Source organism: Seriola dumerili, unplaced genomic scaffold (assembly GCF_002260705.1).
Source record: "Seriola dumerili isolate Sdu_G_001 unplaced genomic scaffold, Sdu_1.0 BDQW01000149.1, whole genome shotgun sequence".
Lineage (NCBI taxonomy): Eukaryota > Metazoa > Chordata > Actinopteri > Carangiformes > Carangidae > Seriola > Seriola dumerili.
The window spans coordinates 1,903,922-1,964,869 of record NW_019174404.1 but is presented as its reverse complement, the minus strand read 5'-3'; the positions used below and the strand labels follow the sequence as shown (position 1 = coordinate 1,964,869).

Below are 60,948 nucleotides of genomic sequence, written 5' to 3'. Positions count from 1 at the left end.
TCAGGTGACCCAGACAGCTCGGAGGGGTTTCTTCCTGTCAGTCACACGCTAACAAAAGCTGCACATCTATTGTTGGCCAGAGCACTCAGGCCTCATCACCGCTTCGCTGCAGCTGGAGCTCTGGCATTTGCGGTTATACAACACATCAGGTTTGAACTCTGCTCTTCAGAGAAAACCGAACCAGGATAATTAACTGCCCCACACTGTTTCTGATATGTCTTTCCAGTAAATTAACCAGGGAGTGTCTTTTAACCGTGCATGTTTTTGGCTTATTGCTCAATACTTTGAAGATGCAATTTAAGTTTCACTTTCCTCAGTATCTTTTCTCCTTCATTTATATCAGTATCAGTGTCAGTGAAATATTTACCACCATAGTTCGTCTGAATTAGCTTGTTGAAAGGGAGAAATTGTCCTTGTATATTTGAATTAAGAACATATATTGTTTAGCTGTTGGAGATTTATTCTTTTCCCCATGAAACTGTGTCAAAAAACAAATAAACAAACAAAACAAAAAAAAGACGCCAACCTTCCCATCAACTTGCCCGGTTTCTGTTTCAGTTCTGTTCGCGCTGTCAACCTGTCTGTCAGTGTTTCTGCTGCAGAGCCTCTACATACTTTTATTATCTGTCACAGTGACTGACTTATTGTTTCTGTGCATCTCAGTCATGTCATGTGCAGTAGCTAAAATGTTAGCTTAACAAGCTAGCTTGTCTACCCCTGTGTGAGGTAACAGATTGTTTCAAAAACGACTTAAGATTTCCAAAAATCTGCCTCTGCTATTACTGAAAACAGTGTACTGTGTAAAGCCTAGCAATTGATTGATTGATTGATTGACTTTATTGTCCACCTCATTGGAAATTTGTCTTCAGCTTCTCCCAAAGAAGTTACAATAACAATACAAACAATCCACATAACACAACACACCATTAAAAACATACAACATGTACGACATACAATAGTGTAAATGAGCAGGTAGCAGCAAGGTTAAATAAATAAATACCAGAGAGCAAAAATCTTATAAATTAAGAAACGAGTGCGTGTTCCCAGATGCAGTGATTTTGTGTTCAATTTATGGCATAGGGAATAAAAAACTTCCCGTATATGTCCCGGCAGACGGAAGCAGTTCAAACTTATTACCCCTTTAAAAGTTTGTTGTGGTCACAACAGAGAAGCTGGAACCCATCGGACAGTCGCTATATGTGGTTGTTTCTCAAAGCTCCAAAATTTCGCCTGATAGCTAATATGTTTCAGAACCTGTACGTCAGACAGGAGAACAAAATTAATTTATTCAAGGATACAATGAAAGGAGAAGTCAACAGGCAGGTGGCAGGAGAGTTTCAGCTACACAAGCAAAGTGAAAGCTGAGTGATTTTTTTTTTGTCTGTTTCTTTATCTTTCTAGCTGGATTTCTGCGCCGTGACTCATTCTGTTTTCAGTTTTCTGAGCTCAGGGGAGAGCAGAGAAACAGAAAAGAACAAAAAAATGTGTGAGGTGAATTTTTTATACTTGTGCTGTCAGTGATGGGTTTCATTGAAAATAGGTTTTGGGTAAAAGCAGGAAAAGAAAGAGACAAAAGATAAAGGCAGATATCTGGAGAAGATAAGCTTCAGAGAGATGGAGACTGACAGAAAAAGAGTAAGGGAGGAGAAGAGTGAAGGTATGAGATGAAAAGAGTATGAAAGGAAAGTTAAGTAGAGGAAAGGGAACGTGTAGAAAAGATATGGTGAACAGGAGGATTTATTAAAACTGGGTTATAGGAAGCGAGAATATGTCCTCTGAGGAGCAGGCACATCGTCACTGATAGTCGGTCAGTTTAACCACTTAATTTGCCCATATTGCATCAATATATATATATATATATATATAAAAGAGATGTGGTTATAGTTGCAACACCCAAGTAAAACAGGATAAAATCCTTTATATGTCCCTAAGTGGTTATTTAAAGAAAATTTCTTTCTTTCTGTAATGGCTTACAGTAACACGGGTTTACAACGGTCAACAATGATCAGTGTACGTGATTTCTACTGCCAAAGCTCTTGAAGCCTGTAGCTATAGTTCATATATTATTTACCTGGGTTCATTGGTTCGACTAAAACCCTGATCAGTGGAAAAAAGGGAAAAACAGAGAAACAGGAAATGCAAAGTTTGTGGCGATGAACACGTCGTGTGCTGCTCTGTTGTCAAAAGAGCTTTGCTGGAAAGTGTCGAAGGCAATCAACACACATGCATACACACACACACGCACACACACACACACACACACACACACACACACACACACACGCACAATAACCCCCACAGAAACCAGAGCTGTGGGCTTTTTTTTACAGAGCAAGGTCACAGATGGCTACCAATGCCCCGATCACAAAAACATCAACATCTATTTTCATCTCTGCCACAATATCCTCCCTCCACACACACTCACACACACACATTTACATTTGTCACATTTGGGGAAATTACATAGACATTAAGTTCTTGGAGATTTACCCTGGCCCTAACCACTGACCCAAAAATCAGCTTTTTGGGACACGACTTTTGTCCCCAGTTGGGTAAGCCGTCCCCAATTAACTGATTTTTAGTTTGAAATTTGTCCCCAAAAGCGAGCTAAGTCAGGGCCCCACACACACACACACACACACACACACACACACACACCTTCACTCCCACACCATCTTCCACTCTGCCTTTTTCAGAGAATAAATGAACCTTAGCGGGAGCTGTTTTCTTGTCATGTGTTGCTCCCGTGGTGCAGCATAAAGTGTTGTTAGTAAAAACAGATTTATACAGGAGCAAGAGGCCCAAAGAAGATGCATTATGTAATAGATTAGTGAGGTGTTCAAACATGTCTGGTCTGTGTGTGTTTATTGGATTGTTGGAGACAAAAAGTTTAGATGAATTGTTACTTGTAAAACACTACAATCTCTGATTTTTGTGGCATATAAATGAACTTTATTATTATGCAGAATATATTATCACTTGTGTTTTTGTCTAATTTGCAAAGAAATGATCAATTCTATGGTGTCAGACACTCAGACTATTTCCAGTCAGTCCTGCCGCTAGTTAGGGTTAGCACTAAATGTGTATTACTCCACAGCCGAAAATAGTCCCAATCAAATGCACTCTTTGCTCTTATCTTAGTTGCTAAAATCAACAGTGACGAAATTAGGAAATTACTGAGCCTTTTTTTAAAAACTGAACTATATATTTTACCAGTTGATCTACCTTCCAACCCTCACCTATGTACCTACGCCAAGTTTCCTCCGTAGCGTGGCTGGCCTCACCCTTAGAGACACGGTAATGTGCTCAGACGTCTGAAGGGAGCTTGGAGTAGAGTTGCAGTTGAGGTGGTTCGGGCGTCGGATCAGGATGCCTCCGGGGCACCACCCTCTGGAGGTTTTGCAGCCACGTCTAACTGGTAGGAGACCCTGGGGCAGAACATACTGCACAGATTATATATCTCATCTGGCCTTGGCACGCCTCGGGGTCCCCCAGGATGAGCTGGAAAAAACACTGCCCATCTCAAGTGTAACTTGTGTAACTGCAACAGGACATTTTAGAGTTAGTTAATCCATTTTTTTTGACAACTCTATTTTAAAAACATGGATGCTGATACTGCTGGGACTCGCCCCATATAACCTGTAACTTCACCGCCAACTGCTAAGAACCCAACAAAGTTAATTTATCAAAATTAATGAATTAACAAATTCTAAATCCGTGCAGGAATTATCATAAACGTGTCCAAGATGAGACCCAGTGCAACTCAGGTAGGAAAACTGAGACCAACTGAGTCTCACCCCAATTTGCACAATCTATACATCACAGCTGTGATAATGAAAATCCAACCTGACTTCCCTCCCCTTTCTAAATAGGTGAGATCAACAAGAGACTTTGGTTTTTTCCACCTGTGCTAACCTGCTAGAATGTGTTTATAATGAATGTCTGCAAGCAAGTATTCTGTCATATATAAATACATATCATGTTGTATGTTGTTTTTTTTTATTCATTTAAAGTGGCGTTTGACATCACAGGTCTGCTTTCAAAGACCTGCTCCCTGTTTAGAGGTTGAACCGCCTCGCTGCAGCGTGGTGCAAACATCAAACGCACGTTCAGTCTCAGATGTATTTTTATCCTCCCAGCCCCCCACCCCCCCTACCACACACACACACACACACACACACACACACACACACACACACACACACACACACACACACACACTCACACACAGACACACACACACACACACACAAAATCCCCTTGTCTACACTGAATAGACTCCTTTAAAGGATTTTGTCTGACCACTTCCTTTATTCTCCCCACTGAAGGCTAATTAAGGTTGTGCAAATTAACAGAGGGAGCTGTCAGACGGCGGGAGGCTGAAGGGGAATGGGTGGGGGTTGTTGAGACGAGGGAGGGGAGGGGTGAGTTGGATGGCGGTGAAAATAAGCGCTTCCTTCTCAGTGGTTCCCAAAATAACCTGCGCCCCCATGGTATGATCACCCCACTCCTGAGGACCGGGTATCCCAGCTGTGAGACGGACTGTCACTGTTGCTCTCTCTCTGAAACACACACACACACACACACACACACACACACACACACACACACACATCTCCCTCCTTTTCTATTATGTAGAAAAAGCAATATCAACACCTACACACACACACACACATCCAACACAGATACACACGCCTTCTCTATGGCTTATTTATTGCTTCCATTTTTATTTTATTACATTTTTAACTTTGGTTTCTTATTATGATGCTGGCAACAATATCTATCTATAATACATGGACAAAAGTATTCAGACACTTGAACACTACACCCATATGAGATAGATGAACATGTGATAGTGACACCATGAACATTAGTCTGCTGCTCTGACAGCCTCCACTCTTCCCACCAGATACACCTGGCTGCAGGGATTTGCTCCCATTCAGTCACAAACACGAACGTTAGTGAGGTCCAACGCTGATGTTGGGTGATAAGGTCTGACTCATAGTTATCCTTTAAATTCATCCCAAAGGTGTTGGATTGGGTTGAGGTCAGGGCTCCACAGCAAACTGGGAGGACTTCCTAACTTTAACATAACACAACATATTTCTGAGATAAAAGAAGTATCTAAAACTTGAGTGTAAGCAGTTTCCATGATTACGACACTTCTTTGGTGCATTTTGAACATTTTAACCGAAATCCAAGGACCTCTATTAGTCAAGCAAACTCATGAGTCAAACTTCAACCACCTCCTGCGGTTAAATTTATTCCATGAAAGTGGAAAGTGGAAAATTACAGCTCCTCTTTCAGAGACCTGTTTCCTGTTTAAAGGTTGAATCAGCTGTGATGTAAAAACATCAAACATACATTAAGTTTCACTTTAACTACGGTTTAGACTTCTGCAAGTCCCATTTTCTAGTACATATAGCCCACTGCAGGTTTGGGCCAGATATCAGCATTAAACCTTAGATAAGTCGATCGGTAAATATCATGCAACAGAAGGGGAAAACTGTATGTAATGGTTTTTAACATTTTCCATGTGTTTGCCATGACTTCGAGTTTAAAAACCTGGCTTTGATGTTCAAGGACTGAGCGGAGTAGCTCCCATCATAGATATTTGTGTGAATTAGCTGCACAAGTCCTGAAACCTTAAATAAAATCATGACAAATCAAACAGGAGAGTCTGACTGCAGAGTCCACCGCAGGCTAAAGGAGAAAAAGAGGCTGGATTGTAGGAGAAGACAAGGAGAAACCTGAGACAGAGAGTAATGCTTTTACTTCCTTAAGCCGGGGTCGAGATGCCCTTGAGCAGAGCGCTTAGACCTAGAGATGTCTTCAGTGAAGCCAACAGTGAGTGGCTGTACTTTTCAGCTTCCAAGTATGACACATTAATTAAATTCAAGTAAAGCAAAAAGAAAAAGGTTAAATGTTCAGAAAACCAGGATAGGTTTTTATTTTTATCTCAGTTGCACCTCGTGACCCAGAGCTCTGTGAGTGACTCCAGGGTGAAAGTCATGCTCCACCTGCTGTGTGAGCTGCTTCAGGTGATGCTGTGAGCTCGATAACACACCTGGCCGGCTCTGCCAGCATATGGACGCCACCAGGGGAGGAAATGTAAGACACCGCAGGGGTTTATTACAGGTTACACAGGATCCATCTATTCTCTCCTGCTCTGTGTTTACATGGTCTTAAGAAATCATGCTAATGACCCTCATTTAAATAACACGCTGTTGTTAAGACTAAGCAGAGAGTATCTTTTGTCTTTGGAGCAGAGCCTGATTAATGACCCTCAACACCCCATCCACATAATGAAATTATTATGGTATGATTAGGTTACACCCAGCTTTTGCGTTTTCTAATGTTCCTCCAGCTGTTGTGTTGCACATTTTGAATTTGAATGAAGGAAAAACAAATTAACAGCAATGCAAAAAATAAATAAAAATCTGACAAATCATTCTAAATATTGCAAACAAGCTTTTATCCATAGCTGAGGTGTATGGAAAAATAAAGGTGCAATAAAGGCACAGAAAAACAAAACAGTGATACTGCAGAAAATTCATCAACTTCCTCTTCTGGTTTAATTTTCTGCAGTGTAGATGAAGTGTTCTTGAGCTATTTGCAAGTTTTGCTATTGCTACATAGCCAACGTTAGCATTAACAGCTGTGTAGAGCTTCATCCAGTGTGTTTACAAGACGAGAGGTTATAATATGTCCCCTGAGTAACGTTACATCATCCTGGCAGACTGGACACTACAGTGACTCAGTATCGGAAAATAACGAGACAGGCCAACCGGGGCGGGGCAGGCTGGTTAGCATGCTAGCTTCAGTAGAAAATGAAGTTTGATGCTGAACTCGCAATGTTCTTTTCTAGACTGGAAAGTAAACAGCTGTTAATGCTAATATTGGCTATGTAGCAGTAAAAAACCTACAATTAGCTCAGTACACAACACTCAAAGAGTCACTGCACGCTTAAGAAGTTAAAAAAAAAAACATTACGTCAGACGTGAGACGTACAGAAACAGAAGTATTTTTCTGTTAATAAAAACCCTACAAGCCATCTAAAGGCAGGAGAGGACAGCATGTATCTGCCTTCCGTCTACAGCCATATAATTTTAGAAATATTATGTGTGTTTTGCAAATCTGTATTTCTCTGCCTGAATAGACTCCACTGATAAAAGCCCCTTAAGTAACAGATATCGGTGATGGATGTTCTTTGCAGTCCTGGACCCATTTCGCTGTTTGGTTTCACGTTTCTTATTCATGCGGTTGAAAGGAGATAAGACTGAAATCATGATCGGATATTTTGACAGTAAGAGAGGCTGCAAAGAGGCAAAATACCACAGTGTCAGCATCAGTGTGAAATGTCAGATTTTGGTGTCAGTCCCCTAAGAAATGAAGACAAACTGCTTTGCCCAAGACTCATTAATGTACAGCGTCCATGCATAAAGAAATCCTTCACAGAGCGGGGGGGCTCCTTATGGAGCACAGGTCACACAGCTCTACACTACATCATCACACTCCCTCAGGACCACTCGCTCTTACTAACCATCCTCCTGGGGTATGTGCTGTTGCCATGTTGCTTGTGGTAGAAATCAGGTGTAAGAATCGCCTCTCTCTCTAGAATCAGGATGCTCGACAGGTTTTAAGCACAAGTTCTAGCAGGAAGACGACGGTTATCATAATAGTGTCACTCTGAAGCTCCACTTCTCAGTTATTATTATCCATTATACAACAGTTAGTTCCGAACAAGTAATTTAATTGGATGAGAGGCATCCCGTGAGTGCTGATATGGGACTTTTAACTACATGTATCACTCCGCTTCACAGGGGTTCTGTTAACCGTTAATTAGCGTTACATTAACGGTCGTTATCTATCCTAGATTGTAACAAACTTTGCACCGTAAAGATTAATATATTTCCAGAAATAAAAATTTGATTTTAAATGATGGTCATGGATACTTCAGGGCACACCTGAGGTAACGTGTAGACAAAGTAGCAAGCTGGTGTGCACTGTGCAGGTCAGGAAAATGTTTACGTGTTACTTAGCAACAGTCCAGTACCAGTCCTGTTGCGGAACTAATAACAAACAAATAAATAATAAAATAAACAAACAAATCATAATCTGTTGTTGCTTATTTGACTAATATAACGCTCGTATCTTATCACAATACCGCAGTCGAGGTCGCAATATCACTCCCTCTCCTGTGATATTGCTTAAGTAGTCCGGGCTTCAAATACCATCAGAAGTGAAAGTATTGTGTTGTAACAGCATGTAAAGGGTTAAAACTGTTCACTCGAATTACACCTGAGAGAACCAATCAGGTGGTCTGCTCCGGTGCACAGTAGCCAATCAGCAGACTCCCCGTAAGGTCAAGTTTGGTTTCATCAAGAGCCTGGCAAGTGCGCAGCAAACCGTCAAATGCTAGTAGTAGCTGTTTCAGACTTTCTATAACCGAGACTGTTCATAAACACTCAAAAATGATCAGGTTGATCTTTGAAGAGGTGCAGTGATTCCACCCGCTCAGCGGTGAGTAAAAATACGTCTGTTTGGTGTCGATGAAAATGTGAATTGTCAGAAAACACGGAGTCCCAAAAGTCCGCTAGCAGTTGTGCTAACGTATGCAATCGAAATTCCCATAGCCTTACGCTAACGATATTAGCATGCTGCCATGGGGAAAACATTTGTTTGTGAGCCATGTGAGTATTGTGAATGTTAAATATTACTGTTGTTAAGCTTTGGGCTGTGTAGGTTCTGGTTTTTAAAAGCAAACTTTGCTGCACAGCTTATTTCAATTGGTGTATTCTGTTTTTTATGGATTCTTAGTGGTTCTCACAGTAAAAAGTTATGTGTTCCATATATTTGCATTTACTACCTTAAGCTAAGGTTGCTTGGAGCAGCATTTGAAGAAATATTACAGTGTATTGAGATTTGAAGCATTTACTTGATGTATGTCAGAGCAACGTTAAGAGCAAAATTGAATTGAATTCTAGATTGTATTAATGCTTTTCTAATATTTCACATTAAACTAAAAGTTTGATATAACCTGACTAAATGTGTGAATGAAATTGTGTGCATGTGTGACCTGTCTATAGGTCAGGTTTTTGGTAGAGGCTTGTTGCTGGGATCCGATGCTGGGACAGCATCCACTGAAGAACAGAGATTCCAGTTAACTGGATGGGGAGCCAATCCACTGGTCCTTAAAGGTGGACATTGATCGCTACTTCCTGAAGATGGATTCCCATCCTCGCTTCCTGACGTGGTAGGATGAATTAAAGCACTCAAACAAAATTATTGGGCCCCACTAAAAGAAGAAAAAAAAATTTTAGTTTATTTTGAATAAGCTTAGTGGAAGAATATTTACATCAGATCAAAGTTTCCAATAATAAAGGATAACACTTGAGTTTTTCTTCAAAGAAGATTCTTCTGAAAATCACCTGCTGCTTCTAAAGTCATCATAGGTGACCTCTAATTAACAACACTGAAATAACTGAACTTTCTCTCCATCTTCCTCATAATGAGCAGCAAACTGCACAGATATTTTCAGGAAAGTTAAATGGACATTTTATGCAATTAAACACAGTTTTTCCAAATCTTATTCACTAAACTTTCTGACAAAAGGTTTTAAACTTTCAGCAGTTTTTGGATAATGAAATGTAGCTTAATGAAGCTGCACATTGGGAGCATAAATTCAGTTTTGGTTTTCGTCTCTTCAAGGGATTCATTGATTTAAAAAAAAAAAAAAGATAAAACAACATCAGTTATCTTTTGAAAGATACATCTCTCTCCTTTGTTCAACTCTGCCTGTCAGCACCACCGGGGGAACGTAACATAAGCCCTGCAGAGGGGGTTATGAGAGGCTGCAGATTAAAATGCTATGACACTGGGAGTTGGATAGAGTTTAAATAATGCATGCAGCGTCATCGGCTCTATGTCATGTTGATGGGCCAGAGATGCAGAGACTCCGTTCAGCCTGAGAGGCCCCGAGGCTGTCTGTGACCTGCTGGATCTCCAAGGCTTTGGGCGAGTCAATGAGCAAAATGAGCAGCAGTTCAATTTCCATTAGGTGATATTTACTCTATGGCAAAATGACACTTGGCGTCGAGAGAATAGCTTTGTAAATGTCTTCTCCTCTTCGCCTGCATCTTCTCTTTATGACTGAGGAAGGTAAAATCGACACAGGTGTCAAGTTACTAAGTACAGTTCAAATGTGAGGCACTTCACCTGAGAATTTTACCATTTGGGCATTTTTTCTACTTTTCACTCACCACATTTTCTGAAGAAAAACGTGGCATTTGTAGCTGCAGCCTCAGATTTTACAGTAACCATGAGGTAAATATTGCTGTTCTTGGTCTTAAACGTCTTGGACTACAATGTAAAAACATTAGTTCCAGTGCAGTGACAGAATCACCTCCAGTTTCACGGCATTAAATCAGTCAGCATCATTGCAGCAGTATGTTACTAGCAGCAGTCATTTGTCCATGTGAAATACATGGGGCTGAAAGTTTGGTGAAGTAGTGACTTCTTACATGATTAGTTGGTGAACTGCTGTCGCTCTCTCTGCTGCTTTGTTTACTCCCCTCTGGCATTTTATTCATGACTGCTCAATGTTTTGTTCAATAAAAAGTTACTAAAGAGGGAAAATGAAGCTTTCTGATCTGACAAACTTGCCACCTATCGGTTTGCAAACTTGTTAGCTCGCTAACGGGTTGATAAGTTGTCACAGTTTATTCACAAACGGCTTTGTACAGTTGAATTCTCTCAGTTGAACAGTTCATACTCTAACAGAGGAAGTTTAATAAAGGTTGACGGTTCAACACCGCTAATAAGCTACGATAGCTTCCTCTGTTTTTGGTTCTCCAATACAGATTACTATGCAAACATTCATGTGGATTAATTTAGCCTTCTTGAATGGCTAAACTGTCCAGAAGGAGTTTTTAAAACGATGTACAAGACTTATGTTTTTATTGTGTAATTAAGTAGGTTTATTGTACTTGTAGTAAGTCCCCGTGCTTGGCCAAGAAATAGTTCAACACATAACATTTGTGCCCTTTAGAGGGGCTGGTTGATGGCTTTTGTTACCTTTGGGCGTCATTCACAATCTTAATGCTAAGCTGAGCTAACTGGCTGTAGCTTCATATTTAATGCACAGACAGGAGAGTGGTATTGATCTTTCCACTCTCCAATCAGCATTGAATAAGCATATTTTCCTGCAACCTTCACAGTAGTTCTGCATTTTTAATTATATGTGCTACTTTATTTCCTGTTTGGACCAAACTTTTTCATCTGGTCTCGTCTTTGTCCAAACCCCCTTTGGATCTGGTTTTTAACTTGAACTCATCTGACGTAGACTGGAACACAGCGAACCTCCGTTTAAGATCTGGGTCACACTCGTGCAGAACAGCGAGACAAGCTGCGTCTGCAGGAGCTTGTTTTGTTTTTGTGCGCCTCCTGCGCCTCCCAAAAGAGAAAATAATACAGTCTGTTCCTTGATTGCTGTCTCCCTGTTGTCTGCTTTTTTGTGTTTGCTGTGCAGGTGAAATTGCAGGGTGAAGTATTGCTGCTTTATTACACAGTATGCAGCAGAGACAGAAAAGAAAAAGATGAGAATGTAATGAGAAGAGAAAACATTTCAAGGGCTGAATTTGACTCCAGAGCATCACAGGCATGTGCCCACATCCACCACTGGATCAAATCCAAAGTCTGATCTGAATTTTTATTTATTTATTTACAGAGTGAGCAACTAAGCAACAGCTTTAAACTTTTAAGTACAAACTACCACTGAAAATCAGACGAACTGTTTGTTTCCAATACACCAACTGTACCTTGTTGTGGCTCAGACGCACAAAACAGCACCTGCTCTCCCTCTAAATAAAGGTGAGCTGTTTGAACTTGTGTTGTGCATTTGAGTCCTGTGTGTGAGACTCTAAATAAAGATGGATGTAGCCTGTCTGACGTCACCCATAGGTTTCTCGAGAGTGTTTTTGAAGCTCACTGAGCTCCTCCACCATCTTGGCAGTGCCTGACTCTGCCTGTAACTCCTGGCTAATCCAAAAATTTGGAAGAAAGGGGGAGCTGAGACTTAAGTGAATGCCAGTTTGTGGCAAGCATACGCTCACCCACCTGTCACTCAAAGTGGCACAAAATGACCCCCTGCACAGTTTTCATGAAGGAGGAAATTAACTATAGAGACCAAAACAGTTTTTAGTACCAGGCTGTAAACATGTTTATTTCTGCTGTAAAGTTAACATGGGAGTCTAAGGGGATTGACTCACTTTTGGAGCCAGCAGTAAGTGGTCATTCGAGGAACTGCAGTTTTTGGACACTTGTGTGTTGGTTTCACTTGGCAAATAAGTAGAAGACTGTGCTGATTGACTGTAATACAGCTGTTAAAATCAAAAACCACACAAGTAAGATATATTACAAATATAATGATGCGTAATCCCATTTCACAACACGGATGAAACATATTGCACTCTGATGGACACAATCCCTCCTTGCAGCTCCTCGCGGCAGATATTTGGGCCCTGTAAGTCTCAGAGCTGTTTACCTCACGAAGCCTTTATAAAAACCATCTGGTCCAGTGGGCGGAGGCTCACTCACTCCTGCTGCAGCTCACATCAACCTCTCTTCCTCCTCCCAACCCGCTCAAGGCTCCACCTGCAGAGCCGCCCCATCTAAAATTGATTACAGTGACATTTACTATTCATAGAAAAGGTTACTAGAGTAACCCTGTGCTGTGCCGCATATTTGAGTGGAGCATTATTCCCAAACAAATGAAGAGGCGCTCTTCACTGAACAACTGTGTACCAGAGCTGAATGACAAACTGGTTGCGTAATTATGAATAATATGCAACGCAGATTTGGTCTGTATTATGATTTTTCTCCCCTCTGTTTATATTTTGAAATGGAGAGATAAAGAACAAAGAGATACAGACAGTGTTTGAATTATTACTGTAAGATCAATATTGTAGTGTTATGGCAGAGCTCTTTTTCACAGAAAACATATAATATTTACAAGAAGTTGATGGTGATGAAAAGTTTTTCAAACATTCTCAACCTTGTGAGTGATTTTTGAATCCTTTTTTTCCCCCAAAACCAGTTTTATATTGTTTAAAATGCAGAAAACATTCAGTTAAATGTCTTATAATATTGCTGTAGAGAATCCATGTGTCTGATTGGCTGACGGGCATCCATTAAAACTGTATCAAAATTTTGGTCAACTGTTCAACTACTGTTCTTTTAATAAGGGCTAAAGAGGGTTTATTAACCTGTAGGTAACCACGGCAACAATACGTATTAGCCAACATTACCTGAAACCTAACCATGGGTATAAACTGACTATAAACAAACCCTTAAATTTTGTCTTCCATTTAGAAGCTACTGTATGTGACAAGCATTATAATGCAGTTTGATGTAATGAGCAACGTTAAAAGCTGCTCCTCCACATTACAAATATTCAACTGGTGAAAGTTTGTTTGGCTGCAGCATTTACTCAATATCTGTTTGTACTTTAATTATGTAATATTTAGTCGATCAACATGAAGTATAAAATAAGACTGTAGTCACTACAAGTACATGCTGTGCTGCAAGAGCAGATATTTTGGCAGAAAACAAACAAATTGTTAACATCTTATTTATATGTACAGTATTGATATATTTGTGACTTGTCAAATATATGATTTAACATTTCCTCATGACATGAATGGAAAATGTCATCCGGTCCTAATTACATTCAAACAATGATTTAGGAGATGAGGCTGTTTTTAGACCTTTTAGCATTAACACAGACAGATTTAGACATCTGCAGGCATGTTTCTAAGGTATTCATGGTGTTACAGATGAATAGCTGACTAGCTAATTAGCTAATGTTATGTTGCCTGCAAACTGACATTTCCCAGATAGATGTTTGTTTAGGTGTTGAGTTAGAAAACTAATCTGCACTGTGTTTCAAAGTCTGTTTTTGTGTATGTGTGTCAGGCTGTTGTTTAGTGTCACTGTCAGCCAGTGATAAATTAGACATTACTACTCCACACAAGTTTAACTTGTTAAAATTACATGATAAAAGTTTGAAGTTATATAACTGGCTAAGTTATAGGACAGAGAAACTACAGCACAGGCCAACACAGAGTATCGTCTTAAATTTAAAGCTATAAATATGTTTTCTTTTCTGGCTGCTGCTTTTCCCTAAAAAAAGAAAAGAGGTGGTCATATTTTTCAGAAGAGAACTTCATGCTGCATAGCAGAATAAAAATGCAATTTAAATTCTGTGGGATTTTAACAAAATTACTGTAAGTTACTACAAAATTATTGAAAATGACTGTACATGACACATTTACTGCACCAACCTTTAAGGGCAGAGGTACATTTTTAAGCATTTCATTTCATTTTTTGTGCATTTTGACATAAAAAATGAGTCATTATTATGACATTAAATTATGATGATCTGATAATTAGAAGACACTGCTTACAAATTACACAAGACAAAGATGTTTAATCATAATCATGAGGAGAAACAAAAAGAATAAAGTGGAGGACTTCTCAATTTTGTTAGCAGAACTGTTCGATCATCGCCTATAGAGTCAGACATATAAACAGTATCTGCATGTTTTCCACTTGAAGTCACCTACAGCAGCAGCCACAAGTTGAGTGTTTATGTTAGTTTTCTGCCAAACATTTCCAGTCACAGCGCTGTGTTCGGCGGCCATGATGACTCTAACATGGAGGTGTTTTTACACAGCGTGGGCGTCCAACCAGAGGGCTGAGAGGTCTCAGAGGAGACGGAGCTCCTCGCTGGCTGCCGTCCATACAATAAGTGCTCTTCATACAATCAAACGCAGTGCATCTCACTGCTCTTTAAATTAGTCGCTGCACAGTGTTTCATCAAATCCATGCTGTGTTTCATCAGTCTGCCCTTTCAAGAGCTAACTCCTCTCTGCTTATGTTGGATGGCACATTCTCAGCATCAGTTCCATATGAGGCCAAACCTTTGACCTGTTGTCGAACATTTCACTTGACTCAAGGCAACGCTTAAGTCATGTTTGTCGATGTAGAGCTTTCGCTGACTTCATGAAGTTAAACTGCTAATTGTCTTCCACTGAGGTATCAAAGATAACCATGAACATAATTCTACCATAGAAGAAAAATAATACCCAGTTCTTCAGATGCTCAATTACAGTTGACCCTCTAAAAGCCTGATATTGTCCTGAACATTTTGGGAAATATGCTTATTTGCTTCCCTTCTTCAATTTCCTTTCTGGATTTTACATAAAACTAAGTGGGTTAATATTCAGCTGTGCACTGCTATGGTTCATATCTGCATTTATTTTTAGTTACATAGCTTGTTATGTATCTTAAACTATGTATAAAAATGTTATATTATGTCAGCATATTGCTGCTTCCAGGACAAAATATATATTTGCTCAGTTTCTTGTCATGAAGAGATGGTTTTCACCTTTTATAAGGAATATTTTCAAGCTATTATGACATTTTTTGATTTTTGTTATTACTACACAACATATCACTTTATCTTGTCATGTCTCAAAACAAAATGTCATTAAAACGAGCAATTCTTGTTATAACTACAAACAGAATTATCTCATTAAAACTAAAAATTTGTATTAAACATAAGCTGGTATGTTGTTATAACACGAAAAGGTTCTTGAAAAACACCATACTCTGTAAATAAAATGGTGTGTTTTGAAATGTGAGACATTGAACTAAATGAATATTCTTATGTAGACTGTGTCTTATACATTTGACATTACAGCGGTAGTAAAAGCTTTATCATCCAGTCGTGGTGAGCTGTGAGCGTTGGGCCGCAGGGGGAGGGCGGGTGTGCGTTACCTCGGCCTATCACGGACACATTTGAAAGACCCGTTTGAAGCCAGCAGGAGTGGGAGATGAAAGTCCTGGCACAGCACACTTTGACATCATCAAAACACAACTCCCTCACAACACTCAGCGGCTCTAATGGCTGTGTTAAAAGGTACTTTTAAATACACAGATTTACAAGTGGCCGCTGGCATGGTCTGTGTGGTCTTTGTTCCAAACTGAACATGAATGAATTCTACATAATGAAACAGGAGAGATACAGCAGAGCAAAATAATGGTGATTTACTGCGAGTGAGACAGTAATATCCAGGAAAAGAGATGGATCTGTTTTAGATGGATTCTTGTAGCTTAGTCAGGAAAAAATACAAAAATCCTTCATATATATAAAAACACTGCAAAGTCCTGCTCTCACAAATTTCACTTGCACTGAATGAGAGTAAACAAGTAGCAAAATATTCCCAGTTATCCAAACTACGAGTACTCATTGTGATTGTGTAAAATATTTACAGTAGTGGAAGTAGAAAACCTCCAAAAATCTCCAGCACCTTAAAGTTTGTATTAAAGTAAAAATAATTACATGTAGTTATTTTCAACCTCTCTTTTAGCTAAATGCTAACATTAGCACGCTAACAGGCTCGCAATGACAAATAAGGTATAATGTTAGCATGTTTACCATCTTAGTTTTGCAAAACGACCGAAATAAACTAAACTAAACATATCATCACCTTTTTAAGTTGATAGAAAACAGTTGTTTATTACACACCAAACAGTTACAGAGCATCACAAGCATTCATTTGGAGTCTGATCAATCCAAGTCGAGTATTCCCTCTCTTTTAGCTCCGTTTTGGGTCTCCTCCAACTGCTGAGGGAAATATCAGGCTCTTTAGCTGCTAAATGCTGCACTGTGTTCACCAGCTGGTCTCTAACTGTGTCAGTCTGCTGTTTGCTGCTGAGCAGGTGGGGGACAGTGGCTTTAAGAGTCTTTTTTTTATTTAAAACAGCTGCCTGCTGCAGTTGAAAATGACCAGAGCAGTATGTGGTCCGGACAGATAAACAATGAGCTGAAATTCACTATACAGCTCTGCAAAGACAATTCAGGTGATAATTCTCAGTAGATAACCCTTTCATATGGTTTTCACATTGTCATTTGACATAAAAATATAGATTATAGCTGCTTTAAGTAAATGTTTCTACTTCTGATCGAGAGAGAGGGAAACTTAAGAAAAGCCGATACAGTGAATATGTGTAAACTTGTCAGTCAGAAACACTAAGATCTGTTGGTATGCATGAGCTGCATCGGTGAATCTTGTTGTACAAGTCCATAACAATTTGCAACGCTGCAGCAACAGATGTTAAAAGCTTCCACCTTTTGAGGGAATTGCATGTAAAATATGAGGGAGACACAGTCTGTTCGTGTAAGAGGAGAGACCAGTGTGAGTCTTCCTTCCTCTGAAAAACAGCTTGTGACATTTGAGAGATAATTGACACTGCATTGTTTCCCCCCCTCCCCCCCCTCGCAGCCTCGCTCCCCGCAGCCCTTCATTTTCCCAGGAGTGACCCCACTTGCTCCGACGAAGTGCTCTTCACAAGGCTGTCATCCGAAAGGTCAGATCCAGAGAGCGAACGAGGCACGGAAGAAATAAGATGGAGATCCTGCCATCCATCTCGCTGTCTGGATCAAGACCCCAACCCGACCTTTAACAGTTTATCAGCCTCAACAAACTATCAAAGTGTACGTGGGAGCGCCGGTCGTGTTGCCTGTTCGCTGGAGTGTGTGTGTATACACCACAGAAAGGAAGAGACACAGAAACAGACGGAGACAAAAAGCCTCTCAACTACAAACACTAACATTTCTATTATTTACCTGCAACTAACCAGTTCTTTAAAGTTTTATATTTAATTTAAGTTTCCCTCTTCTTTGTGCACAACATGGTCCAAGAACTGCCTCAGTGGATAAATTTAAAGTTACTGCATTTTAAAAATGCAAATACATGCATGTTTTGCTCTTTAATTAAATGTATTTGGAGTAATTTGACCTCTTAATTATGGCAGATTATTATAATTTTCATTCATCAATAAATGAGACGGTTATTGAAATTATTCTCAACTAATCAATTAATCAACTCATTCTAGTCTTTTTATTGTCATCTTCAAACAATATTTCACAACATCATGTAGTTTAAATTGAAAAAAGAAGTACATATCCGTTTGGATTGTAATAGGGAAAGCTGCTGTTATGTGCTGACATCCTCTCCAGCAGTTTGATAAATTTCATTTAGCTTGTTGAATCTGTATTATGAAACAGTGCATTTGTATTTTTCATATTCAAACATATCCCTTAATCTTCTTATCTTTTCTGAGCTTGTACTTCCACTAAGACTTCATAAGACTTCAGCCACCACAGGTGATACTGGTGCCAACATGTGACTATTTGTATACGATTTCTCGCTTATAACCAAAATCATTCCTCACTGGCTTCCCCACTTGAAGAATAACAGTAATTCATCCATTTAGTTTTCCAGTTCACTGATTAGTTAATAGTTTAACTCTTTCATCAATTAAAAATAAACTTTTTCAACATTTTATCAGTTGGTAAAGTTGCTTTTTTCTCTCATAGTTGCAGTCCTACTGGGAACTAAAACATCAAGAGGAGTATAAATATGGACTAAATAAATAAAAGTTAAGCTAATAAAATTGTTTTAAAGTACATTATCATAGTGTGTATATATATACTTAACTGGTTACAATAAAGTGCTGGTAAAGCCTTTACTGTGTTTTCATCACATTAGCTTTCACTTTTACTCTCATCAGCCTCCAGGCGACGATTACAAGCAGCAGAGCAAATCCACAACTGGATGACATGAACTATGGAAACATGTCAGGACACAGGGAAAACCAAACAAAGTGTCAGATTCCCCCTACAGTCAACACTACACATGAAAATGATTTAATGTTGAGAGATGAAGAACATCTGCTGCCATTTGTCTATTTATCCGGTTGGTTGATGAACAAACTCATTTTCTCCAGCACCGAGACGTCATACCGGTCCGTGGCCATGACGTGAAATGCACCGGTGGGTACAGCAGATGTTGGGTTTACTGTCCTTGAATAACTGTGATTTATGAGCGTAACTCGGAGACTAAAATAAGAACAGAGTTTGGATTCTCGGTGCAGCCTCGAGCTCAGGAGAAGAAACGCACCTGAGCTTCCTCCGCTGTGAACACACAGGAAGAGAAATACTGCAGGGCTGCTCCCACAGGACGTTTCTTACTACAAGCAAGATACTTTCCATGCAGTGTGATTTTTTTCAAAATGTGTAGCTACAGCCCGAAAGTGATTTTAGATGTAGATGCAACATATTTAATGTAGGTCTATTTTAGTAGACACCAAGAATAAAATGATGAACTCTAGAAAGGCCATAATATGTCTTCTTTAATAGAGGTAATTTTGCCGCTCTGAGCAGAAAAGATGTAACACAGAGACACTGATTTGATGAAAATTGCACTTCTTTTTGTAAAAGGGCAGTAAGTAAAACTTTTGCTCTCTTATAAAAAAAAAAAACACGATGTACCTCCAGTTGTTTTTCACAACTTTGACACAATCATTTCCTCTGCAGCTGCTGAGATTCGAGGCTTTCAGATCTCACCTTTCAGTCAGTGCTTTACTGTTCCGAACAAAAACGTCCTGACCACTGACTATTTTATTAAGACTTTTTGTTCTCGTACCTCAAAAACCAGAGTGACTAAGCAGCGTCACAGAAGAAAGCCTTTGTAAGGGTCAAAAGCGCTGTAAGGGTTAATGCGTTTTTTTTGGGGGGGGGGTTTGCCACTTGTAAAAAGGACGTGCAGTTTAAGAATCAGATCGCAGTAAAGGAGGTTTGTATGAGGGAAATCTAGTGTGAGGCAGGAAGGACAGATGTACTGTGAATACTGGACTTATGTTGCGTTCGTGTCTCGTGGGAGTTACCCAAATTACCAGTTTCAGACTTGTAAATACTGTTCACGTCAAATTCCAAGTTGTAATTACATCTGGGAGACTGATCTTTTCCGTGGCGTGCTGCTGACTGGAGGATCTCACAGCTCTCTAAAGCCTCTACTGAACCAGTAACTAACGTGCAGAGTGACGTAGGGACTGCTCAAATCACAGATGGGACAATTCTTGCTAAGAAGCTGCTTAGTTGTCTGAGAGACATAAGAAACTACTTTTATTACTGGTCCACACATAAGTGTAACTCATGGCTACAACCATGGACAGATTACTCTCACACAGAGGCAAGACCCCCGGACCGAAAGTCATTTTATATCTCTTTGGACGTTTTGTGTCTCTTTGTGGACATTTAGCATCTTGTTGAGGTCATTTAATATCTCTTTGTAGACATTTGGTCCCTTTGGGGTCATTATGCATCTTGTGGTAATTGAACATCTTTTCGTGAATGTTTTGCGTCTCTGAGGTCATTTTGTCTCTTGCGGTAATTTAACGTCTCTTTGTGGACATTTTATTTCTGTCTGCGTTTTGTGACTCTGTGGATGTTTTGTATCTCCTTGTAGTAGTTTTACATCTCTGTGGCTTAGTTGTCTAATATTTTATTTTGAAGGTCGAACTGTTTAACTTGCATACATACGTCAGTCCAGACAGTTATACATACTGATTTTTTGTTATATTACAGATTTGCATCTGCTGGATCCAGATGTGTCTCAGCATCAGTCAAAACCTACAGCTGCAAAGATCCTCAACCAGTCAGAGTGAAACTAACGCTCGCTTCGACCAGTACAAACCACAGGAACAATGAATTAAAGAACGTTGTAAGAATTTTGAAAAGGTTTATTACTTGTGCAATAATTTAGGCTTCCAGTATTTTAAAAAATATCATGTCTGTGACAAGCGACACACATCTAAAATATTCTGGTTCTTTTTACTTCTGTAGTCTGTAACAAAATAGACTACCTTTAAATTCCTGTGAACATATTGCTCCAATATCTTAAGTAAAACAGAACACGATTACATTCCCTTTAACACCTACTGCATGAAGACACTGCTCACATATTATAATATAATAAAGAATGTCATAACATCGAATAAAGTGTCGAATTTGTTTTTAGTTAAATACTTCTCTTTAAAACATCGTAGCTATTATTACAAAGTGAATAGTGAGACCAAGATCACCAAACTACAGCAGTGAGCACTTAACAAACAGTGATGTAATTTAAATCTAAAGTTAATGTAAAATCTGTGCACAAAATACAGTAGCTACCATTAGTAGTAGTAGAAGTAGTATGGCACACATGAGCTAAATACTTAAGACAGCATTTAGGAACATCTGTCCAGATCAGATGTGCAGATGATATCATGGGAATCTGGAGGGTGAGGGCTTGGAGCCAGAGAGAGAAAATTACTTTAATTTATCAAATTAAAAATGTGTATTTATATCAAAATCACAAGGCTGGAATGTAACGGGGAAATTCTGACGTTAAAAACATGTCTGCTAATGACAGTTATAGTATTTTTTTTTTTTTTCGTTTCCAGGCAGACAACTTCTTGTGAAAAGGAAATTTAGTCAAAAGGTAAAAGTACAAACTGGAGGTTGTCAACTTGGTCCCTTCAATCATCTTTATTAGTGTACAGAAAAAAGCGCCTTCATCATCACGGTACATGAAAAGAAAAACACCTTCTGTAAATTTATTCTGAAGGTGCCGACTCGACTTTGGCTCCAAGCCCCCTGTGAACTGGGGTTTGGGAATCTTTTTTTTTTTCTACCCTTCCTCCTCCGTCTCCGTGATCTTTCTATCCCCACAACGTGCTCTCCTACGGGACTCTTTTTAACTCATCCAAGTCTGGACGCACTCACAGTTAAACAGTGGATTTCGCAGGAGGAGAGTTTGCTCAGTTGGAGTCCTGCGTCTCCGCCTCTGAAGCCTCTTCATCCACCCCGACACTCGACTGCTCCTCATCTGGAAGAACACGAAGACGCTGTGTTATTCACAAGACTTTCAAATTACTCTCGGCATGTGTACAGCTAAACATTCATTGTTTAGTTTCTGACTGAGCAGCAAAGAACACAAACATGTTCCCCTTTATTTTCCTTTTATAATGACCGCTCAGAGACATCGCGCTTGAGGACCTGCAGGGACGACTTGCATCACCTTGACAGGCGCGTATGGCTCGGGGGGCTTGGACCCCGTTCATACCTGCTTGATACCTGCTTGCTTGTTTTTCTTTTATAATTTATACATTTATTTTTGGCTACAAGCATCTTTTAAATGCTTGGTAAAAAGAAACAAACTCTGCAACAGTCAAGATATTTTTGTCCATGAGTCCTCTCATAGTTGAGTTTGATGCACTCCTTGTTTAATGTAAAATATCTCTTAAATCAATAAATCGGGATAATAAATGTACATAAGTAGATGAACGTAAAACTAAATAGAAGAATAAAAGAAATGCCTGGATAAGAATATCCACATTAAGATAATAGATCTTTAGCTGAACTGGGTTGGCCGAACAATATCCCAACACTAAAGTTAGAACCACGAACCACAAACGTTTCAAAGCAAACGTGCTGTTCAGTTCCACTTTACAACATGAAGCCGGTGTTGCATGAATGCAACACAAAGGCCCAACCAGAGGCAGACAGATGTAGATCCCTGCCTGGTGCCACGAAGACTGGGGAAAAAAATGTATCCCAAGTTTTATGACACCATCTCAATGGTCTAGAGTGTTTCCTCATTTAGTTCTATTCATTGGAAGGATGGTATCAAATACTGCCATGGAAATACCTGACAATCAATGCATCAGTTCACCTCCCAATATACAAATATAGGATATGGAAGTCAGAACTGACACATAGCATTTAGCTGAACACCTGCTGATGAGACCATGTGACTTGTGTCTATACGCCCTGGTTCTCCTCTAATTGGCCGTAACTGAACCTAAATGAAATATAATCAAATTAAAGAAGACAAACTAGTGACGACTTCACACTCCTCACCTGCAGTCTGTTCCTCTGCACTCTGTCTTTCAGTTTGGGCGTCCGCAGAGCTCGGCTCGTCCGGTGGCCAGCGGAGCTCCCCGCTCTCCACCTCGGCTCCGTCCGTCGGCTCCACCACGATGGAGGGAAGCCTCTTGGACAACTTTGGATACCTTTCATGGGTATCTGGGAAGAGCTGGTGAGTGCTTATGTAAGGTTAACTGAAGGGTTGTCATATTTGGGGGAGTTTGGAGAAAACATTAGTCGTGCCGCATGTGAAAGAACAACAATGCGGTAAAAATCGGATTAGCTGCAGACGGTGTGTCGGATGAAAGCTTCAGCAGATTAGCAGCTGGACTTGAAGATGACCCACAAATCTCTAGTTCAAATGTGCATATGCCTATCACCGACATTTTACATTTCACATTAAATTATGTCTTCATACATTGTTGAAAGCGATGATCTGGGCAGGAATGTATAAAACTAAACTGAGGACTACAGCTATGTCTGCTCTAAATGCTCTGAATCTGCCAATAGCAGGCCTCCAAATGTGACATGCACACCTTGTCATACCTTGCAACTACCCAACAATCAATGTGTCCAACTCTAGCATAATAAAACATACAATAAGAAATCTTATATTGTGTAAGTGATACTGTTTCTCCTGCAGTTGTGTTCACAATGTCGATACAGACTATTATTAAAAGTCTTGCATGAGTTAAGGAAGGATGTAGTTACTTTTTTAAAAAACGTCACCAGCACAGAGAGAAATTGGGAGATTTAACTCACTGGCGCCAAAAAAACAAAACATAAGTGATCACTCTTCACACTTCGCTTCATGATGATACATTACGTTTAGAAAATAAATCTTTACAGTAGCAGATGGTCACTCACTCGTCCATGTGGCTCAGCTGGATAAGACACACACCGTTTACTCACAGCAGGACTGAGTCCAGCTTAAAATGACCTCAGTCACATCAACCCACATTTTTACTCTTGCTCACTCTTCTGACTCACTGCTGTATGTTTTCTACAACAACAAAACAAGACTGTGTTGAAATAATCTAAACACACACACACACACACACACACACACCCACACCTGGAAAGGATACTGTGGCCTGCTCTCCTCCTGCTCCTCCCCCGCTGAAGTCCTCCGTCCCGGGCTCCAGAGAGTTCATCACCTCGGTCATCCTGAAAGGAAAACACATGCCGATTGCCAGCGATCAATAATCCGTCTATACAGTGTTTCTCAGCTTCTTTTGGCTCATTTTGTCTTAAGTTGACAGATGTGATTTGTTAAATGTTCACGGTCTTCTTACCTACACAGATTCAGCCTCTGGGTCAGTGCAGCGTTTGAGGATGTTTGCTCAGACTCTTGTCCGCTACTTCATTTATTAGATTATTTCTAATTTCAACATCATGCATCACACTTGAACACAGGCAAAATATTAAAAAGGGATGTTTTGGTATCAGTGCAGTTTACTCAGGTATCATTTTGGCACAGTTAACTGTTTCAAGGATCCTACTTTATCATTGAGGTTTAACTAATCTGTTAAGTCCTCATCCTTCCTCGTAAAACATTTGCAAAGCCAACGTTTTGAATATTTTTAAAACCTGCGTTGTTTACATCCGTGTTTTACAGTCCTCCTCACTGCTGTATATTTCCTCATTGCTGTATTTCCTCTGCAGATCAGTTGAATAGTGTGAAACCATTTGCAGGAATTGTGCACCAATGAGCCAAAACATTATGACCACTCACAGACGAGGCAAATAACGGTGATTATCTCCTAACAACGGTGCATGTCGAGGTTGTTATGGCCATGCGACTGGGCAAGGCTCTAAGGCTTGTGGGATGCTCCTCGGCAGCAGTTGTGACTACTGACATGAACTGGTGACAGGGTGTTGGGGGATGTGCTGGAATAAAACTGATCTCCACATCACAGCTTACAGGACTTTTAAGGATCTGCTGCTAATGTCTTAGTACCAGGGGACACCTTGTCTTGGCAGGTCTGAGCTGTTTTTAGCACCACCAACAGGATATCAAGCAGGGGTGGTCGTAAGGTATGTCGTCACCTGCACAGGCACGTGCGTGGTTCCTTGTGCAGAACAAAACAGGGACCCACTCACAAAAAACTCTACAGCTCAACTGGTGGTCACAAACTCCACAGAGCACCTTTGAGTAACACCCCCGAACTCGTTGTGGCAACACGCTCAACGACCAACGAGACCCAAAGGCCAAGCTTGATGTTTCAGAAGACCGAAGAAGAATCTGAACAGGTTGTTGATGACAAGTTTCAATACATGATGATAAAGATATAAAGTATTGAGGTTCAATATCCCTCCATGACTGCATTCACCCTGCTGTTACTGTAACTTTACCAGCTAGGCACCAGTATGTGTTCAGTCTCTTCAGAGCAAACTACAAAACAGCAGAAGTTGTGAATGCAACATTTACATATCAACATGATTAAGGTGACACGTTGAACTTGTGAGGAAACAGTTGGTTAGTCACACACCCAGTAGTAATGGAGCAACATGGTGGTTCATTTGCAACCACCTGATCACTCTGTTTTATCTCTGTTTTTGGTCTCCACCGGCCCCCGAGGGAAACATCTGGCGCTTTAGCTGCTAAATGCTGCACTCTGTTCACCAGCTGGTCTCTACCTGTGTCTGTTTGGTGCTGAGCAGGTAGTGGACAGTGGCTTTTAGACCTTTTTTTTTTGCTATTCAGATAAACAATGAGCTGAAACTCACTGTGAAGCTCTGCAAGCTGCAGATTCAGGCGATAGAAATGACTCCCTTTTCACCTTGTCACGCTGTCAGTTGATAAATATCGATTATACAGAAGCAGCTTTAACTGATGTTATGAGCAGAGGAAACATCATGGCATCCGTCACCTCTGCCTGATCCATTATTTTCCTATATGAGAACACCTGGTTGTGCATTATTAACTTCTTAAAGTGACAGTAGGTGCAAAATGATATTGGAAAGATTCAGTTTTAAAGTGACATTGATAAAAATCTGTGTTACAAAAAAAAAAACAGCCAACAGTATCAGTCCTCTGCTCACTAGTGAAACGCAGACTTTGCATGTGACAAGTTATCAGAAACACCACTTTCCATACAATCAGACCGGCAGTTGCTGTTGCCATGGGGACGAGCGATTGAGATTTTATGCCTCTGATTGTCTGAATAGTGCACTTTGCCTGAGCGCACGAGGCTGAGAGCTGATTTGGGGGGTATTCATGTGTGCCGTTACGTAGCAATTACCGCCGTCAGGACGGGGCCTTGTAGTTGTGAGACTTCTCTGTGAAACCTGGTATTGCTTCTGCCCTTCATCCTCGCGGCAGAGAGACAATGCAGCCTTTTATTCCTCATCAGAGGCTGGCATTGTTCCTCTGGAGGGAATCTGTGCGGTCACTCCGGTCGGTCTTATATCCGGCTCTGCTGCTCTGAAGGTAGCGACTGCAGAGGAGGCCTGTGGAGCCCTGCACATGATTTCAGTCTGAGCTTGTTTCTCAGAAGTGCGGTGATGTGAAGCGTGACAGACACAAGAATTTAAATGTCGATGCCAGGCGTGACGCCTCAGTCATGTCTTTCCTTTTTTTTATTTTACCCTTCAGCTGAATAATAATGCCTTATTTGAACCATTAGGTATGAACAAGGTTATCCATGTGTTTAAGTCTGACTGTTTACAGGAAGCCGCTTCACTCCTACCTCAGCAGAGAAATCAAATGTTTGACACTTGTCTCTCTTTATTTGCTGACTAGTGCCCACATTTTTAGCTGTGTGAAGAGGAAGCAGCAGCAGGTGTTTCCACTGGTGACTGAATGTTTAAAATATGTGACATTAATCATATATTGGTATAGAATAAAATCCTGGACCGATCCAAGGATGTTATCTTTTTAGGATTTTTAGGTTGGAGAGCCACTTTATTTTAGATTGTTTCACCTTCTTAAAGTTCTTGTGAAATGAAGAGTTCATGTCCCTTGACTCATTAGATGTTGCTTGATTAAGGCAGTAAATCAGTGTTGAAACACAAAAATAAGAATTAATCTTAAACTCAAAAACAGAATCCTGAGCCATGAACCCTGAAACTAAGAACTGTTTTTAAATACTGTTTAATGTTAAATATGTCTATTTACTGGTTTCAAATCCACATTCATTTGAATGTTTATGTCCTCTTCAAGAGTCTAAGTCCAGTGTTCCCTCTCTCTCTTTTAGCTCTGTTTTGGTCTCCACCAGCTCCCGAGGGAAACATTTGGCTCTTTAGCTGCTAAATGCTCCACTATGTTCACCAGCTGCTCTCTACCAGCTGCTCTCTACCAGCTGTGGCTGAAAATGACGCCGTGAGAGCCGTGAGAATGAACTACGACAGTAAAATTTTGGTCCGAACAGATTAACAAGCTGAATCTCACTGAAGCTGAAGGAGGCTTGGGATTCAGCTGATGATTGTCATCCCTATGAGTTAGCCTGGCTCTGTCTAAACAACTACACTACAGCTACAAGCTAACAACCCAACGAAAGCTCACTAATTAAAACCTTATATCTAGGTTGTTTAATCCTTAAAATCCGTAAATGCAACAGTTGCCGCTGCTCTATGTCTTTACTGGAGGCAGTAACTTCTTAGAGTCTCCATTGGTTTCCTACAAAGACGTAATTCCACACACAAAAAACGTACAATGGCGGATTATTGTTTTACACTCTGGTTTTTGTATGGTTGTGCAATATTTCACAAAAGCTTGAACGACTCCTTTTGAGCAAAAGTAGCAATTTTCAAAGTAACTAGAAACTATAACTTTCAAATAGTGGAGTAAAATGTTCCCCATGAAATGTAGTGAAGTACAAGAGTACGAGTAAATGTACTTAGTTACAAACTGCTTGAATCCTTCCTACAGCCTTTGAAAGTCTGAATTATTTGATAAAATTTAATAATTAAATTGTTCATAGCAACTAATCAACTATCGAAACTCATCATCAATTACTTTTATTTTGACTGACTTATTGATTAATCAGGCAAAATACTATTTAATAATATCTGTTGTTTAACTACTTTAATAATTAATAAATTTAATAAAAAAGTCTAAATCAGCTAAAGATTAAATGATTAGTTGATTTGATAGATCTGTCAATAGAATTTTTTCAAGCAAAAATGTTGTTTTTCTTTTCTTTATGTGATAATGAACTGAATATGTTTGAGCCTTGAAGACCTCGCATTGGGTTTCAGGAAAATTTCAACAAGAATTTTTCATTATTTTCACATTAAGTAGACTAAGAAAATAGTCAGCAGATTAATCCATAGTGAAAATAATAATTAGTTGCAGATATGAAATCAGCTGTAGAAGCCAAAGCACCCTGATGTACAGTGAAATCACTCTGCTAAAACACACCCAAATCTCCATTTAAGTACTGAGCTCGCAGCCAGTTTCCTTCCCCATCCTTTCTGAAAGATGTATATGGTGTGACCTCACACATTATAAAATTCCTCCTCTGTCTTCTCTGTCCATCACGAGATTCATCATGGTGGTGACTGTCCATTTAAAGGGGCAGCAGTTCCCAAAAACTGACATCCTCCAGCACGACCACACACAATCAGCTCGACTCCACTGTTTCATTTTAGTGCAGATACAGTACGGTGAAATGCAGGAATGACCGCTGCACTCTCTCCCCTCTTATCGCCCCTGCTTCACTTCAAACACTTTTTCCATCTCTGCAACTAAATCAGACCCAGCAGCAGCAGCAGCACCACCGCCACCTCCTCAAATGCAGGATCCTTGGATAAATCCAGGAAGTTTTTACTGCCCAAGGACATGAAAAAAAAAAAATAAAATCCAATCTATGGCCAAAAATAGTGATATTCTCCTTTACTGACCATGCAGCCTTGAAAAAATGTTCCACTGTTGCTTGTTGCAGTTCAGTTGGATTTCTGCTGTGCTTGTTGCCCCACTTTACATTTCCTGTTCTATTTTTTTGACTCAGATGCACTTTGTTGATGATTAAATGGCAGATAAACTTATTTTTCATGCATCTTTATGCATTTTGAATATATGTAATGTTAATAAATGCCCACAATGTGCAGGTATGGAACACAGGTTTACCTGCCTGCATGGCGCACAACAGGTAGCAGATAATATTAATAGATTTAAATACCAGTATATAAAACACAGCTTCTGCTACACCTACACTTATACACACTACACAGGCTGATGAGAGCTTTCTGCACACAATCCCACACACTGAGAGCATCTCCAGCGCAGAAAACCACTAGGTAAAACAGGTTTAATGAATTTTCCTGAACCTTTAAGGTGCAGTTTTAAATGTTAAACTCATCAGTCTTCAGTTACTTTTATTAAAATGAATAAAAGCAGCTTCTAGGTCAGAGTTAGACATGAAGAATGAAGGTGTCTGAGTGTTTCCAGAGTGGTAAAAAGGCGAATAAAAGCTCCGTACCTGTCTGCGGGCTGATCCAGTGTCTCAGAGCAGGAAGGTCTCCGTCCTCCGCTGCTTCATCACACTGATGCTGCTGCTGCTGCTGATGATGAGGAGGATGATGATGATGATGATGATGATGGTGGTGGTGATGATGGTGATGATGATGATGATGATGATGCGGGCTGTTGTGGGCGACAGGCGGCGGGGCGCGTTGGGCTACCGCTGAAGTTGCCGCTCGCATCAAAGTGTTCAGAGCCTGCGCAGTGGAGCAGGACCGGTGCTGCCTTCAACGACTGTCGGAAACTTTCGGATTATGAAGGGGGGGAGTTTGGGACACGGGTCAGCGATTAGATTCAACTGTTGGGCAGTTTTTTTTCTTCAGTGTTGTTGATTGGAGGGGCAAGTGCCAACGTTTTACAAGGGAAATGAAAACATCCCAAAATTGTTTTATGTTTTTTTTGTTTTGTTTATTATTTTCTATTGATTTATTAAACTTTAGTATTTAGAAGCCTAGTAGTCTTTGTGTATTATCCACGTTCTCTCCTGTAAGTGGATATACAGTAATCTGCAAAAATTTTAGGCGTTTTTAAATGTTAAGATTCTTATCCACCAGCAATACCATGAAGGAGGTGTCTGATCAGATATTAGATATTTTAATAGGCCCATAGCTGTTATACATTTTCATTGATGGATTATGAGACAATGTGTCCCTGGACAGACAGGAAAAAAGCCCCGCGACCCACCTACAAGGATCTTTTGTGGTTGTTTCACTTCTCTTTTCGGTCATTTTACATCTCTTTATGATCATTTTGTGTCTCCTTTAGTGATGGAAGAAGTTGTCAAATGTTTTACTTAAGTAAAAGCAGCAATACCACAATGGAGGTATGTAAAATGTAAGTAAAAGTACAAAAGTATTAGCATCAAAACATTCTTGAAGTATCTAAAGTAAAACTATGCATTATGCATGATAAATAATATTTGAGAATAATGTTTATTATATTACTGATGCTGATGATAAAGTTGGAGCTCATTTGAATAACTTTATACACAGCTGCTTGTGAATCCCCCCTTACACACCATTACCCTATAATAATCACAATCATAATTTATTGGTTGATCATATTTTGTATTAGCAATCTATAGCTGCACAGTATATTTAGGTATCATATAGGCTAAATGCATTTAAATACAATGTGGAGTACCTGGTGAGCTGTGAACATATTCCCTTCTCCATCTTGTTCCTTGGTGAAAGACAACCAGCCAGAAAAGTGCATCAATTTTAGTTTCATTTCTGGTCCAAAAACGTACAAAAGTGCCTCATGACGCGGTTCATCTTGAAGGTAGAATTTACGAGGAGGGCCTGAAGGCAGCACCTAATCAGGGCTGAATGGAGCAGCCGTTAATGATTTTAAATTTGTGTAACGTTAGCAAACATTAGCAGCCGAGTTTGTCAGGTAATTTGACACATTTTATACCTTAAAACCTGAACTTACAGACACACGAAGATTGTCCTCTCATTTTATATTTTATGTTATAACGTTTAATTTAAGTTAAGGGGCGTTTTTGCATTATTAACTATCAAACATCAACAAAGCCTGTAAACTTGCGTTACTTGCATTGTAAAGTATAAATATGTAAAAGTATGAATGCAGCACTGTTAAATTACTCCATTAAAGGTAGAAGTCCTGCATTCAAAATTGTACTTAACGCTAGATGTGCAATAGTATTGACAAGTAAATGTACTTAGAGTATCAAAGTAAAAGTCCTGTAGAAAAATGGCCTTTGTAAAGTAGCTATAGCTGTCAAATAAATGTTTGGTACAGTAAAATGTACAATATTTCCCTCTGAAATGTGGTGGAGTAGAAATACAAACAGTACAACGTGGCATTAGAATGAAATACTCAAGTAAAATTGCACCTAAGTCCAGAATTGGAGTAAATGTATTTAGTTACTTTATACCTCTGTGGATGAGGAAACACACTAATTTTGTCATTAAGCTAGCACAAGGAAGTTTCACTGTGTTATACAGATAATTCACATTTTCTGACCGTTTATTTCATCCCAAGAACACAGTGTTAGTACAGATATACTTGTGAACTGTGTCTCCCTCTAGTGTGCAAATACAAGTGTTATGCTCCCCATGTCAATGTTGTGTTGTCAGTAGATCATAAGCTTATGTTGAATATTTTTCTCAATAATGTTAGCCCACTTTGACCTAATTTGGTATTGGTAGCACTAATAGGTATGTGTTATTCTAAAATTGGTGAACTCAAATTTCACAGAATTTGATCTATTTCCATAAATAATAAGAAATAAAATGGACTAAACAGAGAAAAAAAAAAATCCCACTCCAGTTAAACTGCGGTCCAAGGCAACAAAGCTATCAGGCCACTGCCCTAAAATACAGATCTGTCGTCATCAGGTTCAGACACATTTTTTGCATATTATAATATTTATTTATTGTGTATATCTTTGCAAACACGTTGAGTTAAAGCCTATTAGAATACAAACAGGAGCAGTAATCAAATAAAACTCCAGAGGTCATTAAAAGCTATTTACACAGCCCGTTCAATATTCCCACTTTGTACAGTGATATTGAAAAAAAACATGATATAATAATTTTATTGTAGCAAATTAGGTTCTAAGTAGCAAAGTATTACTAAAAATATAGTTGCAGCAGTACATTTGCTGTTTCATCATAAGCGTTTCATTTCAGCTTTGCATTGCTATTGTTTCTTTACATTTTAGCTACAGCAACAAGAATATCTTGGTGATATATATTCATTTTTGTGACATATACTGCACGGTTGTATTGAAGGTGTTCTCTACTGTAAACTTTACAGTGAAATTACAGTAAAAATATTTTGGAATGTCAGTAACATTGATTGATTTTTGCAGCAGTCTTGTTCAGTTTTCTACACCAATCGTTCTTGAATCAAATGCACTGGTGGTTATCATCTGATTAATAAGAGAAATTGTACATTTAAAAACTATGAAACGACAAAGATAATGCTAAGTTTTGATAGGCAAAACACATGGCTTACTTTAGTTCTGTACCATAAGCAAAGATATTTGTTGAAGCCCTGTCATAATTTGCAGTAAGGGCACTCAGTTACACAGCTTATTAACAACTTGATCACATTGTCAGTGTGAATTACATGAATCCATCTCTTTGTAGGTCAACAACATGCAACCAGAGATCGAGGTTAACACCTGAAGATTGACAAATTCTTTACTATGATTGGTAAGTGAAGCTACCTTTTCCAGTTGAAAGCATGTTTTTTCTCTCTGCCTCTCTCGCTTTCCTCTCACATGACTATGACCAGTGAAATTCATAACCCACCAGCCATGGATTGTACTGTATCTTTAGACATAATTTGCATCAAGTTATTTCACTTCTCAGCTCCATCAAAGAACCTCATTTTCTCAGAGTGCATAGAGTCTCTCAGTCGTTGTATGGATGAGGCTGTCTCACCTGAGATGGGCTCCGAAGAGTGTGTAATTTGTTTAGTTATAACAATTGTTTCTTTGCTTTCACGTTTTTCACTTGATGTTTCCCTTGTGAAGTACCTCCCAAAGATCGAGCTCTTGCTGCTTTGTGACTCTTCAACAGTCCATGACGCAGCTTTGTTAGCCTCTGATTCTAGGGGAAGGCCTCCAGCTGATTGGACTTGAACAGCAGTCACTAGCTTGGCATGCTGTGCTTCAGGGGTTGCTTGTATATTTGATGTAATGACATGTATTTTTCCAGATTCGAGTCTGAGTGTGTCTTCTGATGAAGATGAAACGCCAGATGATAGAATGGTGATTTTCTCAGGCAAGTTGGGCTCAACCGAGATCAGTCCAGTACTTGTGGTGGAGGTAATGATGTTACTGTGTATCTCTCCAAACCCTGAAGCAACATCAGGACCAGAGTACTTGACAGTAACCTTGGTTGGAGAAGATAAGGACAGACCAACATGCTCACTTGTCATTGCAGAGCTAATATCAGCAAAGGCGTCAGATGACTGGACAGAGCAGGTGGGGCTTATTTCCTCATCCCCTGTATCTCCTACTGGGCTTTTTTCATCCTTGTGCTCATCTTTTTCAGAAATCTTGGCAGGTTCTGATGGGGAGGAAAGTCCAAACTTGGGGAATTTAAACCAACCTGTCCTCTCAGGACTTTTAGTAGTATCTTGCTTCTTATCTGTTTCCTTTTCTTTTGCCTTTAACTGCTTTCCACTGGATTCACTTGTTTCATGAACTTCCTTTAAGGTTTCAAGATTTTCTTCCCCTTTGTCTGTTTTTGAAACATCAAATTCAACATCGATGTTTTTGAGGAGCTCACCAAATGATGTCAAAGTTAACTTTGGTGATTTAGTCTCTTCTTGTGGCTCAACTTCCATTTTCAGCTGATCATCTTTGCGTTCATCATCACCAGGGACATGTTCATCTTCAGGTTTGGGTCTTGAGAAACTCAGCTTTGGCATTTTAAAAGATGGCAGTTTGAATTTACTTGGAGATACCTGACCCACACCATCAGTCTCAGTCTTTGGTGTTTCAGAATCTGATATTGCTGTTTTGGACATATCAGTTTTAATATCAACACTTGGACCTTTGATGTTGACAGCAACATCCTCCTTAAGTTTAGCTCCATCAGTTTCAGCTTCTACAGTGACATCATAGGTAGCACCTCCTAATTTCGGCATTTGCAGTGTTGGCATTTTAAATTTTAATGGTGATCCTCCACCATCTTTTGACTTTGCTTCAGTCTCCACACTAACCAAAGATTCCTTGACTTGAACTTCTGGGAGTTTGATCTCTGCTTTAACTTCTGGCAGTGTGACATTTATGTCTTTCGGTGATGCATTTAAATCGACTTCAGGTCCTTTTACTTTTGGTAGTGCAATGCCAAACTTTGGCAATTTAAATTTGGTTCCTTGTACATCATGTTCAGCTTCAAGCTCAGGAGCTTTCATTTCCATTGCAGGTTGTTTGACTTTTACTTCTCCCTCTGGAAGAGAAACATCAACATGTGGAGGCTCATCACTGACTTCAGGTACTGTAACACTTGTCTTTGAAAAAGAAAATTTAGGTAATGAAAATTTAGTTTTTTTCAAGTTTGCATCAAGTTCTGCAGCAGATGGCTCTTCCATTGAAGTAACCCCTGAAGGTCCTTTGACTTCAACGTCTGGTACAGAGACCTCTGCTTTGGCCTTTGGTGATGTAACATCAGCTTTGGGTGCTTCGAAGTTGACATCAACATCAGGGGCTTTACCACCTGTTCTCGAAAATGAAAATTTTGGAAATGTCCAGTTTGGTCGTTTCATCTTGGCTTCAAACTCAACTGTAGGTGTATCAGGCACTGAAATGTCACCTTCAGGTTCTTTGACTTCAACACTAGGCAGTATGACTTCAGCTTTAGCTTCTGGCAGTGTGACATCTACACTTTTCTTTGATAAAGTTAAATCGATTTCGGGTCCTTTAACTTTGGGCTTTGAGATGCCAAAATGTGGCATTTTAAACTTGCTTCCTGATACCTCAAGTTCACTTCCTTTAGATTTTACATCTACAGACAGGCCCTCAGTGTCAATGCTGGGTGCTGTGACATCCAACGTAGCTCCCTCTTTAGGTGTTTGCAGCTTTGCACCATCAATTTTAATGTCTTTGTCCTCTTTGTCCACATCAGGTACTTGCACACTGACCTTTGGAGTAGCAGCTCCAAATTTGGGTAATGTGAATGTTGGCATTTTAAGTTTTGATGGTGATGCTTCCACATTACCTGCTTGAGCTTCGATCTCAGGAGCCTTAATTTCCACTTTGCCAGACAGTTGTTTTGTTTTAACATCTGGAAGCTGAACTTCTGCTTTGGCTTCTGGGAGTGTGACATCTATATCTTTCTTTGACAAGCTCAAATCTATTTCAGGTCCTTTAACTTTTGGCATTGTGATTCCAAACTTAGGCATTTTGAACTTGCTCCCTTGCCCATCTATTTCTGCTTCACACTCCAATGGTTTCACATCCACAGCAATTTTAGGAGCTTCTGGGATTTCAACCTCAGCTTTAGCCTTGTGTTCTGTCACATCTGCATCTTTCTTTGAGATGCTTAAATCAAATTCAGGTCCTTTTACTTTTGGCATTGAGATGCCAAACCTTGGCATTTTAAACTTGTTTTCATGCCCATCTAATTCTACACCACCCTCTGGTGTCTTAAGCTCTACTTCGGGTGGTTTGACTTCCACATTTACTTCTGGAAGAGAAACATCAACTTCTGGGAGACTGGCATCAACTTCAAGCTCTTTTGTACTTTGCTTTGAGAATGAAAATTTGGGCAATGAAAACCTTGGCTTTTTCAATTTGGCATCAAGGTCTGTAGTAGGTTTCCCCTCTACTGAAATACTTGAGGATTCTTTGATGTCAATATCTGGAGGTTGTATTTCTGTTTTGGCCTCTGGTAGTGTAACATCAACCTTTGGGGTATCAAGGTTGACATCAACCTCAGGGCTCTTAATGCTTGTCTTTGAAAATGAAAATTTTGGCAATGTCCAGCTTGTCTTTCTTGCAGTTGCATCACCCTCTGCCATTGGTGCCTCTGAAACTGAAACTGAAATCACAGGCTCTTTGAGTTCAACATCAGGAAGTTTGACTCCAGCTTTTGCTTCCGGTAAGTTTAAGTCTGCTCCATCCACTTTAATGTCTCTGTCCACATCAGGTCCTTCCACACTGATCTGTGGAGTGGGAGCCCCAAATTTTGGTAATTTGAATGTTGGCATTTTAAACTTAGATGGTGATCCTTCAACATTACTTGTCTGAACTTCAATTCCAGGAGCTTTAATTTCCATGTTGGCTGAAGGTTCTTTTAGGTCAACATCAGGAAGTTGAACATCAGCTTTGACTTCTGGCAGTGTCACATCTGCATCTTTCTTTGATAGGCTTAAATCAACATCAGGCCCTTTCACATGAGGCCCAGAAAAGCCGAGACTTGGCAGTTTAAACCTGCTCCCTTTTCCTTCACGTTCAGTTCCTGTAGTTTTTATATCTATTGATGGGGCTTGAGTATCAGTGCTGGGTGCTGCAATGGTAACTGCAAGAACCTCTTCATCTCCATCAATGTTGATGTCTTTGTCCATAACAGGTACTTCTACAGTGGAACTTGGAGTGCCAACTCCAAATTTTGGTAATTTGAATGTTGGCATCTTAAATTTTGATGGTGATCCTTCTGCATCCTTTGTCACAACTTTGATATCAGGCAGGTTGATTTCCACTTCAGCAGAGGGTTCTTTCAGTTCAACATCAGGTAGTTTGACTTTGGCTTCGGCTTCTGGTAATGTCACATCTACATCTTTCTTTGATAAACTTAAATTAATTTCAGGCCCTGTTACCTTTGGCATTGTGATTCCAAACTTTGGCATTTTAAACTTGTTTCCTTGCCCATCAAATTCTGCTTCACCCTCGAGTGGTTTCATTTCCACTTCCCCTCCTTTCACTTCCACTTTTCCCTCTGGAATTGCAACATTTATATCCTGAGGACTGACATCAACTTCTGGGGCCTTAACATTTGGTTTTGAAAAAGAAAACCTGGGCAGTGAAAACCTTGGCTTTTTCAGTTTTGCATCCACCTCAACACCTGGCTGTTGCTCTATCGCAAAAGCCCCTGAAGGCTCTTTGACTTCAACATCTGGCAGATAGACCTCTGCTTTAACTTCTGGTACGTGAACATCTGTGTGTGGTGCAGATATGTGCATGTGAGCTCCATCAATTTTGATTTCTTTGTCTGTATCCGGTACTTCAGCACTGACATTTGGAGTGGCAACTCCAAATTTGGGGAATTTGAATGTGGGCAGTTTAAATTTTGATGGTGAACCTTTTGCACTGCTTAACTGAGCTTCGATCTCAGGAGATTTAACCTCCACTTTAGCAGAAGGTTCTTTTTGTTCAACATCAGGGAGATTGATTTCTGCTTTGCCTTCTGGTAGTGTGATGTCAACATCTTTCTTTGATAAGCTGAAATCAATTTCAGGTCCTTTTACTTTTGGCATTGACATTCCAAACTTAGGCATTTTGAACTTGCTTCCTTGTCTGTCAAGTTCAACTTCAGATTGTAACTCCAGTTCAGGTTTTTGAACCTCCACTTTTGCTTCTGGAATTGAAACATCTACATTTTCAAGATTAACATCAATTTCAGGACCTTCTGGGAGTTTAACCTCAGCCTTAGCCTCTGGTAATTTGACACCTACATCTTTCTTGGATAAGCTTAAATCAATTTCAGGCCCATGTACTTTTGGCAATGACACTCCAAACTTTGGCATTTTAAACTTACTTCCTTTTCCCTCACCTTCAGTTCCTGACATTTTCACATCAAGAGATGGACCCTTAATATCAATATTTTGTGCTGCAATATCAACTGCAGCACTGTCTTTAGGTATTTTCAACCCAGCTCTATCAACTTTTATGTCTTTGTCCATATCAGGTACCTCCACACTGACATTTGGAGTGGCAGCTCCAAATTTAGGTAATTTGAATGTTGGCAGCTTGAATTTTGATGGCGATCCTTCCACATGACCTAACTTAGCTTCAGTCCCAGAAGGTTTAATTTCCACTTTAGCAGAAGGGTCTTGGAGTTCAACGTCAGGGAGTTTGACTTCTGCTTTGGCTTCCGGAAGTGTCACATCTATGTCTTTCTTTGAGAAGCTTAAATCAAATTCAGGCCCTTTTAATTTTGGCATTGAGATTCCAAACTTTGGCATTTTGAACTTGCCTCCTTGTCCTTCAAGTTCCACATCAGTTTGCAAATGTCTGATTTGCACCTCAGGTTTTTTAACTTCCACTTTTGTCTCGGGTATCAACACTTCTGCCTTTCCAAGACTGACATCAATTTTAGGGGCTTCTGGGAGTTTGACCTCAGCTTTAGTGTCTGGTAATGTGATATCTGCATGTTTCTTTGATAAGCTCAAATCTATATCAGGCCCTTTGACTTTTGGCATAGAGAAACTGAAATTTGGCATTTTAAATTTTGAAGGTGATCCCTCTGTACCATCAATTTCAGGAGCTTTAATTTCCACTTCAGCAGAAGGTTTTTTTAGATCAACATCAGGGAAGTTGACATCTGCTTTGGTTTCTGGTAGCATGACATCCACATCTTTCTTTGCGAAGCCTAGATGTAATTCAGGTCCCTTTATCTTTTCCATTGACATTCCAAACTTTGGCATTTTGAACCTGCTACCCTGACCTTCAAGTTCAACTTCAGTCTGCAAAGGTTTAATTTCCAGCTCAGGTTTTTCAATTTCCATCCTCTGTTCTGGAATAGAAACATCTACACTTTCAAAAGTAACATCAGCCTTAGGGGCATCTGGGAGTTTTACATCAGCTCTGACCTGTGGTAGTCTGGTATCAACATCTTTCTTTGATAAGCTTAAATCAAATTCAGGTCCTTTTAACTTTGGCATTTTAATTCCAAACTTTGGCATTTTAAACTTTTCTCCTTGGCCATCAAGTTCACCTTCAGTCTGCAGAGACTGAATTTCCACTTTAGGTTTTTTAACCTCAATCTTTGCTTCTGGAATTGAAACATCTACTTTTCCTAGATCAACCTCTGGAAGTTTGACATCAGCTTTAGTCTCTGGTAATTTGAAATCTACATCTTTCTTTGGTAAGCTTAAATCAAATTCAGGCCCTTTTACCTTTGGCATTTTGATACCAAACTTTGGTATTTTAAACTTTCCACCATGTCCATCCATTTCTGCCTCACACTCAGGTGGTTTCATCTCCACAGCTATTTTAGGAGCTTCTGGAAGTTTGACTTCAGCTTTAGCCTCTGGAACTTCCATCTTAACCTGTGGAATGGAAACATCTACTTTACCGAGATCAACCTCTGGAAGTTTGACATCAGCTTTAGCCTCTGGTAATGTTACATCTACATCTTTCTTTGGCAGGCTTAAATCAATTTTAGGTCCTTTTACCTTTGGCATAGAGAACCCAAAATGTGGCATTTTAAATTTGCTTCCTTTTCCGTCCTGTTCAGTTACTGTGGTTTTCAGATCTATTGAAGGACCCTCAGTGTCAATGCTGGGTGCTGCAATTTTAATAGCAGACCCCTCATCAGGGATGTTAATGTCAGCTCCATCGATTTTTACATGTTTGTCCATATCAGGTACTTCTGCTGAGGCTTTTGGAGTACCAACTCCAAATTTTGGTAGTTTGAATGTCGGCATCTTAAATTTTGATGGTGATCCTTCAACATCCAGTTGGTGAACTGCCATCTCTGGAGCTTTGACCTCTACTTTAACATCAAGTTCTGTGTGTTCAACATCTGGAAGTTTTACATCTGCTTCAGGTAATGTCATGTCTACATCTTTCTTTGATAAGCTCAAATCAATTTCGGGACCTTTTACTTTTGGCAATGAAATCCCAAATTTTGGCATTTTGAACTTGCTCCCTTTCCCATCAAGTTCAGCTGCTGTTGTTTTCACATCAAGAGATGGGCCCTCAATATCAATGTTGGGTGCTGTAATGTCAACTGCAACACCTTCAGGTGATTTCAGCTGTGTTTCAGGAATTTGAATATCTTTGGTTTTGCTAGATACTTCAACGTTGACATTTCGAGTAGCAGCTCCAAATTTGGGTAGTTTGAAAGTTGGCATTTTAAACTTTGATGGTGATCCTTCTATATCCCTCTCTGCACCTTTAATCTCAGGAGTTTTAATTTCCACTTTAGCAGAGGGATCTTTTAGTTCAACATCAGGGAGTTTGACTTCTGCTGTGGCCTCTGGTAGCGTCAAATCTACTTCTTTCTTTGACAAGCTGAAGTCAATTTCAGGCCCTTTTACTTTTGGCATTGCGATTCCCAACTTTGGCATTTTAAACTTGCTTCCTTGTCCATCCAGTTCAGCTTCAGTCTGCAAAGGTTTAATTTCCAGCGTATGTTTTTCAACTTCCATCTTTTGCTCTGGAATAGAAACATCTACACTTCCAAGAGTACCATCAACCTCTGGAGCATCTGGGAGTTTGACTTCAGCTTTAGCCACTGGTAGTGTGACATCTACATCTTTCCTTGGTAAGCTTAAATCAAATTCAGGCCCTTTTAACTTCGGCATTTTTATTCCAAACTTTGGCATCTTGAATTTGCTTCCTTGTCCATCAAATTCAACTTCAGTCTGAAGAGTTTTGATTTCCAGCTCCGGCTTTTCAACCTCGATCTTTTTCTCTGGAATAGAAACATCTGTTTTCCCAAGAGTAATGTCAACCTCAGGGGCATCTGGGAGTTTGAACCCAGCTTTAGCTTCTGGTAGTGTCACATCTATGTCTTTCTTTGATAAACTGAAGTCAATTTCAGGCCCTTTTACTTTTGGCATTGTGATTCCAAATTTTGGCATTTTAAACTTGCTTCCTTGTCCATCAAGTTCAACCTTAGTCGGCAGAGGTTTGATATCCAATTCAGGCTTTTTGACCTTCATCTTTTGTGCTGGAATAGAAACATCTACATTTCCAAGACTGGCATCAATCTCAGGGGCTTTTGGAAGTTTCCCCTCAGCTTTGAATTCTGGTAGTATAACATCTACATCTTTCTTTGACAAACTTAAATCAAATTCAGGCCCTTTTATTTTTGGCATTTTAATACCAGGCTTTGGCATTTTAAACTTGCTTCCTTGTCCATCAAGTTCAGCTTCAATTTGCAAAGGTTTCATTTCCAGCTCAGGTTTTTCAACTTCCAGCTTTTGCTCTGGAATTGAAACATCTACGCTTCCAAGAGTAATGTCAACCCCAGGGGTATCTGGAAGTTTGACTTCAGCTTTAGCCTCTGGTAGTGTGATATCTACATCTTTCCCTGATAAGCTTAAATCAATTTCAGGCCCTTTTAACTTTGGCATTTTAATTCCAAACTTTGGCATCTTGAATTTGCTTCCTTGTCCATCAAGTTCAACTTCCGTCTGCAGAGGTTTGATTTCCAGTTCTGGTTTTTCTACCTCTATCTTTTTCTCTGGAATAAAAACATCTGTGTTCCCAAGAGTAATGTCAACCTGAGGGGCATCAGGGAGTTTGACCCCAGCTTTAGCTTCTGGTAGTGTCACATCTATGTCTTTCTTTGATAAACTGAAGTCGATTTCAGGCCCTTTTACTTTTGGCATTGTGATGCCCAACTTTGGAATTTTAAACTTGCTTCCTTGTCCATCAAGTTCAACTTCAGTTTGCAGAGGTTTGATTTCCAGTTCAGGCTTTTTGACCTTCATCTTTTGCGCTGGAATAGAAACATCTACATTTCCAAGACTGGCATCAATCTCTGGGGCTTCTGGGAGTTTCCCATCAGCTTTAGATTCTGGTAGTGTAACATCTATACTTTTCTTTGACAAGCGTAAATCAAATTCAGGTCCTTTTATTTTTGGCATTTTAATACCAAGCTTTGGCATCTTGAACTTGCTTCCTTGTCCATCAAGTTCAGCTTCAGTCTGCAAAGGTTTAATTTCTAGCTCAGGTTTTTCAACTTCCATCTTATGCTCTTGAATAGAAACATCTACATTTCCAAGAGTAATGTCAGTCTCAGGGGCTTCTAGGAGTTTGGCCTCAGCTTTAGCCTCTGGTAGTGTGACATCTTTTTTTGAAAGGCTGAAATCAACTTTAGGCCCCTTCACCTTCGGCATGGATATGCCAAGATTTGGCATTTTAAACTTGCTACCTTTTTCCTCTTTTTCAAGTATTTTTACATATGCCCCATCAATGTTTATATCCATGTCTGTGTCAGGCACATTTACGCTGATATCCGGAGAAACTCCAAATTCGGCCAGTTTGATTGTATGCTTCTCAGCTTCAACATCTGTTACTTCACCCCTGATCTCCGGAAAGGAAATTTCAGCCTTTGGCTTTGTAGCATCAAGATCAACACCAAAACCTGTGAGCCTAATACCACCATCCTTTTTGGCTGGTGAACCACCTACTGAATCAATGTATTCAATGCTATCAGTTTCAGGTATTTTGACATCAGTTATGACTCCTTCAATCTGCCCCTTGCCTTTCCTTGTTTCAGTTTTTGATGTTGTCACTTCTTGGAGCAATATGGTCTTTTCTCCTTTAATTGCAGAACCTTTCTGTGCAGAGATATTTTGTTTTGGCAAGTCAATTCCAATGTCAGGGATTCTTATGTCTGGTTTTGAAATCCCAAGGCTAGGTGTTGTTATCTTTGTCTTCTTCTTCTGTGCTTGAAGAATGGCTACTTCTTGTGCACTTTCTTTGCCAGGTATTATGATATCTTCTCGTTTATAGACCCCAGTTTTCATCTCTTTGTCACTTTGTTTTGGCTTAGTTTTAGTGTCAGGTTTTTTAAAATCCACCTTGGTTTCAGTTAAAAGTTCATCTGAGGTTAAATCAGGAGTTGTGATCTGTGGTAGTTTGACTGTAGTCTTGGAGATTTCTGGAGAGGCATTTATGTCAAACTTACTGAAGTATGCCTCATGTTTTGTTTTGGTATCTACCACTTTAGTTGGTGTTTTTACTGATATTCTTTGTGCATTCGCATCTATCACAGTAATTTCTTCAGGAATAGGCACTCCAGATGTGTCAACCTTTGGCAGCTTAAAACCAGGCAATTTAGAAACTGCCTCTTTCACACTGTCCACATCAATTGACATTTGTACAGTTTCAGATTGAATTTCCTCATAATGTCCTGTCAAGATAGCTTTAGGTTCTTTAATTCGTTTGACTGAAGTCTTCACAGACATGTCCTCCATACCTGGAATCTCAATGTCTTCACGTTTGGGAAGTTGTGTTCTGGAAAGATTGCTTTTAGACAGTTTATCATAAGGATCTTCTTTCACTTCTGGACCTTCACTTTGAAGCTGCTCTGTTTTAGTTGGACATTCTTCAACATTACCAATCATTTTTTGTATAGTTTCCTCAGTTGCAATGCTACCCAAGCCTATTTTAGGCAGTTTGAATGTTGGACCTGTCTTTTTTTCTTGTTTTTGTTTAATGTCCTTGCCTTTCTTTATTTTTTCATCACCTTTCTTTGGAGATTTTTGTACAATTGTGACATCAGTAATATCAAGTTCCACCTTTGGCACAGTCATTTCCATCTGTGTTGTCACTGACTTTGCCCTTGAACTCTCACTACTGATTATTTGGGTGTTGGCATCAAGTGGTAGCTGATCTCCCTGTAGTTCTGTGCGCGACTCAAAACCTGGGATGACATCAGAATTTTCATTCACAGGTTGATCTGCTATTTCAATACTCGCCCCCAGCGTTTTTAGCCTTTTTGGTGAGGCTTTTGCTTTTGCATCTTTCTTGTGTGATTTATCCTTCCCCAAAATTTTCATTTTTAATTCAGACCTTTCTTTCTTCTTCTTCTTCTCATTGGGGGACTTGATACCAGAGGGGCTTTCTTGATCTGCCATAGCCACAGTTAGATCTGCTGTTTTCAAAGTGCTGTCTATACTGATGAGTTCCACCTTGTGTTGGCCAGTTTGAGGTTCAGTCAGTTTTTGATCATTTTGCTCAAGTCTTAAGTCTTCCACTTCTGTCAGATCCTCCGTCAGATGGGCTTCAGGTGTTTCTCCTGAGAGGCTTTCAAGGCATTCAGGTGAAAGCATGTCTGATGCTGTCTGGTAATTGTCGCCGCTTGTCTGCGCAGTTGTTGGTGCGTCAGTGTCCTGCTCTTCAGATGAACTTATGCGGCCTCTCTTGGTCAGAACAGAAAGCTTCATTTTGTGCCTCTTCTTGCCTTTGAGAGCATCCTGAGTTTTTATAGGTGACTCTGTGTCACTTGTGGTAGGGCTAAGCTCCAGCTTTCTCTGCTCATCAGCCTCTGAGGAACTGTGAGACCTTGTAAAGCGGGACTTCCGTCCTTTTCCAAAGGAAGGAAACTTTGGCCATGAAATGCGAGCATCTCCACGCCTTTTGGTTTTTCCTTGCTCCCTCATTTCTGGAGCGTAAAGGTCTTCCTCCTGTTGAGCAACAGAAATGTGAAATGTCAGTTTTAGCCAAAACATTCCCCATCACAAAGAGTCTGAGCAGACAACTTAAAAATAGTTACAGGGATAACGTCAGAGTCCATGGCTGGTTCAGTCTCTGTGATGTCTGGTTTGCGTTTCAGGCAGAGCTTCACTTTGTAAGCCTGAGCGTGCTCCATAATCTGAATGGCATCTTCATATGACACGTTGTCAAAATACACAGTGGCGCTCAGAACTTGATCACCTGCGTAAATAAGAAAAGAATATTTCAGAAGCACTTAGATGACGAGGCTTTCTGTCTACAAAACTGTTTGTATGAGTGATGAAGTGGCATTATTTGGTAAAAATTAAAATAACAACTACAGTATGATTAGTCATTAGACTTTCTTAAATGATGGTAATGACACTTGTATGGAAAGACAAAAGTGTTAGTACTTAGTTTAGTTGTACTTTCAAACTGGAGATTTTTTTAAGATCTCAAATTGGAAAATATACAACATAATACAATACAGGACGTACAAGAACCTTAGATTTTCCAATGGATCCAGTTGCCCACATTTCTCACTCTGATCAGTCATTTTTAATTCTCATTTTATTTGATAAAAATGTCAGTTTCTCATTTCCAACTGCTAGCTTACCCTGTTTCAGTTTCAGACTTTTTGAAGCAGGTGATTCTGGTACCACTTCCTTAATGAAGATCCCCTCTTTCCCCCCTCCGCCATAAATGAGACCCTCTGCACATCCATCTTTGGCTGTTTTCACTATCACCCCAGACTCAGGGCTGTGAACTTCCTGTCAACACATCAAAATAGAAAGGATAATCAGTTTACCTTGAGCTGTGCCACTCTCTGCTGCAGCACAGCCTAGAGGGATTCATAGATACAGTACAGAGAGGAGAAGGTGGGAACGTCTCACCTTCAGTTTACTCATCTTTGGAGTTGAACGCTTTTCAAACATGGACCCAAGCCCAGACTTTTTAGTTTTCTTTCCACTCCCACTTTTGTGTTGTGGGTCATGCTCTGCTTCACACTAAAAGGAAAACAGAAACAAAGATTAATGTTGCAATCAGAGCTTCAGCTGTATTTAAACAGAAAAGGCAACAGACGTATTTCATCACTTCCAACAGGCTTTGGAAGTATTTACACTGAGAGGGAAGAATAACACGCTGTATATACTATACATATTCATACATGGGAGTAGCCGAGTCTGGGTCCTTATTGCAAAAAGTAACACTAAACAAATCAGAGATCCAATCTTACACCACACTCTGCTTATTGGACACAGCGACAGAAAGCCAGATAAGTTTACATGGACAAATTGTTGATAAATTATACCCTCAAAAAACCAATTTGTGCACACACTGTGTTTATTTAAATTCCCATTTAGTTCTTCTTCTTTGCTCATGCAATGTCGTGCTTTTAATGCACTTAATTTCCCCTTCTGTTCTCTGTCTTCGAGGCCAGCAACATACATTTGTCAAACTATATCCACATATCACAGTCCAAGATCAAAATAAATTTGTATTAAATCCAAGCTGTCCATAATGCAAGTGTTGAGGGGAAAAGAAAAAATGGACGTATGGTTATAATTTAGTAACTCTTAATTAGGACATGTGCAGCTCTGTGTGACCATAAATACAAAATACACAAGCTTGCTTCTCTTGGTCACAAGCTTATATCTCTAATTTTATTTATCCACAGAGCAAAACAATGTTTTGTTTACAAGTGTTTAAGTAACCAGGCTATAGTCTGCTTTCTGAAGTAACAGGATTTCTTAAATGTCATGTCAAAAAGAAATTGAGCTTCCCCAGCTGAGGTGAGAAATCAACAGAGACAAACCTGATTCCTCCTGTTTATATTTTAACTCTATATCCAGGTCATGCAAGTGCATTTAAAAAGGTTCTCCGATTTATGGTCTTAGCCTGGTTTCTCCCAGTAACCTGGTTTGTTGTGTTTGTTTAACACAGTGGTACGTTCAGTGCTCTGTACCTCTTTGTCACTGTCAGTGTATTTTTCAGGATACTCCTCGACGGGGGATGATCCTTGAGGGCGTGGTCTCTCTCCCTCTGTGAACTGAGATGGCTCGTCACATATCTACAAGGACATGAGGTCAGTCGAGACAAAAACAGTTACATGGTCTGTTCCCAAAAGAGTTGTTGTTATCACTTCAGAGATATAATGACGTTTGAGTGACCTTCAGTCAGACATTTTTTCATTTGCCTAAACACCATCTCATCTTCTTTTAGCCACTTGAAATCCAAAAAACAATATTTAAACTTGAGCATGAACAACAAAGGTTTGGAGAAAACTGGATCACAAGTAGTGTGATCACACCTTGCTATGCCAAATACAGCACTGTGTGGCATTTAATAAATGTCACATTAGTGGTGCGTTACCAGGGATGGCGATGCTGGCCAGTGTGTCAGTCCAACACCACAGTGAAATAACTAAAAAATAATTATATGTATTGTCATAAAGTTTGTTACAGACATTAATAGTCCCCAGAGGATGAATCCTAATGACTTTGCTGATAGCCTGAACTTTCATTTCAGTGTATTAAATGTTAGCATTTTTCAATCTCTATCACAGTACATTAGCATATAATAGTATGACATGAATAAGTCTAGCAAATGATAATTTGATATTAATTGATCTCTGGGGGTATCCCGTTCATGTAGCAGCAAAGGTTTTTTAAAAACAACAAGCATACAAACAGATTATAAAAACAGTGCATGTTATAAAATAAATAAATGTGAACTTTAAGATGCTATAAAAGTCAACACATGCAGACAGGTAAGACTAATTATTTTTGATTGAAGTAATTATTGCTGGCATTTTTATCACATTGTTTTTCTGTTAAGTGAAGCCAATGCAGAAACATTTTCCCTACTCATAGTGACTGATGAAGACTTTAAACTGAAACATACGAAATAAAACATTCAAACATTCAACAGTGAATTCACTCACTGAATCGTCCTCAGTACCGGGCTCTGGTCCCCTCAGCCTTCGACCAGCTCCTGTTCACAAAAACGGAAAACAGACAAAACCTAAATACCAAAATAACATCTGATTTGATAGCCGTAAATGATAGAGCCTCATTCCTCCACACTCTGCACACACAAGTGAATAACTTAATCTCAAAACTATGTTGCATGGTAATACTTGACTAAATGGAAAAATTGCATTAGGTAATTTTAGCAGCGGCAGTCACAGAACTGCTGAGCAAAGCCTGCTCACTGCAAATACAGCTGCATGGTGTAGGTTTTCAAAAAGACATCAGGCAAATAATCACACTTATGTGTTTGCAAACACTTCTTAAAATGCATTCAACAAGATTAGATATGTAATCACTTTATTATATTTTATTAGAATGAAAATTATACTCTGTGGGGTTATCTCAAACAGACTGATGTTAAGCACTGGTGTTTATCTGCATCTATATTGTCTGAGCAGTAAGCTGAGACTTCCACCTTGCCTGACTCCTGACAGTTGTTTTGAGAGAGAGACACTGGAGCCGGCGATGAGACTATTTAGAGTTCTTCCTGGCAATAATTCCCTCAGGGACCCGCCGCCTCCTTCGTCTTTTAAGTGCTCCACTGTATCGACCCACAGATTAGACTCTGCAGCCGCTCGGCTCAGACCCTTAAGGCTGCCGAAAAGGGAAAGTCTGACTCCAAGTGAATCTGGTTAGTCAGATTAGTATTATTACCCGCTCTTATGCCTGACCTCTATTTGATTTGATTCCATTTCAAACTACCCCTTTATTCAGGCCATTTCAATGTGAGATCAACTATCAAGATGCCCATTTAGAGATGTTAGTAGTTAAAAAATAAGAAATTAGAAGTTGATAGATTGGTTTAAAATAAAACTTGAAAGTTGTGGAGAAATAATGTTGCACGATCATGAACTCTCAACATCTGCACATTTTCTGTGGGTTAACCCTAATTGGCAAATAAATTAGTGTTATCAAGAAGCCACTGATCAACAGATGCTATGTTGTCACTGCAAATTAGGCTATTACTGAAGAAAAGGTGGTCACACTCAACATTGAGATTCAAATTATTTCCACTGCAGATAAAATGTTCTGAGCTGCTGATTAATCTTTTTCTATCGTGAGATACTGTAGCTGATAAGTTGTAGGACTAAAACTGTGGTCTTTGTAAACAAAGCACGAAACTCGTCATCACATCATCCCCCAAGGATGCTAGATGAGAAGATTTGTTGAATTCTTTCACAGTGACAAAAAATAAAAATAAAAACAATAAATAAAACTCAAAATACTGTTGCAGTGGAATTAAAACCATGGGTATCCAGGTGAATCCTTGTGTCCATAATGGGTAGCCAATCAATATGTGATTGGTGGAAGGGCTTTACTTAGGAAAATATGTCTGAAAACATGTTTGGATGTAATAAGCGTTTTACTGCTCAAGTAATCTGATAGCTGTTTAAAGATGTTGTAATGTTCTTTTGCTGCTGTTAAAATCAATGACTCTATCGAAATAGCTACAGCAAGTAGAAAACTTAAGTGAAATGATGCAAAACTTCTTTAATTATTTAAATCAATTAAAGTTCAGGGTTAAGACTTCCTCCTTGAAAATTTAAATTATGTAACAATCCTGCAATAATATACACTTGCATTTCTACTGTAGCACCATATAGTTTCTTAACTAACCACCACACTGATACTCCACCTACTGCCTTACAGTAATGTGTGTCATGTGAAGAGTCTGTGTAAGTGCATTAGAAGACAGTTAAGGCAAGAGACTGATGCTATAAAACCTCCTACTGTATCAGGGTGTGTCACTGCCGCAGGATTGATCATTCAAGATCAGATGACATTATAGCTCTATAAAAAAAAATACATAAAACACAACCTGCACTGTCATCATAGACTCACATTCCTCTGACGCTGTGATTATAGATAATAATAATAATAGTAATATCAGGGAACATTTATCTGTGAAAGAGGATTTACACCATGTACTCCCAGTGGGTGAACACACCACAGTCTAGACATGTTGTGAAACATAATAATGAAGTCTTTAAAGCTGCCTTCAACATTAACTCAAGTGTTTATCCTCACCATCCTTGACTTTCAGACCAGGTTTGACTAACAAAAAAGTTTGAAGTTTAGAGCCCAGTCCGTGGAATCAAACATCTCACCTACCTGCTACTGCTGTTGTTTGGAAATAAACTCTTGAAAATAAACCGAGGTGTCAAAAACACGTTATCCAAACTGCCCTTAAACATTCCTGGTGTGAGTGTGACTTCCAAAGTGGCTAAAGTGATTTGTTCAGCCTCAGATGGACAAAGGAGGCGGGACACTTTTCAGTTGCAGTCATACCTTTCCTGAAGTTGTGTCACTCCCAAACTGAATTAGGTGTTTTCTAAAAGGTTCTCGTAGTGACTTAACTCTTTCCATGACATGTTACTTAAGATAACCTTGCATTTCATTACAATTTCCTCGTGAATTAATACCACTATAAATTCATTCATTATATTATATATTTCTTACTTTTCATACATTAAACACCTTCTTAATTTTAATTGCTTATTACACTCTGCCAAGGAGGTTATGTTTTCACCTGTGTCTGTTTATTTGTCAGCAGAATTATGCAAAGAGTACTGGGCCAATTTTCACCACACTAGGTGGAGGGATGTTTCATGGGCCCGGCAAGAACCCATTAGGTTTTGGGGCAGATTGCTTACTGAATTAGATTTTTTCTCCCTGAAGTCTGGTGAATGTTGTTTGACACTGGCCTTAGCAGAGGTCTGTGCTCTCTGAGTGCCCTTCTAAGTTTCTAATGTAATGAAAATTTGAACTGCTTTAATCTCAAAATGCCCTAATGCACAGTTTAAGGTCATAATACCAGGCTGTGACATCATCTAAAAAAGTATGAAATGCAAACAGATCAAAGTCTCCTGTGCAGAAAGAGAAGGATGGGTGCTGTATGTTTCAGTCAAAGATGGAGAAGAACAGGACGGAGTCTGACACTGACACAGTGCAGTGGAAAGGAAACATGATGAGGTCCTCCAGAGATATTGACATTCAATCTGACAACTGGTCCAACTTATTCTAAGTTTTCCAACAAGTTTCAAAAGAATTCTTTCTTGTTTTACACAGCCTGTTTTGAAAGTGGGATTATATCTGCATTTGTCTATTCAATGGTAAATTACTTGTTTAAAATATGATACTGTCATTCTTAGAAATTATTATTTTCAGTAATTATACACTTTTGAGGCTTTAGGGCAAGTGGTACATTCAATATTGTGTTTTAGTTGCGGAGTAAAGTGGAGCTACTAATGGCCCAGTGTATCAACAGGAAGTTAAGCTGAACAGAATTAGGTGGATTCATTAAATTAGAGCGAAGGGTTCCTCAAGGCTAAAAACTGTCATGTGCCATGTCTCAAGTACACAGCCGCAGCAGCTGTAGTAGTCCATCATAAAGTCAGTGTGTGCAGTCAGCTTTATGGAGGGTTCAGGCCCTGGTAGACATGATTGGATGATGCATTTCTTATGTTATTTACCACCTCGTTCAGGCGGATGTCCAGTATTCCTGCCCCAACTACAGACAACACACATACAGTACCTCCTTTCTCAAATATTTGTCATGAGGGCGTTGCAGAGGCCTTGATAACAACTCTCACTGCTGACTAAAACTGTTAAAAATAAAATCACTTATAGATCTATTTACTCATTTGACTTATCATAGATTAGATATCGTATATTTGAATTGAAAAGCTGCTGCCTAATGCTCTAATTTGACTTTGACAGAAATATTCTGCAGATATATAAGTAGGAGCTGTAGATGCTGAAGTCTTTGGTGGTGCAGATCCTGCATGATTCATATTTGGGTGCAGCAGCAGCTCTGGATCTGGGTGTGGCTCATCCCTCAGTGGTTCGGCTAATATGACAAGGAATGGGGCTTATAACCTACGGTGACTGTCTGCTTTAAACAGCACTGATGTGGACACCATAAACTCTTCCGTGCTAACACAATGCCATGACAGTGAAGCTCTCTCATTCTCGTTTGTGTCACCACTGACTCAAATCAAAAAGATGCAATCCTAGAAGTATAATTCAGTGTGTAGATTTACTTTTGATTGGAAATCCTAACTGTATTGTGTTAGTTGCCTGTCCTCAGCTCATCTCTTACGTAACCGCCTTCTGCTCCAGTTTGTATTTCCTGTTGAAAAGCACCTACAAGCCCCCACCCCCCTTCTTCACTAAACTAATATAAAGTAACACAGCTCATTATTTGTGCTCTTGGATTTGGATTCTGCTCATTTTTTTGTGCCACCGAGAGACACAAGCTCCTTTCACTGGAGGGCAGTTTGTTTGTTTGCATCCAAATTATAATAAGATTTGAGAGAAGGAAAATAATTAGATTTTCTGCATGGATTATATGAACATGAGACCGTAAAAGCGCATGCTTTCAATCTATTAATCTGTTGTGAATTTACAGCAAGTTTCATCACAGCTCTGGAATTCGTAGCTTAATCTGCCTGTATTCCCACGACATGCAATTACACCAAAAACACAGAGACACAATATTATATCAGGTCAGAGGCCCACACCTGAGTTGAACTGTGCTTTCAAGCACTTGTTTGTTTTGTGTCGTATGCCTACAGCACAGAGTGACTCAGATTTAAATGTGGTCATTTAGTTGATAGAAGGACCTGACAGATTTTGGTCTTCAGTTAAAAGGAAGTTATTTAAGTGATTACTGCCAAAGTTGTTTACTAATATTAATGTATTTACAGTCGTGTAAATGGTTTTTCTTTTCTTTCATTTAATTCTGATTTGTGAGAACTGATGGCAAATAATTCAAAATTCTCCTAGTCTGCATTTAGTCTGGGTTCAAGTGTTGTCTAATGGTCTAAAAGATATTCAGGGAGGTCTCTCACTAATATGAGGACACAAAATTGGAGCAATTTAGTTTAAAATGTTGGTGATAGTATTGAGTTCCTAGATCTCCTACGGCTCAAACCGATCTCAAACTTCTCAATAAAAAAAAAAAGTATAAAGGATATAAAGAACAAATGCTCAGATTGACTCTCTTCACTAAAAGTGGTCTGCAGTGAGTGATAGCAGCCACACATATAAACTATTCAAGTGGTTTAAATATTGATTTAAGATCAGGATTTGTCCGACTGAGGCTGATGGTTTGTAATGGATCAGGATTGTCTGTGTTGGGGCTCCACTGCCGAGCAGCTCAGCTCCTCTGTCTGTCTCACTCCAGTAAACTAAGCTTTCCATCTCTCTCTCTCTCATTTCTTATCGTTCTCTCTTTCTCTGACCTTGAGCGTCACCTGAAGCCTCTCAGAGAAACAAAAACCTCTCCACATCTTCAGGTTTAATTAGAAGTAGCACCAGAGATAAATGAGAAGGGGCAACAGAGAAACACAGCCAGCATTATTTTTAAATGAATAATTTACCACACAGCAGGTATCTGCCTCCTTTTATAGCACAGTATATCAACATCAGCCAACACAATAATATGTCATTAATATGATATATAATAACAATAATGACAATAACATTATGACATCCACTAAGAACAAACACAATATTATGTTTTAGGTACTTGAACTCAGCAGTTAAGTGAGGCACATTGTAAATCCCAGTTAAAGTTTATATCACTTTCTTCTGACCCTAAACTTTATATTGTCTGCCTGTCATGTTGCTGATATTAACATGCAACAAAACCTGCCCTATTAAAACCCAAAGAAATCTTAAAGAATCAATGATTTTTATCTACCTAGGCTCTGAAATCTAAAAGCAAACACGCAGATAAATTACACATAAACGTGTACATGAAATCTATAAGAGCTATTTCCAACAGAATATTTTAAAACCAGTGTTGACTGTAAAGGCAACTTGCATGATAATATAATCATACATTTTTACAGATTTCAAAAACTTTCATCATAACGAATAGTATCACATCTATTTTTTTCCAGCATAATTTAAAGATTACTAGAAATTTGCTTCAACATTAATAATCAATTTCACACAAACTGTGTAACTATGTTCTGTGCCCACATACGTGATCAGATGTATAAGTAAACATGTTTAAATTATGCAAGCATATCCTCAACATCCATTTGATGTGACACTAAAGATTTGTGCCAACTAATTTCCATCTGACTCCCTGCTTTTGTAATCATTAAAGATTCTTAATGGGATGTATCAAACCAGTAAGAGATGTTTTAGAGCTTCCAACATCCTAAACTTTAAGAAACTGTCGGTTACTGCAGTAAAGCTGACACAGATGCTAGCTCTTCCTCTTCCACATAAAGCCTGCAGCTGTAAAGCAGACCTGTGGGTTTTTGGCTAAATTTGGGGATAGTTTTTTTCCCCCACATTTCACCAGCCGGTTTCATCTTTACCCCGAGGAAGTTACTCTCTGCTACTATTTTTGCAATCCCGATTTCTGCTTCACTGAACTGCCACAGTAACTGAGTCTGTTTGCCTTTCAGCATCTGCTTCAAACGCACAGCAGGAGGAACAGAGGAGAAGTGCACAGCTGCCTGACATCCCCGATGATGACATCCTCAAACACTCCCCTGCACTCTGCAGACACACCCAGCACTCACTGCAGGTCAGCAACACAGCTCAGCATCAGCACCATCCGCCTTAAACTCGCTCACAGTCTCTGTTCCTCACAAACGCACATACACTCACAAATGGGTTCTCTCCCACTGCTCTACTGAACCCTGCTGCTGAATCAGTGAATTGCTCTGGGGAAAGCAGCACAGAAATACAGAGTCATAGAGAGAGGAAAAACAGAGCAGAGAGAGGAAAGAAAGCGATGCCCACCCGTCCCTGAGGAGGCGGCGTGCCAGTTGGGGAAGGCCAGGTGAAAACAGTCGCACATGATGGCGGCGGCGGTGGCAACAGAGACGAGGTCCTGGGCCAAGCAGGCAGGGGAGACGGAGGGAGGGACAGTAGAGGTGGTGGTGGCAGCGTAGGGTTCGGCAGGTGCTGCTGCTGCTGCTTCCCCCTGCCTCGTCCTGGATCAGCCGGTGTGTGCAGGTCAGCCAGTCACAGTGCAGCCGGGGATGAGTTGCAGAAATAACCAGAGAAGAGAGTGAGAGCTCGCTGCTGCCTTCTCCGCGCTCAGAGCTGTCCACCGAGTGAAGGAAACTCCCTCGCCTGCCCCGTAAACATGGACCTCCAGTGCAGCACACTAACTTAATTATGGGAGGAGCTGCCCCCCCCCTCTTCAGCACACACAGTCATATCCCTCAGTTCTCCTTCTACTCCTCCTCTTCCTCTTCTTCCTCCCTCCTCTGTTCAGTCTCATTGATCAGCCTAATCGGACAAAGGACAATCACGATGTCAGCTTCTGGCTCCAGCGGTGACTGGAGCGGGTGGGGGGGGGGGGGGGGGGAAACAGGTGTATTGACATGGAGCCATAACTTAATTTGACGCTGTGTACACTTAGTTTAGAACCCCTCATTGTGGACAAGGAGGCAAACTGATGAAGATTTCAGCTGATTTCAGTTGAGAGGGAAATCAAAATACAACACAGCCTGTCCTCGTGTCCTGTGAGGCTGCAGCCTGACAGTCAGGGAATATGACGACTACCTGCTTTTTTCTTGTTCTATATTAAAGTAAACTGAATATTTTTGGGTTTTAAACTGTTGATTGGACATTTGAAGCCATTGTCGTTGACTGGGAAACTGATCGGCATTATGTGTACTCCTTTAGAAACCAATAGATTGAGGGAAAAAAAACAGACAGATAGATTGATAATGAAAATAATCATTAGTTCCATTGAAGCTACCAGACTGATTTTTCTAATGATAACCCCAAGTACAGCAAGTCATGTTTCATTCTGTGGGAATACTCACTTTAGTCACACTTAGTGTCACGGATACAGTCAGCATGTAGCTCATTAACTTACAGTATGAGGCGTCCTGTTTGCACTGTGACCACATGTAAAAGCACCAATAGAAACAGTGAGTTTGTCTGTGTTCACACAGCAAAGAATCGAGGTAGTGGTTGAAAAACTGTGCGCTATGAATTATTGATGCTAATGTGGGAACTCAGAAAGAACAGACCTGGGCCACAAAAAACATTTGCTTGTTTCAGCCTCTCCAGTTTGAGGGTTTCCAGTTTTTCTCTGTTTTATATTATTGTAAATAGAATATTTTGTGGTTTTGGACAGAACAAGACTTTTAAAAAAAACACCATCTTGGGCTCTTGGAAAAGGTGATGGGCATTTTTCATTCATTCTATTAACAAAACAACTAACTGAGAAAATAATCTGCAGATTAATCGATAATGAAAATAATAATTAGTTGCAAACCTGCTGATTTGTTTCGATCGCTGAGATGTTTTCATCTGTTATCCGCAGGTGGAAAAACAATCTTCAGATGAATTGATGATGAAAATAATCATTAGTTTCAGCCCTATCCATAGGTGGAAGAAATATATACGAAACACCAAAAAGAAGTGAGAAACACGGTGTAATGGCAGCAGTAGTTTTTTATAAGTTACATTTATTTAAGGTGGATTCTTGTGGCTGTTTGTGCACATCTCCTCTGTCAGCATCATGTTTTAGGAGAAAATCTATGTGGGCGTTTTACCTGCCTGTCGGCCAATATCCCACGGATCTGAGCAAATCGTTGTTTGCCCCCCCCCCCCCTCTTGCGTTTGATGGTGAGTGCTAAGTGATATTTGGACCCGAGAGTGAAGCTAGCAGTGCATTAGCCATGTTGGACCGGGCACACAGATCAATACCACAGAATTGCAAGGCAGCACTATGGTGACAGGAAGCACAGGTATCAGGTGGCCTGTATTGTCCAGACCTGTCTCAGATGTGTTTGTGTTTTTTCCTGCACTTTGCACAATGTTTGCATTTTATACGTGTGTACAAAATAACTAAAAGACAACAACAAAGTAAATCTAAAAACACAAGTGCAGCAGTTTTACTAAATTATACTTGCATTGTTTAATATCCAGGATGGGTGTGTCGTCCGCAGCAGGGCAAAAATAATATTATCAGGTATCAGGACAAATATTTTTAGGCACATTCTCAAACTCTGCTCGGCTGGCGTCTGGTTCCTGCCCAGTTGTGCGGCAAATCAATCTGATAAAAAAAATTAAGACTCATTTAATTTTGAGGAAATAATTATTTATTTTACCCCATTAAACATCACAATCAAACCTCAGTTAAACTAATTTAATGATAAAGTTTCTGCTCCAGCTTCCCTTTTCTGCTTTTGTGATTTTTTAAATGTTTTTTTCTCTGAATCTGCATTCGAGTCAGGGCAAATCCAGACAGATGAGATAATCTCTTTACATCTTTTCTCTTTTTTTCATCTTCTTCTTGGCTATGAGCAACCAAAGTGACACAGCATTTAGTCTTGGCTCAAGTTCAAAAAAACATTTCCAAACCTAAATCAATTTCTGTCCGCAGAGAGGGAGAAAAAAACACTCACCACAGGCTGAACAGCTGTGTTCCTCTTTGCCACTTGTGCCAAACACCATATATATGCTTGCTGTTCATTTTCTGATCATATGTGTATGAAATTAGATTTTTGAAGCATTTATCAGTAAGCATGTTACATGAGAATGCGAGACGGCAAAATGATATGAGTCAGAACAACGTGGACATCAGTACCAAAGAGTCAGGACAGACTGATTTTGCTGTTTTGTGGTTTGTTGTTTGTCCGTCTCAGGCAGTGACCTTCACAACAAGTAAGAGGGCGTTCACATTTGAAGAATGTTTAATGCCTGTCTGCTGCAGGGTTTGTTTCATTTCAAAAATCAATAATAAATATTATTATTGCTATATATAAAATATAAAAAGATAAATAATCACATAATGCAATGTCCTTGATATGCATAAAAAAGAAGAAACTGTTTTGCATCTCATTATGAAACATGATAAACTTGGATGATAACCTTTGCAGCAGAAATCATGTAGCTTATAACAGGTTTTTGAAAACTGCACCAACTGATTTTTGGCCACTTTGGTCCAGTGGAACTCGCTGTTGTTGTTTATTTACACACCGCCTGTCACGTTGAAAAGTGCATGATGTTTTTAATAGAATAAAGTAAAAAAAAAAAAGTAAATAAGCTAAATTAACATTTGCATTTAGCATGCAAAATTCACTTTCTCTATTAGATGTGCAGCTAACATGAAAACATCATCAGCTTTTATTATTTTGGTTGCAACAGTTTAGGTGTTTTTTAGTTTCGATGCGGCGCTGATGGATTCGATTCAGTTAACTTGCTGTAAAAATGTCTGGAAAGGTGAGCGACTTGGTGAGAAGGATGAGTGCACTTGAGTTCCCAGAGAAATCAGACCTGAAGAGCGTTCCACACAACGCAGTGTGAAAAGCAAACCTGGTGATTCCAGAGAAGAGACAGCATCACATGTCACCTCATAATACGTACAGATACAAGGACACACACAAAACATGCATTCAGACACATACCACAGGCTTCGTACTGTGTAGTCTCAGGCCGATCTCTATGCTTGAGGTTTCTGTAGGAATGTGCGTGGATAAGACTGTAAGGGATCTATACGCCCCGCCAGAGTCACACTGGTTTTAATTCAGCGGAGGGGGGAAGACATACAGGTTCACTAAGGTTGACTTCAGGGCACTCACAAACAAACAATCACAAGTGCAAATACAGAAGCTGATTAACCCGATAAAGTTCTCTGATCTTTCGTTTTTAACCATGCTGGCACTGAGAGTCTAGAGATGACTATTTAGGTCTGTTCATTGGACGGTTAGACGGTCAGCCGGTCGGCCCACCAGTTTGATCCAAACTGAAATATCTCAACAACTAGTGCGTGGATTGCCTGACTTTTTCTCTAGCACACCCTGCCCCATGTGGTGCAGATAGATGTGATAACTTTAGTTGTCCCCTGACTGATCCGCATCATCAAGTCAAACCTTTTAATTAGTCTAATACTTTGTTTTACGACAAAAAAAAATGATATTCCAATTAATCAGCCCCAGCTCTACTTTTGTGTTTACTGCTAATAAGCAAATGTTAAACTAAGATGGTGAAAATTACACCTGCTAAACAAATAAACATGTTAATACAGTGATAGTCAGCATTGACTCTTGCCCTAAAACTAGCATTAGCATTTAGCCTAAAGCACTGCTGTGCCAAACTACAGTCTCACAGAGCTGCTAATGCAGATATAAACTGGTTTTAACTTTAAATGACACAACTAAGTGTAGCACAAAAAAAACCCCAAAAACTTCTCAAATGTTTAGATTCTTTGCTGATGATGACACTGTGTCTTACTACGTTGCATCTGTTCTGAAAAGTGTGAATTTCAGAGGGTGAGTGCTGGTGGACACTGTGCACTCACCAATTCTTCATCTGCAAATCAAGAACTGGAGCTATTAGTGCAGTTTTCAGTCACAGCTCTGTGTTCACTGATTAATAAGGCTTTGATTTGATTTGAATTACATCGTCCATATCTTAGACCCCGATGCTACCAGGACGCCCTGTGATTACATTATTTAAACTGTCTGCGGTGTTGTCATTATTCTCTAACTAATAGTGGGAAAATAGTCACATCCAATCAATACCACCCTCAAAACAAGATTTTTGAAGTGTCTTTATTTAGTCGTTAACATGTTAACACGCTTTAAATAAATGGACTTTAGTATGAGGCATAAAGTGATATCAAAGGACGGTTAATCTTAGCAACTGGGTTTATTGGAATGTGTTTGAAAAGCACAATCAGTTCTACCAGCATGAAATACCAATGTTCTCATTTTTTTATGGTAGTTATACCCATGTATCATTAATTTGAGATATGTTGATTGTGGCCATGTTATGTTCTCTGGTTTCATGTTTTCGTCTCAGCTGTGTTGAAATGCCTGTAGTGGTGAGTTGTGTAAGAGGGATGAATATCTCAGCTCTGGTGATTTTGATCGTCTCGCTCTCCACTCAGCAGTGTTGGAAATGGATTATGTCTTTATGCATGCAGCATGATTTCATTCTCCATGGACATGAACAGTTACCAAAGGTGGACAGAGGAGACATGTTTAAAATGGTGCAGAGACATGCTCTGACTTTACATAATCTGAGCTGCAGTTATTAATAAAATAGATTTATCTCTCACTCTGTAAATGTTCATCATGTGGTTCTGTTTATGTTGTTGCTCACAGGAAGTTAAATGTGATCAGTTTGTGGGTAATATAAGGACAACCATAATATATGCATGTGGAGATACGGATATAATAGGGAAATAATTTATCGTGAGAGGCTTTATGTTGTTACACTGAGTTTACTATAGTGTTCTGACTCTGTTTTCCCTCATGTTTCGTTCAGCTTAAGCAACTTTTTCCAAGTTACAGAGATGGACCGGAGGCTGGAAAGCTGCTGGTTCAAATCCCTGCACATACAGCTGAAGTTACATCTTCAGTTTCTAAGCTCTGTCAGCAGCTGTGCATCAAGTGTTGTTGATCAAAGCAGCATGAAGACGGGTAGATAAAACACCTAGAAATGTCTTTATGGCTGAGGTTTGTGCACCATCTTACCAAATTGGATTTGTTGTTTCAACAGTGAGAAACAGTCATTACATGGGTTTCAACAGGCTGTTTGGTATTTAGAGGATAAGACCTGCAAGCTTCATTTATTTCAAAACCTGGTGATGAGTGATGAGTGGGATATTAAACTGCACCTAAACATGTTATGTGCTTGTTCCACACTGAATCACTCCCTGAACTTCAACTGACCGTCAGTTACCATTTTTATCTACAAGTGCTGTTTTTTAAAACTGAGCTGTACTCGGAGCAAATGAACAAACCGAACAGTGACTGAGGCCTTTTACCATTATTTACCTGTTAACAGTTCAATAAATTACAAACTGCCCTTTATCATCAACAAACACTCACATACTTGGCCTCACAGTTTGACTACTGCCTGTATCACTACCACCCATATATTCATCTTTATTTTCGGGCATTTTTCTGATTCTGATCAACAAAATTCTAAATAATTAAATGTCACCGATCAATAAAAGATAAAAAAAAAAGTATGACAGTAAGGAAGAGTATAGATTGTACGAATGAAACTTATGAAAACAAACAAGGTATCAAAGATAAAAATTAATATAAAGACAAGTTCCCAGAATTTTTAATAGTTTTGTAGTATAATATCACTATGCATCGCAGTCTTACTTTCTATCGTACTTTTCCGTGTGTGTGTGTGTGTGTGTGTGTGTGTGTGTGTGTGTGTGTGTGTGTGTGTGTGTGTGTGTGTGAGTATGTGTATATCTGTTGACCACTGTATTAAGCTGCTATATTCAGTTGCCCTCACAGGGGTAAATAAAGTAGAATTAAATTGGATTGAATTGAAATTAAAAGGCTTGACTGAAAAGCCTATAACTAATATCTATAATCAATTCAATCACAGCATACAAGTCAAAAATCTGACCCTCTGTCATGTGATGACCACATGATGGACCTCCATGCGTGTTAGTGAAATCAGGTCTGCCATATGCATGTGTCTCATCTACATGCGACCAGTGGTAGACATGACTAATAGTTTCTACTCTGCCTTTAATTACCCACATTTATAATTCATTTGGGAGAAAATTAGATTGAACCGTGCAGGCAGCACGGCCACGTGGTACAGTGTCACTGTTGTTCGAGGACTCTCGGGTGGACAAGTCTTTTTTTCTTTTTCCTTTTTCTGCTTTTATAAACTAAATGATTCAGTGATTAATCACATATTTGATAGATTAATTCATGAAAACTAGAGACACACAAACTTACACAATTTCACTGCATAGCTTTAAAATGCACAGAGTCAGATTCAG

At 39.5% G+C, this 60,948-nt stretch overlaps 1 protein-coding gene across 1 annotated transcript; it reads right to left on the bottom strand.

Moving 5' to 3' along the window:
• Positions 1–21,328: 21,328 nt before the first annotated feature.
• LOC111225866 (protein LBH) lies at positions 21,329–29,468 on the bottom strand. Its single transcript, XM_022750904.1, has 4 exons — positions 29,242–29,468; positions 23,905–23,983; positions 22,811–22,985; positions 21,329–21,776 (listed from the first exon to the last, which is right to left on the bottom strand). The coding sequence occupies exons 2-4, from the start codon at positions 23,980–23,982 to the stop codon at positions 21,709–21,711; spliced, it is 321 nt and encodes a 106-aa protein (XP_022606625.1). The 5' UTR covers position 23,983; positions 29,242–29,468; the 3' UTR covers positions 21,329–21,708.
• Positions 29,469–60,948: the final 31,480 nt, after the last annotated feature.

What these genes read in the sequence shown, in the direction of transcription:
- LOC111225866 (XM_022750904.1), bottom strand. Translation starts at nt 23,982, where the DNA reads ATGACCGAGGTGATGAACTCTCTGGAGCCCGGGACGGAGGACTTCAGC. An exon ending in CAGGAGGAGAGCAGGCCACA is followed by an intron (nt 22,986 to 23,904) that starts GTATCCTTTCCA and finishes AGCACTCACCAG; the next exon opens with CTCTTCCCAGATACCCATGA. An exon ending in TGCAGAGGAACAGACTGCAG is followed by an intron (nt 21,777 to 22,810) that starts GTGAGGAGTGTG and finishes GTGTTCTTCCAG; the next exon opens with ATGAGGAGCAGTCGAGTGTC.